Genomic DNA, 72089 nt, shown 5'->3' with positions numbered 1-72089 from the left:
GTTGAAGTTAGAGTTCAATTAATTTATGAAAGTCAGGGATGCCTGGGTGGCTTAATGGTTGATGGTTTGGCTCAGGGCATGATCCTGGAGAGCCGGCTTCTCCCTCTACCTGTGTCTCTGCCTCTCTCTCTCTCTCTCTCTCTCTCTCATGAATAAATAAATAAAATCTTTTTAAAATAATTTATGAAAGGTATGAAGTGCTTAGAACAAAATAGATGCCTACCACCTGTTTTCCCATTGAAACTTTCAATCCCTTCCGCACCCCAAAACCAGTGTGAATAAGATCTATGTACTCAACTGACTACCATGTTCATGGCCCTCACCATTCTTTTCCTCCCTGCTCTGTTATTAGCTTAACATATTTCCTTGAATTTGACTCATTCATTATCTCAAATAGATCTATTTTTTAAATGACACTTCAGATCACTACTGGAAATGAAAAACTGGCGTTGCCCCCAGCAGGAAGTAGCCATAAAGACAAATTTGATGAAAAACGTAACATTATTGTGGCTCGGTATCATTTGCCAGATGAAAACCTCGAGCCTGAGATATACTCTTTTTTTTGTCAGAGAGATGAGCAAAGATTAGAGAGGGGTTAACCGGATACTAGAACCGTAAGTGGTATCAGCCACCTGGTGATGGCCTGCCTCTGTACCCTGACCTCTGCCTTAAGTCAGCTCGAATCTCTTCCCGCTGCTTATGCTTGCAGACCCCTAACTGGCAGATATAAAGTCTCTTGATGATCAGCTCTCCCCAGTCCCCCAGTGTTGCAGGGTTGCCGGGTTCTTGTTCACGGAGTCAAAGAATGAATCTTTTGGACAATACGGTGAAGTCAAGTGCAAGCCGGTGCAGCCACTCTGGAAAACAGTGTGGAGGTTCCTCAAGAAGTTAAAAATAGAGTCACCCGATGATCCAGCAATTGCACTGCTGGGGATTTACCCCAAAGATACTGATGTAGTGAAATGTCAGGAACACCTGCACCCCAATGTTCATAGCAGCAATGTCCACAATAGCCAAACTGTGGAAGGAGCCATGGTGTTATTCGACAGATGAGTGGATAAAGAAGATGTGGTCTATGTATACAGTGGGATGTTACTCAGCCATTAGAAACGATGAATACCCACCATTTGCTTCAACGTGGATGGAACTGGAGGGTATTAGGCTGAGTGAAGTCAGTCAGTCAGAGAAGGAAAATCATCAAAGAGTTTCACTCATATGTGGAATATAAGAAATAGTTAAAGGGATTATAAGGGAAAGGAGGGGAACTGAGTGGGGGAAATTAGAGAGGGAGACAAACCATGAGGGACTCCCAACTCTGAGAAACGAACAAAGGGTTGTGGAAGAGGAGGTGTGGGGGGGAGGGGGTCACTGTGCAACGAACGAGCACTAAGGAGAGCACTTGATGGGATGAGCACTGGGTGTTATACTATATGTTGGCAAATTGAATTTAAATAGAATACTTAAAAAAGAGAGAAAGTTTCTTAAGGGAAGGGGAGAAAAGAAAGGAGAAAACAAAAGCTCTCTAGAGTGAAGAGTCCTGAACTGCTTGCAACTGAGGGCTTTTATGGTCGGTCTTTTATACAAAACTGACCAGGGAACTTGTTTATAAGATTTAAGACAAACAAGGTGGATTTGTAAATATTATGAAAAGAGCTCGCCTATATTTAGAACAAACGAGGTGGATTTATGTTCCCCTCTCTCTGGCTAAAGTCTTGTCTAGAACATTTCTCTACTCCTGGGATTTCTGGGGGCCTGGCCTCATAGCCCCCTACCTATCTCTCCCTACCAAGCCTCACCCGCCTCCCTACTCTCTGGGACCTACCCTTCTGCTTCCACAGAGAAGCTTCATCCTGGGACATGAAATGAAACGAGGCTCAGTTCCCAGCATAACCAGTTAATGGTGAGAGGCTGTTGAGGCCAGGGCAGGACCCAGCCCTTCCTGCCTCCTTCCATAGAATCACCCAGACACGGTGCCCAGCGCACAGTGGGCACCGAGCCCATGGGTGCTGGCTGCTCTTTGACTCACTACAGCCATGTGCTGTTCTGCTGTGCAGCCCCTGCTGGCTGGGGTTTGGGAAGAAAGTCTGTAGACATTTTCCCCTCTAGGTCTGCACCTAGGGACCAGAAGCGTTTCCCAGGATGGCGGCAGAGGACGTCAATCTTGATTATGGTGGGGGTCATGAGTCTGCTTGGGAGAAGTTTGATGGAATGTCCGGTAGTCACTATTAGTCTTCATTGAATACTAAATAGAAATATGAAGAATCAGAAAAGACAACCAGATTGTGAAAAATCTCCCAAATTTATTTTTGCAGTGCTGTTAAATCCATTTCTGATTAAAATAATTCATCACTTATCTATAGCAAGCAATACTGGATGGTTATCCATATGTGAATCTGTCTCAGAAATATGCATCAGCTTAAAGTGATTTTTAATAAAAATACATTATTTTTAGCCGGCAATTTGGTTCCGAGGGCTGGCTGCTGACAAAGGGAAGGGAGATGTTCTCTCTGAGTCAGTGAATGTTTTCCAGAAAATAAATTAAGGGGAAAACAAGAGAAGCAACTAGCTCCCAATGCGATACAAATTTATGGCACTTACCTTCATCTCAAATTTCAATGTTCCTAATTTTTTTGGGGGGGGACAGGAGTGGGTTATGGCTGTTGTTCGGTTTTTAATAAAATCCTGACAACTCTGGCTGGTTCGTAGTTTCCTGGAAAGTGTCACAACTCAGAGGAAAATTTGAAAAATGGCCCAGAACATGCCCAGACTTAGTGAGTCTTTGGGGTGGCATTCAATTCCCCTGTACATCCCAATCTCAACCCAAAATTCCCTGCTGTCCAGGTCTCCAAACCTCCGCTTCCACCGCAGAAAATTCTCATCTTTCTCTGGAACAGTAAGCACAGTATGTTCTCTCTGAAATAAAAGAGGGGGAGACCAGAAAACATGCATATATGCCTGCATTTGCATGAAGCTAGTCTGGAAAGGTGCTCAGGGGACAAAAGGAAATGGTTGCGTGGGGGGGGGAGCAGGGAAGAGGGTGGGAAGTGCACAGGTAGAGGAAGGGGTGGGGAAGGAGGGAGATACTCACTACGTATCAGTTTTTGCCCGTAGATTCTCAAACTATGTGAATGTAACACTCGTTTATAAATGCAAAGGGGGATCCCTGGGGGGCTCAGTGGTTGAGCATCTGCCTTCGGCCCAGGGCGTGATCCTGGAGTCCTGGGATCAAGTCCTGCATCGGGCTCCCCGCAGGGAGCCTGCTTCTCCCTCTGCCTGTGTCTCTGCCTCTCTCTATGTGTCTCTCATGAATAAACAAATTTAAAAATCTTTAAAAAAAAAAATGCAAGGAAAGGGGCAGCCCCAGTAGCTCAGCGGTTTAGCGCCATCTTCAGCCCAGGGCGTGATCCTGGAGACCTAGGATTGAGTCCCACATAAGGCTCCCTGTGTAGAGCCTGCTCCTCCCTCTGCCTGTGTCTCTGCCTCTCTCTCTCTTTCTGTGTCTCTCATGAATAAATAAATAAAATCTTTTAAAAAAAATGCAAGGAAAGGAAGGAGGAAAAGAGGGCAGGAGGGAGGAAAGGAGGAAGGAGGAAAAGAGGGCAGGAGGGAGGAAAGGAAAAAGGAATTCCTAATATTCCAGGAACACATTTCCAGACCTTTGACTTGCTGTTCCCACCTCCTGGAGGACTTGCTGGACCTCACACCCACATGTCACCACCCCACCCTCCCAACCCCCCGTGAGTGATTACCCAAGGAAAGCTCCTCTGTGCTCCTAATCACCTTAGTCGGAAGGCAGACTCCTTCAGGGGCAAGACTGTAGCTGCCTTGCTCTGTGTAGTAGCACCGGACTCCAGCATGATGCCCAACACATAGTAGATGCTCAATAAATGTTGGTTGAATGAATGCATGAGTAGCCATAGGAGGCTGCATAACATAATGGTGAAGAGCATGGGTGCTGGTGTCAGACAGATCTGAGTGATAGGGGCTGTGTGACTTTAAAAATGTGAACTAACCTCTCAGAGATCTAACTCCCCGCCCCCCCACCCTCCCCACCCCCCACCCAGCGCCAGGGCTTCTGGCAGAGACTCCGTAAGGTTGTTGCGGTTGTTTCAGGGGTGGCAGTTGCCACACTGTATGACAATCACCTGCCATATTCCTGCCTCCACACACCCAGACTGGACCTTCTTGAGGACAGGGACCTGTGCCTCTCCCTGTCACCTTTCTGTAGTGTTAGCCTTAGAACAGAAGCCAGAAGGATGGGATCCCTGGGTGGCGCAGCGGTTTGGCGCCTGCCTTTGGCCCAGGGCGCGATCCTGGAGACTCGGGATCGAATCCCACATCGGGCTCCCGGTGCATGGAGCCTGCTTCTCCCTCTGCCTGTGTCTCTGCCTCTCTCTCTCTCTCTCTCTCTGTGACTATCATAAATAAATAAAAATTAAAAAAAAAAAAAAAAAAAAAAAAAGAAGCCAGAAGGCAAAGGTTTGCAGAAGGTGAAGTCTGGCAAGGGAGCAAATGAAGGAGGAGGCTTCTACCAGAGGAGGAGGAGGAAGTCAAGTAGCCGGGCAGGGGGACCCAGTCTTGCAGGTAACTGTGACCGCAGCAAGGTAAAGCCCCCCGTCCCCCCCTGGTGCTGGAAGACACCAGAAGCCAGACCTCAGCCTTGCAGCAATCCCCTTCTGGGGATTCAAAATGAGTTGAGAAGGGCGCCTGGGGGGCTCAGTCAGCTAAGCATCTGCCTTTGGCTCAGGTCATGATCCCAGCGTCCTGGGATCTAGTCCTGCATCAGGGTCCCTGCTCAGTGGGGAGTCTGCTTCTCCCTTTCCTTTTCTGCTCCCCCTGCCCCACCCGTGCACTCAGCTACTCGCTCTCTCTCTCTTTTGCTCTCAAATAAATAAATAAAATATTTTCTAAAAAATGAGTTGAGAGCCAGAGCCAGAAGCTCGGCCATCATCTGGTGGGAGCCCTGCTCAGCCAGCCCTCACCCGCTCACCCCCTCCTGTGGGCTGGCACCCGGCACCTTAGCCCTCTACCCACTGGCCTCTGGGGCCCGGCCGCCCTCTCCTGGCGTGGCTTTCCTCAGGGTGCCAGCTTGCCCCAGTCCCGGCCCGTGTCCCCCCACCCCATCTCCCCACGCTCCAGTGCACTGCACTGGGCTTCGGCTTTTTACAAGTAACACACGCAGTTCCTGCCCGTTGAACCGGACCTGGCACTCTGCAGGGTGTTGTCAGGTAAGTGTTGTTTCCCCCAGTTTACAAAGGGGAAACACTGAGGGCTGAGCAAGTTCCATGAGTCTCTCGCCGTTGCACAGCTGTTTAGAGGCCAGGACTCCGTCAAAGGTCTGTCTGGTTCTGGGGATGAGGGCTCCTAACTACACCCCAGGCCGCCCTCCCTGTGAGATCCGTGGCACAGGCTCACTGATGGTTACACCTCTATTCCACCCTGATGGCTCTTTCAGTTGCCTGTTCCGATGGGAATGCAGCATCCCAGGCAAAGCATGTCCTACAGCCTCTTTGAATGCCTCCCCAGATGGGAGGCTCACTCCCTAACTGCCTCTTCCTGTCTAGTTTCCTTTTACCATGCTGGTAGGCAGGCTGATGCTTCTTGGAGCTTTCCAGCTCAGCTGGAGTGCTCCTGCTAGCCCCACCCTGACTCCTACTCCAGAGCTCAGCCTGGCATCCACCTTAGAGGGAAGCCCCCATCCCTCATGACTTGGCATAGCGTTAGGCACATAATCAGTGCTTAACACGGCTATCTGGATGTTACCCTGGGCAGCCAGACCCCAAAGAAGGGGATCTCCCCTTGGCCCAGGCTGCATCTGATGTACCTGAACATACCTGCAGGCTCACAACTTGCCTTGGGTGGCTGGGAGGGCAGACAGCTCTCCAGATGGAGTATAAATTGCCCTGGGGGGGTGAACCCCGTTCCCATTTACCCCATTCACTCTTTCTTTCATTAAACATTCACTGCGAATATACACTGCGGGCACCGAAATCCTACATAAGGCAGGCAGTCCCTGACCTCGGAGAGATTCCTGTGGAATCAACCCTGGGCATAGAAAGGGAAGCAGACGACAGAAAGGATTGCCCATCACGCTGTGATCAATCAACGCTCGGTATCCTCCTGGTTGAATGCCGTGGACTGCGTGCTCCAGGACAAAGGGCATCTGTCCAGATCCGTCTAGGATCACCATTCTCGCCAGCAGAGAGCAGGTGCTTGCGGGAGCTCAGCGCCGATGGGGCGAAGGAATGGCCGGATGAATGAACGTCCTAGAGGTTTATACCACGTGCTGTGGGAACGTAGAGGGTAGAGGCCTGCTCCTTGGAAAAGGGAGTGTGAAACAGTGGGTTTAACCTTATGGATGGTGCGCCGGCGTGTATGGGGACTGGGGAGGCTGGAGCTGAGCAGAGGGAGCTGCCCAGAAAAGACAGAGAGACGTGGCAAAGACTGAAGTGTCTGCAAAGCTACAAGAGTTTCGGGGCGGCTGCAGAAAGCGCTCCAGTCTCGCACAAACGCACTTCACTCTGAATTTTGAGCTCGGCGCCGGGTCTGAAATAGGACCCAGGGCAGCTGTGGCTCCTGCAAGGGAAGAGGGAGGGGCTGCCTCCACTGCCCTCCTGTGTCCTCCCCTCTGTCCAGCCGGGGCTCCCAGACCTGCAGATGTGACCTTGAGCACCTGCCTCCCATGGGATGGAGACTGTCAGTGCCATGTGCTAAAATCCACAGCAGCCTCCAGGGCCTGGGCAGGTGACGCGCCCTTTCCTGGGTCTGACAGATCCCTGGGCTGCTCATCGACCAGTGTGCCTACCCCACACACTGTGATTAGCCGGGGTGCCGTGACAGCCAGCTGACATTAATTATCTGTGAGTTACAGGCATCTGAGAGCACAAACAGAGGGCTGTCAGCGGAGCAAAGCAGTGTCATCATTGCTCCCGTGCTCGGCAGCCAGGACCAGGAGCAGGGACGTGGCTATGCAAGTTCAAGGAGGGGTGGGCGAGGCCAGCAGCCCTTCCCAGCAGGCGCTGGGGTTGTGCACAAACAACCTTTGGATTATTCCATCAGAAGGTCAGGCTCGCGGGGGTGAGCAGTGCATCACCCATCGCCCTGCTCTGACACCCAGTCACATCCATCACCACGTCCTGACAGTTCTGTCTCCGAGCAGTCCTCACATCTGGTTCTCTGCCTTCCCCTGCTGCCAGCCTGCTGTCGGCACCGCGTTTGCTCCTCTTTCGTCCTCCGCTCTAACCCAGGTCCTCCTGGCACACAGCAGCCGAGTCAGCCTTTCAGCATCTACGTCTAACCCTGTTGCCCCTCTGTGCAGAGTCCATACTCCTGCAAACCCAGCTTGTGGCCCAGTTGGACCCTCCCGCTACTCTTCCACCTCGGCTCCCTGCACTCCAATGCCCCCTCTACCCCCATCATGTTCACCGTCAGTGGCTTTCCCCACCAGCCCTCCTTGGCCTCTTGCCACATGGCCTTTCCACATGCTGTTCCCTCTGACTGGAATGCTCTCCCTCCATCCCCCACTTCCTTAAACCTCACATCATGCATCCCTTTCACCACAAAGCTCCCTTTGAGTCCCAAACCAAGGCAAATTCCTGGTGTCACAAGGAGGCTGCACAATGTAGAGGCCAAAGCCACGGAAGCTGGTGTCAAGCAGCCTGGGTTCAAATCCCAGTCCATCCTCTTGCTGGGCAAGAGGCCTTAACCTCTCTGAGACTCAGTTTCTCCCTCTATAAACAAAGTTGACAATAATGCCAATCCCACAGGGTTGTTTTATGGACTAAAGGAGTTAACAAAGGTAAATGGCCTCTGGAGCAGAGCCCAGCACATGAGCTCTATGCCAGCAATAGCTGGTGCTCTTCATACATTCCCTGATTCTCTGTAGCTACATCCTCAATAGTGGAACAATTTGATTAATTCTGTCTTCTTCAGTGCACTCTAGGCCAGGGTTTCTTGCCTTCCACACTATTGACATTTGGGGATGGATATGTCTTTGTCATAGGGCCCTCTGTGCATTGCAGGATGTTCAGCAGTGTCCCTGGGCTCTGATCACTAGATGCCAGTAGCATCCTCCTAATGGTGACAACCAACAATGTCTCCAGACTTTGCCCAGTTCCCTGGGGGCAGGATCATCCTGCGGGAGGCCGCTGCTCTTGTCTCTAAGAGAGCAGTGAGCACAGGGGATCCTAGTGCTATTGCTTCCTGGCACCCAGCACAGGGCCTGGCCCGAGACAGGTGCTCATTCATATTAAATGGATCAGTGAATGAGTGAGTGGATGAATGAAGGCGTAGCAAGAGACATTGGTATTATAAAGATATGAAGTCTGAAGATCTGGGGTCGAGTGGTGCTTCCACTCATCCCAGAGGGCATCGCCCAGGGCCAGTTGCTTCACTCCTGTCTTTCCATCTGTGAAATGAGGGTGGTGACATTGGTCATGAACACTCTCCCATCATGGGGATTTTATGAGGCTCATACAAGCAAATGGATGATAAAGTACTTTATAAACTGTGGGGTGCCGTACAGATGAGCAGGTTTGTGGGCGGCCCCTTGGAAACCAATAGACGTCTCTCCTATCACCACACTGCGCTGGCCCTGTCTGACATCATCTGGGCTCTGATGAGCATGGATGTATAATATATGTGGTACATAAGGAAGAGAATATATCCCTTCATCTCCCTTTTAATATTGCCATAAATATGTCTTATGGAGGAGATCATTGAGATACAGAGCGTGTAATGGTGCTGATGGAGCCCAACCAATAGGATCTCACACCTGCCACGTGGGCAGTTTCCCTGTCATTGGTTCATAATGGATGGTGTCTTGGGTAGATTGTGGCACCAAGTATATTTCGAAGGATAACAAGCCCAGAGCACTTAATTACATTGTGTTTCCAATTAAGGACAGGCACGGTGTGGTAGTGGGAGAGCTCTGCTTGAGTTTTGTGAATCCTGGCTGTGATGCTCTGTGGCTGTGTGAGGTTGAGCACATCACCTGTCATCTCTTGGGCCCCATTAACTTATCTATTAAATGGGAGCAAGGAGGTGTCATAGCATAATAAGATATTTGAAAAGGACATCTATTTTGAGGAGGAGAGAGACTAGATGGGAGAGTAGAATGACTCTGCTCTCAGTGAATTCCAAGTACCTGTCAAATGAGCTAATAGCATGTATTTGCATGAAATGACCCCTCTTAGGGGCCTGGAAACTCAATGACTTGCCTTCTAAAATAAACCCTGGCTCCTTAGGGTAGTGTGGCACAGTTGTTAGGACTTGGTGCCCTACCGATGAACTGGGAATTTGGCTCAAGCACCTTGCCCTCCCCTCTCCAAAACGTGCACTGGAGATGCTAAGCAAGTCTGTCTCCAGCAGTTGTTGTAATGGTCAAAAAGAAGAACCGAGACAATGGATAACAATTTCTTAACTCAATGCCTGGTACATGGAAGGTTCTCAGTCCGTGAAAGGAGCACCGTGTTTCAAGTCCCTTCCATCCTGGGACAGAACTTGCCTTTCCTGTCCTGCTGGAAGATCCTCAGCCTCATCCCAAGCAGACAGACACGCAAATTAAATGTGGGGGCCCTCTTAAGGGTTTAAGCTCCCCAATATTTGACCTGCTTGTGTCCAGGAGTATCTCCATGATTCAACTCCAGCCCTGATTGCTGCTTAGAGTGAAGCTAAAACACTACATGGAGACCCTAGGGGCCAGCACTGACTCCTTGGCTCCCAGGACTGGAGTCATCTCACTGAAAACCAGATTCTCCAAGACTCCTGTACCCCAGAGCCCCCGCTCCCTGGGCCTGCCTCTTCCCACCTGGAGAAGTTGCTGCTCAGCTGGAAGAATTTGTAAAACGGCATTCGAGTTCTGAAACACTATGACCTCTGTCTTTGTTCAGTTCCTACCGCAATATCACACCTTCGTGGGATCAAATCTGATTAGGAATAGTGAAGAAATGCTCAAAGGAAGGCATCCCCGAGGTGCTGAGACCCTGAGATAGCGGACTCCAGGCAGCCTTCTAGTATGCAAACTACCTGCTGGAGGCAAGGACTCCTAGGGAGACTCCTGATGTTTCGGTGCCAGGACCGAAATTCAGTATAGACTACTGAGTAGGAGCCTGCTTCCTGCAGTCAGACCTGGATTCAAACAGTGACTTTGCCTATTATTAATTGTGCAATGATTATCTCTGTCTTGTTTGCCCTTACATCCCCTGTCCCGTGTGGGCACTCAGTTCCCACAACAGAGGAGGATAGTAATGGGCACCTCCCCACCAGGATGCTCTAAAGACCAGATTCGATGACACAGATAAATACGTTAGATGCATGCCTAGCCCAAGGCTGGTGCAAAAACCTGGTAACAATAATTATTTTATACAACGTGGCATCCCTGTATTTCAGAGTCTAATGCACCAGAATCAACAGGGGAGCTCGTTAAAAAATGGAGTGTTGGTAATGTTCCCACCACAAAAAAGAAATGGCAATTGTGTGATGGGATGGAGGTGTTAGCGGCAATCATTTTGCAATATATAGATGTTATCAAACCAACACACGCAAGTCTTAACCTACACAGTGTTATACGTCAATTATATCTCCATAAGGATAGCAGGGAGATAGCTGGGGGGAAGAAGATGGGTATGAGTCTAAAAAGGTAACCCCAAGAATCCTTTGGTATGGGCACCTGGGTGACTCAGTGGTTGAGCGTCTGCCTTTGATTCAGGTCATGATCCCAGAGTCTTGGGATCGAGTTCTGCATCAGGATCCCCTCAGGGAGCCTGCTTCTCCCTCTGCCTGTGTCTCTGCCTCTCTCTGTGTCTCTCATGAATAAATAAATAAAGAAAGAAAATCTTTAAAGGAAGAAAAAAATGAAGAATCCTTTGGCATAGGAACTGTTCAGTGTCTTGGCTTGGGCAATAGATACACAAACCTACACATGTAATAAAATTGGACAGAACCACATGCATACAACCCCTCCACACAAATGAGTACACAACTGGAGAAATCTGAGATCAGTGAGTTGTACCAATGTCAATCTTCTCGCTCTGATTTTATTCCAGTTTGCCAAATGTTACCATTGGGGAACACGGGGAAAAGCTTATGAAGGATTTCTCTGTATTATTTCTTACAATTGGATGTGGATTTAGAATTACTATTTGGAACCAGACACAGATTGCTGAACCCCACCCCCAGACTACCGGTCTCATGCAGTAGAAATTGCATTTCTTTTCTGAACGTGTTGCTTTTCCCCCAGCTTTATTGAAATATATTTGACACAGAACATTGTGTGAGTTCAAGATACCTGAGATGGTGGTTCAAGGGACATTTATATTGTGACATGATAACCACAATGAGATTAGTTTACCTTATCTATTACCTCATCTAGTTATTTTGTGTGTGTGGTGAGAATATTTAAGATCTACCCTCTCAGTAATTTTCTAGACTACAGGATTACTAACTAGAGTCACCATGCTGTACTTTAGATGCCAGAACTTACTCATCTTATAACTGGAAGTATGTACCCTTTGACCACCACTGCCCATTCCCCCCATCCCCAGCCCTGGCAACCACCTATCTACCCTCTGTTTCTAGGAGTCCAGCTTGTTTAGATTCCATGTATGAGTGAGATTGTACAGTATTTGTCTTTCTCTGTCTGACTTACTTCATTTAGCATGATATCCTCGAGGTCAGACCATGTTGTCACAAATGGCAGCCGTTGCTTCTTTTTTATGTCCACTGGGTAAATGTACATCTTTTTTGTCCAGTCCCCCATGGAACTTGCATTTCTAATGCATTCTCGGGTGATGCTGATGACACTGCTGGTGAAAGGACCAGACTAACCTGCTTTTATCAGAAAGGTACCAAGGAAGGCAGAAAATTTTGCATTCACACGATAATCCCAAAGTGAATAATCCAGGTTGGTAGGAAAATTAACTCCATAAATTCCCGCAAGGCTCTGGCTTCTTTCCATCTGTGGTTCCAGCATCCCTTCCCCTATGTGGTGAGACCTGGTCACCCATCTCCACCTTCCAAACCCAGGGAAAGAGGGAAGAGGAGAACTTCAAGACAAGCAATTTCAGGAAGCAGATGAAAAGGAAGCTGCTCCTGTGGCCCCATTCATATTCTACTGGGACAGCCACATCACAGGACCATACCTCACTGCAAGGGAGGCTGGGAAATGTAGTCAGTAGGCAGGTGGTCTTGTTCCCAGGAAGAAGGGGAGAAAAATCAGGGGTGAGGAGTTGACCTGGGGAAAGTGCCAGAACAGGGAGGGTGCATCAGAGATATGCCTTCATCCTGGAGCATCCCAGAGAAGTGAGACAATGCAGGACAGAGATGAGGGCTGAGCTCAAGAGTCGTCCAAACTGTTGGTTCATCCTCGCTTCCATTACTTTGTTAGTCTCATTCGTTTCCCTTTGCATTATTTCCTGCGGAAATAATGTCCTAAAAAGCAAATAGCTTGGGAGGTAGTTGGGTAGAGGCAAAAATTTTGCAGCTCCACTCTTCCTGGGTTCCAGGCAGGCCCCAGCCCTGCCAGTGCCTGGTCTCTGTGCCTTCCCGATCCAGGGTCTCAGGAGAGCAGGGTCCCTCAACAGCTTCAGTAAAGACTCCTGGCCTCTAGACTTGGAGCAAAACCACTAGAGATGCCCCTCCCTGGCTCTCTTCTGCCCAGTAGTTTGAAGAACAATCAGACCTCTGCCCAGCATTCATTGGTTCCACCATCTTCCACCCAGTGGCCTCCATTGTACCATCTATATGTCAAATGGTGCCAAAGTGTCTCACACACCCGTGAGTCAGCATCATTGAACTCTGAGTCAAGATGATATCAGGTGTTCTCTGAGAACCCACCACCAACTGAGCTACCCAGGCTATGCACAATTACAGAGAGTCCAGAGAAGCTCAAGGGCAGCAGGCCTGATGTATTTTCCCCTTGGGGATTTTTGTCTCAGGTTACCATATTCTTTTACAAAGGATCTGATGACTGATTCATTGATTAAAGTAAGGGTGGTGAATGTGGTAGCTTCATCTCCCCTGAAATAAAGGATACAAGAAGATATACCACAGGACCCGCTGAACCTGTTGGAAATCATGGAAAAGCTATGTTTTAATGATGATTAAGATTCTGTACCCAATTCCAGTTTGGGGGGTGGGTGGTTCTCCACACCAAGCAATACTCTAGCACCAGCTAAGTGTCCTGTGATTCAACTCAATTCTGACATCACCTGACTCGGCAGAGAGCATCAGTCTCCACAGGTGAAGGGCTCCATCTCACAAGACTGCACCCCCTTTGGATGCCAATGGCAAGTTCCAGTTGTCATTTGTGCTTCTGACTGACCAGCCATAGATCGGAGGTTCCAACCACCTTTTCCTTGGGTTTAATTTATTTGCTGAAGTATTCACAAAACTCAGAGAAACATTCTAATTTATTACCAATTTATTATAAAAGCATATAACTCAGTAACACCCAGATGGTAGCTATGCATAGGGCAAGGTATGTAGGAAGGGGCCCATGGCCTCCCATGCCATCACCACATGAGCTAGTCCCCTAGAACCTCCACGTTTTGCCAACCTAGAAGCTCTCTGATACCTGTCTTTGGGGTTTTCATGGAGGCTTTATGACATATGGCATGCTTCATTAGCTCATTGGTCATTGGCTATCGATTCCTCTCTAGCTACTCTAACCCCCTCCTCAAAAATCAGGGAGTGGAACGAAAAGCTCCAACCCTCTAATCACAGGGTTGGCTCCAACCCGCCCTCATCTTTCGATGTTTTCCAAAAGCCACTTCATTAACATAACAAGTCCTTTCTCTCTCTCATCAGAGGACATTCCAAGAGTTTTAAGAGCTCTGTGCCAGGCATAGAACCGACACCAAATACATATTTCTTATTATACAATCAAAATATCACGATGATGACACAGAAGATGATGGTCGTGGTGAGGCCAAGATGTTGTGTACCATGCTCATTGTGTGAAACCCACAGTTTACATACTGTCTTTATAAATGGTAACTCAGGGGGACACCTGGGTGGCTCAGAGGTTGAGCGGCTGCGTTTGACTCAGGGAGTGATCCCAGAGTCCTGGGATTGAGTCCTGCATTGGGCTCCCAACAGGGAGCTTGTCTTTCCCTCTGCCTTTCTCTGTGTGTGTCTCTCATGAATAAATAAATAAAATCTTTAAAAAAATGGTGACTCAGAAGTTCAAAATAAGCCAGGGTCACAAAGCTTGTAAGTGGTGGTGCCTGGACATTAATGCAGAGCGTTCCCTCTTCACCAACATGTCAAATGTCACCAACTGGTGTCCAACACTTAAATCCAACCTACCGATATTTTCTGTCTGACCTACAGAGTGCTTTAAGTTCTTTGAATTGGTAACCAATATTGAAGTATAGGATTTGGGATCGTTGTTGTTTTCATAAGACTAAAGGCATCCTAGTTTCTGGCTTCTGGAAGATTCAGAATGTCTGACATCACCAAGGCCATGATTCCCACGTGATAATGGGTATCCAAGACTGTGCACTTTTGACCCGCCTGTGGCCACCATTTTGCCAAAGTCCACACCCAGATTATTTCTCTTGTTAGGTCATAGGCTGACCCCATTAGCATTTGTGTTTTCAACCTTCCTATTTCTACAAAGGGCAGCAGCAATGTGAGCTGGTGGTCGGCCACTGGGATACCACCCAGTGACCTGCCTCTGGCCCTAGCATAGGAGACTGGCTCTGGGACCTCATTGACTTTCCAGATCCCTGAGGAGCCTGCTGAGGCTCTGGTGGAGGCTGGCTTGATAGGAGCGCAAGTAACTGGCCCAGACGTAGCCATAGTATTTCTCTTAAAAAAGCATGACATGAAGTTAGATCAAAGATGAAATTGGTTTGGGAGGGGCAGGTCTTGTGCTCTCCGCGCTGTGCTTGCTGGGAAGAAACAGTCCTCCTGGCGCTGACATGCTCCACACCAGCTCAGTGAATTCCCCCCGAAACTGTGAAATTGCATAAAAAGATCTGATCAAAGCCCCCATCGGCCGCCAAGCTATAATGACTTCTGTGATTTTTCTTAACCGGATTTTAATTTTTATGTTTATTATTTGGGGACTGATGGAGCAGAGGAAATGGTTCAGCCTCTGGATTCCACTTTTGCTCTCTCCTGTGAAGTACTTTAAGGACTTGGGAAAACTCAATTGCAAAAGAAAGGCATTTGGCTTTCAGTGTTTCATGTTTTGTTCCTGCTCCCCAGGCTTGGAGACAGCTCAGGAACTTAATTAAAATCAATGGAGAAAAAGAATTGAATAAATCACAACATGAATATCTCTGAAAGTCTGTATCACTGCACAGTGGTGTAGAGGTGGAGAAAGACATTCTGTTCTCTCTCTCCCTCTGGAAAGGGAGAAAATTAAAATTATCTCACAGTGCACTTTATGTCTTTTCTCTCTCTCTCTCTCCCCCCACCCCTTCTAAAAGCAGAAATCTGAGGGGTAGACCATCAAGAAATCAAGGGTGTGTATCTGCCTCTCATCCCCAAGAGTGGTAACTACCATGCAGAAAAGACCTCCATCCATTACTGAACATGAAGCATATGATATTTGGCTTCCTCAAGGAATCCTACAAAGTCATGGTGCTTAAGCCCCATTTTGCAAATGAGGTTAAGTAATTTCCCCCAGTCTAACTGGGCCACATGCACATCATTTACCTTGGACTTGATAAATCTGCAAACCAGTGTTTGGGCATTGTAGACCAATTATTTCCAGGGAATCTGAAGCTTGCCCAGAAAGGGACAAGAGAGGTCTCTACAGGAACCCCCATCTGCCCCCTCCTTCTGGGCACAATTATACTTAACCACTCCGTCCCTAAAAGAACTGAGTGAGTTCCTTAGGGTGCCAGAGGAAGAAATTCTCTTCCAGTCTTGAAAATGCAATTAGACCTCTACCATCCCTCATCCTCCATGAGTAGTTCTTGCCCAGATCTAATCCGAATGTTTTGGGCTGCAGGCTGATCCCATCCTTGGGTACATAGGGAAGTAAGGGATGGACCCTCTTCTGCCCTCATCTGCCTACTACCCTCCAACCTCTGCAAATTTCTGCCCTCTTGCCAAATGCAACACCCAACCCCGTGCCTGGTGCAAAGCTTGTGTTTATTGAATGTTAATTCCTTGTTGCCATTTCTTCTTTCCACTATGCCTGAGCCCTGGGGCTGCAGAGGTCACTATCTACCCTCATTCATCTCTTGGAGTTGCTTACAGTCTAGAAAGAAGGACCACCCTTCAAGACATAGCTATGAAGCAGAAAGGTAAGTGCGATCATATACTACTGAGGATCCCCAGGGAAGGATCTGCTCTGCCTTTTATGACCCCTGTCCCCCTCATGTCACTGTGCCTAGAACAAGTTGCCCTTGGGGAGAAGGCCAGATGCCATAAGTATTCTCATCTCTCATGCCATCCTCACTCCCTGCACTGAGGATCCTCAGTAAACTCTTCCTTATTCCGGAATATTCCTGCCTCCACGATTCATCTGGCCAAACTGTATTTATCTTCTATACCTCTGCTTAAATGCCACTCTCCCAGAAAAGCACTCAGTAATTTGCACCTAAAAGCTAGTGCATGTCCTTTGCTGGATGCCCAAGCTACATTGCACCCAAAGGATTCCTTCTCTAAACATGTACACATTGAATGAGTAGTCAGTGTTTGTCTCTCCTGATAGACAGTGAGCACCCCAGCAAGGTGAGGAAGATGGTATTTTGGTTAAATCTCCATGGTTAGAGAGGACAGACTGGTAGGAGAGAGTAAGTAGACAAAGCATGAATATAAAAGATATTTTGAGGGCTAGATTACCATGTGTGAATTAGCAAACTATCGCCCCAGCTATGCCATATAACAAATCACCTCAAACTCAATGGTTCATGGCAAAAAGCAGTCACTCTCATGCTCATGGGTCTCTAGGACCACTGTAGTTCAGCTGATTCAGGTGCTGCAGGTTATCTGCACTGACTCCAGCCTCTGGGTTGGCTCAGGTGGGCTCCATGTGTGTTTGTTCTAGACCCAGACTGAAGGGGTTTCAGTGCACACTTCTCATGGCATATCTACAGAGCCCCTTACAACCTTGGCCCAGAACAGACACTCTGATGCTCCCATCCCCATCCAGGCTAAGCCCCAGACTAATGGGGTGGAGAAGGGTACTCTGCCTCAACTGGGAAGAACAGCAAAGCCACGTGGCAAAGAGCACAGATACTAGTTTAATACCGGAAGGGTGTGAACAATTGCAAAGACGATCCATCCCTCACCACAAGAGCAGGCTGAGGAAGCAGGACTCAGAGCTCGTACCCAGGTTCTTATTTGTTAAGTGGCTCAAATGTGTGTCACTCTCTGAGGTGGAGAGCACACTTGAGGGGGATGTTGAGCTCAGTTTTGAGCACACTGATGTGTATAATGGCCAAGACACATCTGAATAGAAAGTCTGGCTTCCACTGGCTCCATTGGTCTATGTCTCAAAGGGAAGGTCTGGGATGAGATCTAGGAGCAACCAAAGGTTTGGGGGATGGAGAGGGTTGTGTAGGGTGACTATGGGAGGGTGGCAGATATCACCGACTGGCTGGCCTGTCCCCACCTCCTATGCAGCTAGGGGTGGTCACGTGACCCAGTTCCAGCTCATGAGATGAAAGGAAGGGTTCCCTGGAGGGCTTTCGAGAGATTTTTGCTCCACTGGTAAAATAGCAGATACATGGAGAGAGATGTTGGTGTTACTGCTTATCACTGTCCCTGCCTTAAACGCACATGGATGCCCATTGCTACAGCAACCTGTGAGATTGACAGGTATGGGAAAGAAAAGTTAACAAACTAAAGATGTTGAAAGGAAAGTGTAGAAAAAGCCTAGGTCCAAAAAAAAAAAAAAGAGCCTAGGTTTTTAATGATATCACCAGGCAACTTCTCAGACCTCCGAAGATCATTTTAGGGAAACAATGAATATCCTTATGATTTGAGCCACTGTTACTCAAGTAATCTGCCATTCACAGATGAATGTCTTCCTGAATGATACGAGGGCTGTGACTTAAACCCCGGGGAAAAACAACAGATATTTAATGGGTGGGCAAAAGAGGGGGAGTCAGGAACATAAAATAAAAGGAGAGAGATATCTAAGAATGTGGAGAAAATATCAAAATATAATCAGGCCCTGTCCTGCAAGCAATTTCATTACAACAATGCATGACAATTAGTCACTGATTTTCACTGGCAGGAAACCACTGCTGTAGACGAAAAATGTATGTTTCCCAAAATTTTGAATGCTGAAATCCAATGTGTTGGGGACTGGGAGATCGGGCCTTTGGGAAGTAATTAAGTCATCAGGATGGAGCCCCCATGAATGGGATTAGTGCTCTTATGAAAGAGACTCCAGAGGGTTCCCTTGCCCCTTTCTACCACGTGAGGACACAGGAAGAGGACCAGGTACAGATCAGGAAGTAGGTCCTCACCAGACACCAAATCTGATGGCCCCTTGATCTTAGGCTTCCCAGCCTCTGGAGGTATGAGAAGTAAATTTCTGTTGTTTACAGGCCACCCAGTATGTAGTATTCTGCTATGGCAGCCAAACCAACTATGATAAATCATTGATGTACTTAATGAGGGGAATAGGGTATTTTGGGGACATGGGAGGCTGGAAGATGGAGTGGAAGATCACAAGCACTGAGGAGTATAGTAGATACTTGAGAGCAGCATGGAATATTCACCCCTCCTCCCTCTTGGGTGGGACATCATGCCTATGCCTAATTCCTGGACTGAGACACAAGACCCAGAGATGATCAGCTGGCCCTACCAAATCCCCTCAACCACAGTATTAGTTCAGAGGTTGCCATGTACCCAAAGTTGGGATAATCAAAGTGGTATCTGGGCCATGTGTTAGGTGACAGGAAGAGATTCTCTCTCTCTCTCTCTCTCTCTCTCTGTTACAGTATTAGGGAGGAAAGTAAGAAAATATATTGCTCTTCATAAAAATGCAATAAAAGATGAAGTACAAACAGCCCCTCTGTTATGTTGAAATATTGTCATTCTGTGATTAACACTCCATGCATCAACCTAGTATTGCAGATACTCTTTTTCACACTGGACTTGAACTTGGAAGGGTGTGAGGATTAAGCCAAGTTGTCATCATGCAGATAGAGAATCTGAAAATGGATCCACCCCAGAAACAGCAAGAAGGAGGAGTGATCTTGTGACCTTATGTGAGCACCTAAATCAAGCCATATCTGAAGCCAGGACATCCTGAATTCTAGTAACATTCTCAGTTTGCACAAGAGTTGTGTAGGGTTACTACTTGCGTATCAGTTTCCTGATAAAAAGAGTGACATGGAGTGGAGGATGTGGTGATGAGTGACTGTCCTTCTTATTCAAAAGCTGGTGCTAGCAGGCAATAATTAACCCTCTCCCCAGTCCTCTCTTAGGATTGTTCTGTTAGCCACCATCACTTGGCCAGTAGCTGTCATTTCCGCCTTTCATGATGCAAAAGGATGGGAGGGGCCGCCCAGCTCCTTTAGTCCCTTTCTGTCTGAGTGCACTGGGGCCTCACACCCCTTTCCTCCATCTGGAGAAAATGAGCCACTCACCTGATTTATCACTCCTTGTTTCCATTTGCTTCTGCTTTTATCAGCTTTCAGTATGATGCTCCAATGTTCCCAAAAAGTATATCTGAGGAAAGGCACTGACTTCAGAGTAACCAGCAGATTTTGTGCTATGATGCAGTCCTGTTGAGATTATCCATGCGGGGCCCAGAGCTTTTTGCCAAGAGCTCCTAATAATTCTCTGAGCATGGCTTGCTTCAAGCTCTGAATCACAGAGGGGCAGAGGCTGCTGCTGGGGGCTAAGTGATTGTAGCTGTGCAGGTTAGAGGTTCACAGGGAGCCAGCGGATCACTGTAGTCACAGGGATGCTCCGTGTGTCATTGGTACCCTCCACCCTTCGCCCCAGGACCTTGCTCAGGAGAGAGACAGGAAGAGGTAAAGGGGCCAGAAACATAGAGATGTCCTGATGTGAGAACCTTCTGATATGCCCAGTCACCCGGTTGAGATGAACTGGAGAAGCACAGTCTGATGTTTTTAGCTTAGCAAGTGAGATCAAAGAGACCAGATATGGACGAGAGAGATTGTGTGCTACATCTATCAGGATGTGGTTAGGAACTAGGAGTCCATCTGACACCAAATACAAAACAATACACCCAGGCAGGGTCAGGGAGGGGAGATCCGGGATAATGTTAAAATATAAAGTCAGGATCACAAACTCAAATGACTCTAGGGCTATAGTGAGAAAAATAACTGGATGAACTGTTCTAGGAATAGATCACGGAGAATCAGAGAACTAAACCAAGATAAGCACCTCCTATTCAACTCAAACTAAGTAGGAATGGAGGTCAGTGTTGTCCATTTATGCTGGAAAAGCCATAAATGAATAGAACTTTTTATTTAAAGTGGAATCATTTAATTTTTAAATATTGGCAACCAATTCTATTTTTTTTTCTTTTCAAAAAACAATATGAACTTTTGATTTCTGGCTGGGCATGTAAGGAACTTAGAGACTATCACTCAGTCCCAACAACAAGTAAGAGGCTGAGCATACTGAAAAACCCACAATTCTTCTTAGATACTTCAAAGAAGTGAAGTCACAAGGTAAGTAGTTGCCTTTAAAATCAGAGAGACAGACAGGCATATACAGGGAATCCCAACTCACCAGCAGAAACCCATGGGCAGCAACCTCCATGAATCTGCACAGGAACCAGTGCTGGGGTAGGGAAATCTGAACTGCAGCTAACAAGTTGCTGGAAGCTCGGTGTGGACAATCAGCGAGAAGAAAACTGCAGTGAGGCCCCATCATTAGGCTGGGAAGAAGGGCACACCTCTGTGAGTTTTACCTACAGGAGCCCAATCTAGTTCTTGCAGAATATGGAGTAGGGGAAATCCCTTTATACTTCTGGTAGGGTGAAGGGAAAAGAAACCGTTCTGACATCACCACATTCTGTTGTTGTTGTTGTTGTTCTTCTTCTTCTTTTTTAAAGTTTAATTTATTTATTCATGAGAGACACTGAGAGAGAAGCAGAGACACAGGCAGAGGGAGAAATAGACTCCCTGCAGTGAGCCTGATGTGGTACTTGATCCCAGGACCAGGGGAAAACAACCTGAGCCAAAGGCAGACACTCAATCACTAAGCCACCTAGGTTCCCCAATGTTCTGTTCTTCTTAACAGGGCCTGCCCTCAAGAGAAGCTATATTGCTGGAGCCCAATCTGCTGTGGTTCCATCAGACCCAAACCCACCTAGAGAAGGAAAGCACCCAATTCCAGTCCCCTTTACCAGCTCTGTTCCACCCAAGGGAAAAAAACTATTGAGAAGCACTGATGAAGTTCACATTTCAGGGACACAGGCTCACCAGAAGACTGAGATCTAATCACAGCACCACAGAATGCTTCCCTTCCCTCCACGCCTTAGGACTACATTACTAAAGGCCTATTGCTGCCATTCCTTTTCCCTGGTGCATCGTATCCACCTTTAAACAAAAAATTACAAGGCATACTAAAAGGTAAAAAACAAAATTGAAGAGTCCAGATAAAATCAGAACTAGAATCTGATATGACAAGAATGTTGGAATGATCAGACCAGCGATTTTTTTAAAACTATGATGAATTTTTAAAAATTATGATGAATAAACTAAGGGCTTTAACAGGCAAATACATTATCAGTGAGGGTGACAAACATGAGAGACACCTAACTCTGGGAAATGAACAAGGGGTAGTGGAAGGGAAGGTAGGCAGGGGGTTGGGGTGACTGGATGATGAGCACTGAGAGGGGGCACTTGGCGGGATGAGCACTGGGTATTATGCTATATGTTGGCAAATTGAACTCCAATAAAAAAATTTTAAAAAAAGAAGATAGAGATCATCTAAATAAACTTTTATCTTAAGTTTAAAGAAGTGGAATCAATAATGAACAATCTTCCAAAACAGAAAGCACCAGCCCCCAGGGGGTTCACTGTTGAGTCCTACCAAACATTTAAGGAAGATATGACACCAATTAACTCTTTACAATCTCTTCCAGAAGATAGAGGCTAAGGGAATGTTTCCCAACTCATTGTATGAGGCTGGGATTACCCTAATACCCAAAGAAGACAGAGGCATTATAAGAAAAGAGAACTACAGACTGATATAACTGTCATGGACATAGAAGGAGACATGGACTTTAAGAAGACCTAAACTGAGAAAAAGCCATGAGGATGGCTATGGGAGGTGTGTTCTAAGCAGAAGAAACAAGGGCAAGATCCCCAAGGCTGGAACACATCCAAGTAAGAGCAAGAATAATGGAAGAAGAGAGCAGAGAAGCAACAGATGATGGACTTTCCCAGAGTGAAGATTCTGGATCTTACTAGGAGTGAGCTGAGAAGTCACTGGTTGTAAGTGGAGGAGCAACATGACACGGCTTGTCTTTTAATACAATAGGTATTAATCTCAGTCCATAAACTCAGAAAGGAAAGGAATATCACCTCATTTTGCTCAAGGCAACCTGACTGTGACTCTTCTCTCCCTGGAAAGAAGGCCCATCTCAATAATTACAGCATCTCTTCCTTGGTCTAAAATCATTCTTGGGGATGCCTGGGTGGGTCAGTGGTTGGGCGTCTGTGTTTAGCTCAGGGCGTGATACCGGAATCCGGGATCGAGTCCCACATCGGGCTCCCTGTGGGGAACCTGCTTCTCCTTCTACCTATGTCTCTGGTCTGTCTCTCTGTGTGTGTCTCTCGTGAATAAATAAATAAAATCTATTTAAATAAATAAATAAATAAATAAATAAATAAATAAAGTCATTCTTGGATAAAGTGATATGCATGAGGACAGGAATGGGAAGGTCTGCCTCTAACTGAATTTCACCATGGTCATCACAAGTGTCCTTGTTGTCTGATCTGGGAGTGGTCCTGTGTCATGAACGAGGCATTGCCTGGGGCTCTGTGCCTAGAATTCTATCTTCTTATGCAGATTTCACAAACTATATTTGTCCAGGGAACTCCAGGTGCTATAACAAATAAATCCAAAATTTTAGAAGCTTCATGAAAGATAATTTGCTCACATGCTATTTCCACGGTTGTCCAGGATAGTGGGAAGTTCTCTTCCATGCAAACTTCTTGTACTTCTGCAACCCCCTAGACAATCAGAGTTCCTCTGTCCATAGGGAGAAGGGGAAACAAAAAAGAAATCTGCATCCACTTCTCAGCCACCTTAGCCGAGACTCCACATGCATTATTTCTACTTACCTTTTGCCAAGCAGAACTAATCCCACATAGAAGCAAGAGAGGCTAGAAGAGGCTGCTAATGGACACTAGAAGACAATGCAATAGGTAATGAGCTTGACCCAGGGCCAGCAGTGCCTTGATCAGGAGCCACAGGTGTAGACTGAGCATGCATGAGTTATATGAACGTCCACATGGCCAACAGAACACCGGGTTGATGAATAGCAGGTGGGATTTCAGAAAGTCTGCCTGTTGGGGAGCCTAGATGAGTCAGTTGAGCATCTGACTCTTGATTTCAGCTCAGGTCATGATCTCAGGGTCATGGAATCGAGCCTCATACTGGGCTCTGCACTCTGCACAGAGTCTTCTTGAGATTCTCTCTCTCTCTCTCTCTCCCTCTCCCTCCCTTCCTCCTTCCCCCTGCTTGCTCTCTCTCTCTCAAATGAATTAAATAAATAAATAAAATCTTTAAAAAAGAAAGCCTGCCTGCGTTTGAATTCCTCCCCTATGTCACTTATTTGTTGAGTCCACTAGGGCAAGACAGGCAACCTCTTTGAGCCTTTGTTTCTCCACTAGATCCAGTGACATATAAATCACATAGAACACTTAGTGCAGTGCCTTGTACATAAAAAACTTGCAGGAAATGGTATCTAAGATTTTTGCCACAAACTGCAGGCCCCTGGAATCTGGAATTTCTATCCTACCCAGGCCCTGCATCCATGAGTCCTGAGCCCGTTACAGGCTCTGTTCTATACCAGGAAAGCAGAGCAGACCAGTGTGATGTAAGGGATTGTTGGCAGGTGAAGGCAGAGAATGCAAATGAGTGTTTTAAATAAGATTTCAGGGATGAAAGATGAGGGTGGTAAAAAAGCATGGATGGAAGGGTAGAAAGGATGGCGAGAGGGAGCATGTTAGGTAGAGAGTTGGAAAGCGGGAAGAAATCAATTAGAGGGGAAGAGGGATGAAAAGGAGAGGACAGAGGGAGGGAGGGAGAAGAGTATTGGAAGGCAAGACAGGTGCGCTCTGACACCTCTTTGAAAATCTAGAGATTTCTCTGGCCAGAGCCAAGTGTCACTGTGCTCTGGGCCTGGTCCCAAATGCCCAGTGGTGAGTTATGGCTAACCAGCCCCAAGTGCAGCGGCAAGCCCACTGTATCCACGGCTTAATAAAGGAGTCGTCAGTTTATTGTCAAGAGCATGTGCCAATCTCATCCAAATCAATTAATTCCTTAATCATGCTGTGAATGGAGCAGGATGTGAAGCGCCCATGTGGGAGCTATGAATATTAGCCGTATTTAACTGCCAAACGCTTCTGATACCATAAAGCATCCTTGAGGTTGCACAATAAAATCCAAAGTTTAATTGGTGGGTAACAAGGCCCCAGGCAATTGTACCTTATTAATGCTGAACATGCCAACAACCTCCAAATGGGGCATACTGAAGCCTCTTCCATGAGGAAGCTTTCCTGCCCCTGGAAAGCCTTTGAGTCTCTGGCAAATAGGAGTGGTGGATGCTGCCTATGTTCCCTTGCTACAACAAGCTCTGTTCTCATTTGGGTGATCTTTATTTATTTCCACATTTTTTACTATAATATTTTAATTGTGCCATTTTTTAGAGGTGACATTGAAGGTTGAAAACATTAGAAAACATCCAAGGTCACACAGCTGGAAAGAGCAGAGGCAGATTTTAACCAGGGAGAAGTAGGGTAGCATTAGGAGGAGAAGTGTAGGGTAAGGTGCAGAGCATAAGCTATGATGTAAGGAGGAATGATTGAAATCCTGATTAAGAGCAAAATTAAGACCCTTGTGGACCCTGCCTGGGTCACTTAATTCTCTCTTTACCTCAGTTTCCTCAAATCTGTAATGAGATAATATTTCACAAGGAAAAGAGTTCACTGGATCCATGTAAAATCTCTGGAATAAAATTCAAACTCTGATCAAGTTAATTACCAGCACAGGAAAATTGCTTAACTGAGGACTGGGCCTCAGTATTTTCACCCATGAAACAAGGATAATTCATTTATCACAGGGTTATTAAGAGCATTAGCTATTTTTTTGAAGCACTCATGTGGCACCCACTGTGTAAGTATCAGGCCCTGCAATATGTTTTACAGGCATTGGTAACCTTAATTTTCAGGACAATGTCATGAGTTAGGCACTATTTTTATTACCTTCAGTGTATCAATGGGAAAACTGAAGGAAAAAGAAATTAGAGGGGTGCCTGGGTGGTTCAGTCATTTAAGCATCTGACTCTAGATTTCAGCTCAGGTCAGGATCCCAGGGTAGTGGGATCATCAGGCTCTATGCTCAGCACGAAGTCTGCTTCAGATGCTCTCCCTCTGCCTTTCCCTCTGCTTCACCCCCAGCTCCAGTGCTCATTTTCTCTCTCAAATAAATAAGTAAATAAAATCTTCTAAGAAAGAAAGAAAGAAAGAAAGAAAGAAAGAAAGAAAGAAAGAAAGAAAGAAAGAAAGAAATTAGAAAACTCGCCCAAGGGCCCTTAGCCAAGAAAAGGTGAGTCTTGTGTTAGAACCCCAGACATCAGTACACAATTCTGCTTCTTGAATAATGAAGTATGCAAAATATCTACCTCCATGCCTGACACATGGTAACCTCAAAGGCAGGAGCAATGAGTAGTAATTGGTTGGTGTGATTGCAAAACTGTTTTCCAATACAGATTAATGCCTTCCAGGAAGCCAATATACTATAAATGATCACTCATGGTAACAGTGAGAGACAGAGAGTTAGACAGAGAGAAAGCATAAATGAGTCTTATTTAAACAAAATTGTTCAAGAGTCCAGCAGAAATATAAACTAATGAGGACAGTTTCCAGAAAAAGAAATCTAAATGGATTTTAAATAAGTGAAAGTATGCTGAATGTCATCTAATGTTTTCTGAAATTTATTTTTTAAAAGAAGATACTATTTTTCAGAAATTGTAGAAGTTAACAAGCTGATCTGGAGATGTATGTATAAATGAGGGATCCAGTATAGGCAAAACAATCTTGAAACAGAACAAATTTGGAAGACTCCTGCAACTTGATTTCAAAATTTATAATAAAACTACTGTAATCAAGAGAGTATGATATTGACATAAGGACCACTGAGCAAAGTCAGAAAAAAGCCCCACACTTAGTTGAAATTTTTTTTAACTGATGTGAGTAAGCAATCAATGGTGGAAAGAAAATACTTTTTTTTAAGATTTTATTTATCCATGAGAGACACAGAGAGATGCAGAGAGAGAGAGGCAGAGACACAGGCAGAGGGAGAAGCAGGTTTCACGCAGGGAGCCCGATGTGGGACTCGATCCCGGGTCTCCAGGATCATGCCCCAGGCTGAAGGCAGCGCCAAACCGCTGAGCCACCCGGGATGCCCCAAGAAAATCCTTTTTAACAAATAGCACTGGCACAAATGAATAAACATATAGGGGAAAAATGAACCTTGATCTCAGCCTCATACCACATATAAAAAATTGACTCAAGATGGATCACAGACCAAACTTTTTAAAAGCTAAAACTATTAAAAACATAGGAGAATAACTTCACAACTCTGGCAATGATTTTTTTGGGAAAGCAAAAGTGTTAGCCATTAAAGAAAATAAACTGTAACTGATCAATATTTTCGAATTTTTCTCAACAGGTTACATTATTTAAAAAGAGTTAAGGCACAGACTGGAAGAAAATATGTATCTGACAAAAGAATAGTATCTATAATATATAAAGAACTTCTTTATAAGAAGAATACAAATCAATTATAAAAGACAAACAACCCTGTAAAAATTCTCTAGACCTGAAGAGGTATTTTACAAAGAAGATACATGAATGGCTGATTAGCACATGAAAATATGCCCTATTGGAAACTCATTGAAACACATATTTGGACTCATTAAAACATATCAAACACTCATTAAAATAGTGAGATAAAACTTCATACCCAATGAGTGATCAAAATGTAAAAGATCTGCAATACCGACTATCAGGGAGCAAGTGCAGCAACCAGAACTCTCATACATTGCTGCTGGAGTGTAAAAGGTACAGCTGCTTTGAAAAACAGCTATCTTAAATAGCTAAATATACACTTTCCCTATGATGCAGCAATTTTATTCCCAAACCTGTATCCAAGAGAAATGAAAACATACATCCACACAAAAAGTTGTTCAAGAATGTTATTGGCAGTGTTATTTATAACAGCCCAAACTGGAAAACAACCCAAACGTCCATCAAGAAGAGAATGGATCAACAAATCTCAGTATGGTCACACGATGGAATACTAGTTAGCAATGAAAATGGATGGATACCATAATAGCATGTATGAATCTCACAGATCCTAATATCAGTCAAAAGAAGTCAGACACAAGAGAGGACACACAATATAGTTCCATTTAAATGAAATTAAAGAACAAAATCGACTGTGATAAAAATTGGAGCCTAGCTTCTTGGAGCAGGAGCCAGGAGAGACAGGAAAGGGGCATGAGAAAGCCTTCAGAAGTGATGGAATGATTCTCAGTCTTCATTGGGGTGTAGGTTCCATGGGTTTATGCGTCTGTCAAAACCAATTGCACTGTACGTTAAGGTCTGTGCACATTACTGTTTGTGAATTATACCTCAATAGATTGCGAGGGTGTGAGAAAATGCACCAGCATATGTTCCTGGTGAGAGTATAAATGTGGTGCAATCTCTCTGAAGGGCAATTTTGAGAAAACCTATCAAAATGAGCAATATAGACACACACTTAACCCGGTTGTTTCACTTCTAAGAGTCATCCTACGGATATATTCACGCATGATGTAGAGACAGTCATACCGAGATATTCTTTGCAGAATTGTTTGTGGTAGCAAAAGACTAGAAATAACATGGCAATCCATCCATAAAGGACAGGTTAAATAAATTACAGTGCTACATTTTAATAGAACACCATGTAGCTGATTAAATAATAAGGGAGATGGCTATGTACTGATATGGAATGATATTCAAGATGTATGATATATTGATATACAGAAAAAAGGTGTAGAACAGAGTTTATAATATCCTCCCATCGGTGTAAAAATAAATGTGCATGTGTAATGTATCCCAAGAGGTACATAAAAAACTGGACATGGCTGTTGCCTCTGGAAACAGAAACTGGCAGACCTGGAGACTGGAGGTTAGACTGGGGTGAGGGGGAGAATTATTTTCACCATATTACTTCTTTTATGGTCCGAGTTATTTTGTTGTCTTCTTGTAACCATATGGGTATTATGTAAATCAAGATTCTTTTTGCAGCACCTGAGTGGCTCCGTCGGTCAAGCGGCTGCCTTCGGCTCAGGTCATGATTTAAGGGTCCTGGGATGGAGCCCCTTATTGGTCTCCCTGCTCAGTGGGGAGTCTGCTTCTCCCTCTCCCTCTGCCTCTGCCTCTCACTCATGCTCTCTCTCTCTCTCTCGCAAATAAATAAATAAAATCTTTTTTTCAAAAAAAAAAAAAGATTCTTTTTAAAAGCAAAGAAAAAGACTGATACTCATGGGACTAATCCATTTTCCCTGGCACTTGACCCAGCCCACTTTAGATCCTCTGCCCCGTGCACCCTAAAGTGTGTCTTAGCTGTGCATGTAATACGCACGCCCACCATTTCTGTCTCCATGACGGTCATCCTCAGATCTGACCTCAGCCCCACCTACTGCCTCAGCTTTGCCTTTCCACAGGACTACTGGTGCTGGCATATCAGGTGCATTTCCACCCAACACTGCCTTCTGCCACTCGGTATTTCAGTTATTGGATTTTCTAGCTTTTTATTTATCCCCAGTTTTTCCCAAGCAAAACAGATCCACCCATAGCCAGGACCATGTCTAGCCAACCAGATATATGCCCCAAAATGAGACCATGAAATATCCCTGTAATTTCCAGATGCCTTAAGACATACACACTTAAATATTTAGTAGATTATAAATGACCTAAAGCTTTAGTCCAGCTTTTAAACATAACTTCTTAATGAGCCTACGTGGACGGTTTGCCCCCAGCCTGAACACAGAGATAATTGTGCCTCTCCTGATGAATAAGAGGGTGGGCACACAGGAATTGCTGTGCAATATTAATGAAAGTGTCCTAAGGGCTTTGTACCCACTACAGGGACAGATTTGCTGCTCACAGCTTTCTCTCTGATCCTGCAGTTTGTAGGCTGCTGTACGAAGATTTGTAGGGAAGAGAATCAAAGCAACTGGTCTCAAGCCTGACTTTGCCACTGATTTTCTGTGTGGGTTTGAGCACATCATGTCCCCTCTCTGGGCCTCTGGGCCCTTCTCTGTTGCATTAGGGTAATCTCTAAGGCACTTGCAGCAACGTTCAGCTCCAGACTTCTGAGCATCTTCAATTACAATTATTTGTTAAAATATGTTTCACAACAAAAAAGGGAGAAAATAAGCAGCAAGGAATTTTTAAAAACTTTTTTAAATGGGTTTTAAAAAAAAGAAGAAATATGCAGGGAGCCTGCTTCTCCCTCTGCCTATGCCTCTGCCTCTCTCTGTGTGTGTCTCTCATGAATAAATAAATAAATAAAATCTTTAAAAAAAAATAGAATACCTAGGTGGCTCAGTGGGTGAGCATCTGCCTTTGACTCAGGGTGTGATCCCAGGGTCTCTCATGAATAAATAAATAAAATCTTCAAAAAAAAAAAAAGAAGAAATAACAGATTTCTTTCAATCCTTGTATTCCAGCAGCATTGGGACCACCTGGGAGGTCGTTAGAAATGTAGAATCTCAGGTCTTGCTGAATCAGAATCTGAATTTTAACAAGATTCTGAAGTAATTTGTGCTGAGCTCCCTAGGGACATTAAAAAAATACTAGAGTCTTATATGAAACCAGCAGCTTTGGGAAATTGTCTTCTCCATGTCTGTGGTCCCAGTGGATGAGCTAGGTGCAAAGTAGAACTCACAACATCAAATGCCAACTGAAGTCAGGCAAGTAACATAAACTAGCAAAGGAGCCCGAGTGTGGTGCAATTAGGAGGAGTAGGGACTGGGGCTAAGTAGAAAGTGTTTGTTTCATCTTCAGTGGCCTTAAAACTGTGGCTGGATCAGAGCAGCTTGACCGTGACTCAGAATCAGTCAACTTTTGTTTTATGGGAATGCAGGGTCTATGTTACCACATCTTGTGGTTTTTAAAAAACATAAATTAACCTGAGTACTCAGCTTTCTCTGTGAAATCTCTTTTTTCCTAAGATTTTACTTATTTATTTTAGATAGAGAGAGACAGCTCAAATGGGAGAGGCAGAGAGAGAATCTGAAGCAGACTCCACACTCAGCTCAGAGCCCAAACTGGGGCTTGATCCCAGGACCATGAGATCACGATCTGAGCTAAAACCAAGAGCCAGACTGACTGCACCACCCAGGTGCCCCTATGTGAAGTCTCTTAATGATGAAAATACTACTAGGTCAAACATAACACATTGTAAAGCCAGAGGTAATAGTAATTTCTAAAGCCTTAAGCAAGAACAAACTTGATGAGTTCAAAACATAAAAAGGAGGCTCTGAGGTAGATGAAGGAAGTAGAACAAGACTGGAAATGGGGGTGGGATGGGAGGATGTGGCATCTGTTGGTGAACCAAGTGGTTAAAAGCACAGGGACAGAAGCCTATGCCTTCACTTTTCCATTTCTGTGACCCTAGATCAGTTATTCCATGCTTATGTACCTCTGCTTCCTTATCTGTAAAATGAGGTTAATGATGGCATTCACCTCAGAAGTCAACACCAAGAAGCAGTAATCAATACAATCAGGCACTTAGAATAATGGCAAGACTTAAGTAAACATTCACTAGTTGCTTATTGTCATTGCTATCATTTGCCTTTAACACTGCAAATGTCACGAGCCCTTGCTAGATGCCAACCCACACACCAGATTTTTTCAGTAGGCTTACCAGCTGTCTCCTCCTCCAACACTTTCAGACAAGGAACAGCACACGAAGATCTGTAGAGGGTTTCTTTTTGCAAGGCTTCTCCTCTGATGATGTCTCAGGCTGCTCTGACCCAGCCCCAGTCAGGCTGTTTGTGCTAAACATTCCTTTTTCCCCAGTGCTTTATTTTGTTAGTGGGCTCAGTGTTCAAGCCCTCCGTAGGCTGCCCACTATCAAGGCAAGGCCATGTCCTCATTCAACAAACATGTATCTCGTCTGAACAATGTGTTAGGCCCTGAACTAAACACAGTGGTGAACAAGATCCCTGACCCTGTGGGATTTTTCGTCCTAGTGGAACGGATGGCTAATAGCCCATAAACACACAAATACGCAAGACAGTGACATTAAATGAAAATAAACAATGATCGTTATTTTATTTTACCTTCCAAAAGCCATAAGTTTCACTGCAGTGATGAGGTCAAAACAGGACTGACATTTCAGAGAGGGCATTCCTGCTACACCTCTAGGTACGATGTTTGGAATTAATTTGCCTTGAGCAAAAGTTAAAGCTTTAGCCACGAGCTCATCTGACACTCATTCATCCATTATTCATTTATTCATTCATCTAATCATTCATTTCACAAGTTTCTCACAAGGCCAAAGAGTTGCCAGGCTTTCTACTCAACAGTAGGGAAACAGAAAGGAAGAGACATGATTCTTACCATTCTTACAGTTTCTTACTACGAGAACTTCCCAGTCTGGTTATGTGTGAAGACATATTAATAGTCATTAATAAACAACTAACTTAAGTAACTCTTAAGAGTGATTTCATCTTATAAAAAGCAGACTTGCCTGTGGGCTCTTATTCTTGGAGAAATTCAATTAACTTTAGCTTTCTCAGCTTCTTGATGCTCCAAATCTACCCAAGTTCAACTAACAGTAGTTCTGTCTAGTGAGGACAAGGCAAAACTGCAGACACAAGATCCCTTGAGAGAAAATCATCTTATCTTGGGGTACTGTCATAAATTTTTAATGCCTGAGTCGATGCTCATATAAGGATCAATATGGCTCCAAGTTGTGTTTCCTTAACTGGTCCTGGCTAATGAAAACTGGACAGAGATTGACTTAATATAAAACACTTTGTGCCACGTAATGTCTCCTTTCATGCATAACAATAATGAAAGCATCAAACACTCTACTGAGTTTACCTCCATGAGCTCATTTAATCATAGTAGCAGAGCTAGGATGCACAGATATGAATAACTTGCCTGGGCTCATGGCTAGTCAATGGTAGAAATAGGATTTCAACCCATACCTTCTGGTTTCCAAAATCCATAGTCTTAACTATCATGCTGCAGATAAGAAAATTTTGCAGTGGTTAGAATTTAAAAAGATTTTCCATCATAAAGCTGACACAATACACTCAAAGTATCTTCCCCTAATACTGTCAATACCATATTCACATTGCTAATGAAAAACTGTTTCAGCAACTCGGCATCATCTGTCTTATTTAAATTCATGTCATTAATTTGGATATATGCTGAGTGAATCTTGAAGGATAAGTAGGAACCAACCAGGCTCCAGGCATCAGGAACCATACAGGCGAATGCGATGAGACAAGAGTCAGGACATATTCATGCACCTGCAGGGACTTTCAGTGTGGCTGGAATATATGGTGTGAGGTATGGGATGGCAGAAAAGGACACTGGAGGGAGAAGTAGAAGCCAGGCTTCAGGAACAGATTTTGAGCAGGCATTAAACTCAGACCTGCTCAGATAGAAGGAAGGGGTGACACCTGGGCAACTGCCTTGAGATTCAGCCATCCTGGAGGGAAGAACCCAAGAAGAACCCAAGAATTCTTAGGGGTTATTATCCATTGCTGGCACTTGGTGAGCAGATGTGCACATAACCAGCCTCTCCACTTGACTTGGGAGGGAAAACTGCACAAGGGATCTTCTTGAAGACTTGTGTGACCTTCATGGAAATTCAAGGTTGGGACTTAGGACTTAAAATCAGGGAAGTCCTCCACCTGCGTCCCACTCTGCTCATCCACCCACATGTAGAAAATCTTGTCTCTGCTTACATTAAAGGAGCACCCATCCCCTATCTTTATCCTCTGGCCTTTTCCTGTGAGTTGTTTACTGTAACAACCACACACATCTTGAGGAGGTTGGATTTTATGTTTGTGCTACAAAGAATCTTTGAAAGGCGGGCTTTAAGGAGAAAAGATGAAAAAAAGAAACAGAGAGAGTATCTTGGGCTAATTTTAAACAGATTTTTGTGGCAGGAAGGGAAGCAACAAGACAATTGCAAAGATTTTGAACCCTGGCTGGTTATAGAATCACCCAGGAAAGTTTCAAAGTGTCTTGATTCCTGGGCTCACCACCCCTTCATTCTTTGTCAATTGCTCTGTGATGTTCGCGAACCCCCGAGCAGGACTAATGTGTGGCATTGGGGGATCGTTGTTATAAAGCTGTTATTCCAAAGTGGGAGAGATTCTTGGGCATGTTGAAATGGTGATGACAAAGGGTCAAGAGGCAGAGATAAATATGCAGGAGAAATGAACAGTCACCAGCCAGACCCCTGAGGGGGCAGGAGGGGTTGGTCTCAGGGGTCAGGTGGATTCCCCTCGCACCATCTTCCTCTGAAATGAGGAGGGAGGCAGGATGAAGAAGGTGTGAGTTTCTACTGGGGAGAAAAGGGAAGATGGGGGAGTTTCTCCTGCAGACTGTAATTTGTGTCATCTTCTCCAGTAAAGCAGGTGAAAGGTTTGTTTGCTAAGAGGGAGGGGAATGGTGGCCAGGAGCCTGAAAAGAAGCAAGGCTAACTGTGGACCAGCAGGAGGCATGCCCAACTGGAGCCCGGGAATTTAGGGTTCACTAGGAGATACGTTCCCTGAGGGCAGAGCCTTTCCCTGTGTCGGTAGCGGCCCCATCACCAATGTTCAGCTGGGCACACCTGATGAATGAACGTCCTGACACCAAACTGTGACATTTCTTTTGCTCAGCACCATTTGGCAGGCCAGGCAGAAAAGTCTCGGAGCAATTCGGTAAAGCTGGAGTTCAGGGTTCAAGGGTAACCCTGCAAGGCATCAAAGATGGGTCACGGAGTGTCAGACAGCCCACGCCAGAGACAGTGGGTTTTACCTTGAAAGCAACAGGTTAGAGAGACAGGGGAGAGGTAAGGATGGACCTGCATTGGCAGAAGTCCACTCAGGGCTTTCAGGAGATTATTCGGGCATAGCTTGAGGCCCTTACAATGACCCAAGTGAACGATGAGGAGTTGCACAGTCCTGGGAGATGCTGGGTGGAGCAGAGGATCAGTGTCAAGAATGCAAATTCCGCTGGAGACCCTATGGTGCCCCTCTTCATATTTCCTTTCCTGCAAGTGGCTGTCACAACAAGGCAGGCCTGTTGGGTTAGCCCAGTGTGGGGTTCTCTTTTCTGGCTTGTCTCACTGTCTTAAGAGCAGGGAGCTGCAGGTGCCTCCTGCTTCTCAGCCTGCCTTACAAATGGAGGCTCAAGTAAGGGAAGGAGAGATCTTGAATTCCTGCCTGAAAGCCTCAGCCTCCTCTTTCTAGGGTAGCCTTTTCCTGCTGCCTGGGGTTTGTTGGGTTTGAGATATGAGTAAGTGAAGGCTGAAAGCAGTGCCCAGTCCTCTCTGCTAGCCAGGCAGTATCTTTTATTGTGCTTTTTGTACATAAGAACTTTTTATACTGACCAAAAAAAAAAAAAAAAAAGAATGCAAATTCCACATCATTCTAAGGGGCGGCTTTACAACAGTCAATGAGCGCCCCATCTATCGGGGTGGGGGTGGTGCTGGACTGAGCCATCTGAGAGCATGCTCCATGGATCCAACAGCCACTCTCTCTGTCCCCCCTCCTCGAGAGACCTCACAGTCCCAGCTGGATGGGAGCCGCCTCTCCTCCGGGCTCGCCAAACTGCCGTGCTGTGTTTAAAAGCCAAAGAGGAAAATCAGCCCCAGCCCAAGGAGGAAGCAATTTTGGCATTAAATAAAAGGAATGTTTTTATCCTGCAATGAAAACGCTGTGATCCTGGGACACAATTTGCATAAACAGACAGTTTGGCTATAAACAACCTCACCAGTAACTGGTATTTACATATAGAACAACTCAGTCAAAACCCAATTAAAGGCTCTGATGGATCGAGGGTTGTCAAAACATTTAAAAGGCTTCACAGCAGCCAGGCGATTTATATATCTCTGTGGGACCAGGCTTTCCTGATTTCTCCTCCAATCCACTCCTGGTCTCCTACCAGACCCAGAGACCACCCCCCCTCCAACCCACCCCCAGCCTGGCAGCCTCTGCTCTGATAGGAAGGAGACATCTCGAAGGAGCCCCCTGGTCTTGGAGAAGACTTGGCAGAGAGGAGAACAAGGTCCAGGGCAGGATGGCTGTCTTGCCTGTGGAAAGCAGGGGCAAGGGACCCATGTAGAGTTTGGACACATGACGCCATCAAGAGGGTCTGCTCAGATAAGGTAAGACTTCAGGAGGACTCGGGCAGTAAAGGTGCCTGAAGTCAATCAGCACTGCTGTGGTTCTAGGTTCCAGAGCTTCTAAGCAAGTGGTTGAGGAGCGAGATAGGAAAGTAGGGCCTCCTACCCCATGGAGAGAGGGCTTGTGCTTGTCAGGGACCGAGGCCAGCCATAGATACTGAGTTAACATGATAGGGAAATGGGGGACAGCTCTAATGGGAGTTGAGAATCATAGAGCAAAAAGTTCATATGGGGCATGATGGAGGTTGGCAGGCTTCAGGAAGCAGGATGACCAGGGCTAAGCCACCACCATGCCACTGCCCTAGGCACAACTGGGGTTTGCTGAGCCTTTGGAAGACCCCAGCTCATAGGAGCTGGAAAAGCCCAGAGTTGACAAGGACAAAGGCCTATATTCTGGTGCTATAACCCTACCTGTTGTTGATGCTATTTAGGGAAAGAAACTCAGTGAGCTGCTTTTATAGCACAGTCTGTGCCTGGCATGCTTAAGGCCCAGAAGCACAGAGCAAGCTTTGATGTATGAATGGAAGGCAAAGGGAGGAAGGAAGGAAGGAAGGAAGGAAGGAAGGAAGGAAGGAAGGAAGGAATGAAGGAAGGAAAGGAAGGAGGGAGGGAAGGAGGGAGGGAGGGAGGGAGGGAGGAAAGGAGGGAAGAAAAAGAGAAGATAGGGAGGAGATGTTCCAAAATCTTCCAGGAGTGGCCTATGGTGGTCCCACCAAGGCCTCAGAAAGATTATAATAATAGACTATTGATTTCTGCCCCAAGTATGAAAGACAGAGAGCAACAGGGCATCTGCTGCCCTGTGCTACTCCCAAGCAAGCAATGCTGTCTTGCTGCTCTCTGGCATATTTACAACCATGGATTTTGGGGCCTTTCATTCCTCAGATTCTTAAAAATTGAGAACTTATAAGGGTGTCTGTTAGTGTCAGTTAAGTGTCTGATTCTTGATTTTAGCTCAGGTCATGATCTCAGTATCATAAGATCAAGCCCCACGTTGGTCTCTGCACTCAGGGCAGAGTCTGCTTGAGATTCTCTCTCTCTCTCTCTCTCTCTCTCTCTCTGCCCTTGCCCCTACTCATGTTCTATAAATAAATAAATAAATAAATAAATAAATAAATAAATAATAAATAAATAAAACTGAGAACACACTATGTGTCAGGTGTCATGCTAAGCACTTGTGCACATGTGATCTCTTACATACTGATACATCCACCATGACCTCATACACACCCATTAATAGGAAGAGGGGCCCGACATAACAAAACAAACTCACAACCTCCAGGTCAGTGTGCTGCAACCATTACTGTGGGTGCGTCCTTTTCATAGCAATACAAAATAATCCCTAACAATGAAGCACTTGCTAATACCTAGCACAATGCAAGGTGCTTTACACTCATGATTTCTTTTAATTCCCAAGACATGCCTAAGAGGAATGCATTCTTATCCCCATTTTACAATGAGGGACAAAAGGTTGGAGACCCTTATTTCAGTTGATTTGGCTGGAAAGTAGTAGAACTAGGAGTCTGTCTGGATCCAAAGCCAGCTACATCAGACCAGGGGCTTCTGGTTCCTGGCTATGGGTCATCTCATTTTAGGGAGACCCATTTCCACTGTTGACACCCTGGTGTGGAATGGATACAGCAATGCTACCTACGTTGACTTCACTCTGTTGCGGTATCACCACCCAGTTGGAGCCTCAATACTGGCTTTCTTCCCTGAGCTTGTATCCTAACTAAATCCCCCACAGGTTCTAAATCCCCTAACCATCCTCCAAAACAAACCATGTGGCCCAGAAGACTATGGATATTGGTGGAAGAAATGAGATATCTAGGCATCTCCTTCCTTCCTTCTTCCTTTCTCCTTTTTCTTTCTTTCTTTCTTTCTTTCTTTCTTTCTTTCTTTCTTTCTTTCTTTCTTTCATTTAAAGATTTTATTTATTTATTTGAGAGAGACAGAAGAGGCCACAAAGCGAGGAAGAGCAGAGGGAGAGGGAGAAGCAGACTCTCCACTGAGCAGGAAGCCTGACGATGCAGGGCTCGATCCCAGGACCCTGAGATCATGATCTGAGCCGAAGGCAGACACTTAACCTACCGAGCTACTCAGGTGTCCCTCCTTCTTTCTTCACTGGGGCTCAAGTCCATGGCAACTTACTACTAAAAGTCAAACCAACCAACACTTATTCCTGTAAGGCCAGGAATACAAGTTCTAAGAGTAAGCTCATTACCACCAAGAACTTGGCATGTATAGATAAAAATTCAACCAGTGTTTACCGAGCATGAATTGTCAAGGAACTATAGGATAATAAAGGATTTCATTTTGTTTCACTTTGTTTCTCAAAGCGAAGCCTCAGTTTCTTCATCTGAGCATATCGTTGTGGCTCGGGGGTACATCAACAATAGCCATGGAGTCACCCCATGTTTTTACAAACTCAGAGTTGTTAGAACACAGCCAATTCCATCATTTAAGTGTTGTCTGTGGCTGCTTTCACTGCAAGAGCTGAGCTGAGGAGTCGCAGTAGAGACTCTATGGCCAGCAAAGCCCAAAATATTTACTATCTGGCTCCTTGAGAAAAAGTTTACTGACCTCTGGTCTAGATGTCCAGAGACCTGGATGTTTCTTGGTTATGTGTTTTGTTCTGAAGGATGTAGAATTTAGAGGGCATAATAAAGTCTTTGATTTCTTTTCCCCAGCTTGAGTTGGCGTCTGCCAAAATTTCCCCATGTTCACAACCTCCTTCAGTTAGATGTTCTATTTCTTCCATCCAGGAGTCCATGGCTAAGAATGGGGAGGTGAAGGACCACTACTTTCAAAGTGGTCACCAGGAAACTCAGAGCTACAGGGTAACTGAGAAAGGGCTTGGTACTCATAAGGTAGTGAGTTCCCTGTCTCTGGAGGTATACAAGGAGATGGGACTGCTGTGAAGAGCCCCTCAGATCCCAGATCTTGGATTGTGCAGCTTCTCAAATACTGTCCTGACTCAAGTCCATATGTTCACTGCCCCTGATGGGTTCAGCAGACCCCTTTGTGTCCTCCCCACCCTACCTGAGGCCTGTCATCCTCCAGTCCCTCCTCCAACAGCATGGCAAGGGCCAGCTTTGCAGATATCAAATTCGATCTTGTCACTCCCAGGACTAAATTCCTTCAAAGGCTACACCTCGCACCCAGGCTAATATCCAAAGCCTATCTTTACGTTTATTCATCCATTGGCCCTCCTGAATTTTCTGACCTCGTTTCCTACACATCTACCTCCCATGTTCCAACCAGATCCAACAGCTATGGGTTCCTCTCTACTTTTCCTCAGACCAATCCCTCTGCCAGATATGCCCTTCCCTCACCTTGTATATACGACAAACTCCTATGTAATCTTCAAAACCCCACTCAGATGTCTGCCCTCCTGTACAAACCTTTCCTAGATTCCCTCATTTTCAGATTAGTTTCTATTTACTCAGTTCCTATGATGTATGTCTTGATTGTAGCTTGTGACATTGTACTAGGACTTATAACATTGTACTAAAACTTATGACATTGTGCTAGAACTTACAATATTGTACTAGAGTGAGTTATTTGCAGGAATACATCCCTCCATGGGTGAAATTCCTCAAGGGAACAGAGAAGGATTAATTCATCTTCACAGGCTTAGTCCAAGGCATTGGACATGGTAGGTATTCAGTAAATGTTCCATGAATGAATTCCTGAATGAATGAATGAACTTTAATAAAGTCAAGACTCTAGGAGGTCAAGTGGCTTGATCAAGCCAGACCTTCTACCCACCTGCAGATCTCATTGTTGTAGCTCCTTAGGACCCTCTATCTTTTCCCTGGAAAGCCACATTTTTGGAAATCTCTTATGCCAGATCTTTTCCCTTCTTTTTATGAACTTTCTGAGTTTCTCCTACTACCACTGTTCTTAATCCTGAGGCAGGACATCTCAGTGGAAAGGCGAGATCTGTGGAGCCCAGTGGAACTGATGACAGTCCCAGGTCTGGCACTGGCTCCCTGTGTGGTCTTGAACAAGGAGTCTGCAGCTCCTGAGTGGTAAAATGAAGACAGTAAATCAGCCCTGCAGAGCTGCAGTGGGATCTAGTGGGTTAAAATACATTCATACACCAAGCTCCAGGCTCAGTCATTGTTCCTCTCATTGAGATTCCTGAGGATCATCTAATCTAGGCACCTATCTGGGACAGGTGGGCATTCAGCCTCTCTGAGACAACCCAACAATGGAGAATTGTAGTAAAAGCAGCAACAGAGACAGCAGCATGTTTACAGACTTTTTTGTTTACAAATCCTGCTTGTAATTTCTGATCCTCACACACAAAAATATTAGAACCATAAATTAATGTCCCCAAGTAAGGACATGGCTCTAAAGCCCAGAGAGGTCAAGGATTTGCCCAAGGTCACTCGGAGATGGGCTGTTGAGCCAGAATTTGGTCCCCAGTCTTGATTTCTAGTTTCCAGGTGACTTCCAGGTAATCAGAATGCAGTTCATTGTGTCTTTTTCTACATGCTTTTCCCTCACAACATACACGGTGGGAAGAGTAAAGACTTTGAGATCTGAGGTCCCCTAAAAACATCACTGTGCCCATCACCTCCATCCTCACCACTCTAGCTGAATGACTGTATTGATTAAGACTCTTTGTTGCAAGCGATAGAAAATATTACTCAAAATGATGTAGGGAAAGAATCATGGTTATCATCAGAGCAATAATAGCAGCTCTGTGTGGTTCATGTAACCGAAAAGAACAGACGCGGCTCTTCAGGAATGGTTCCATCCAGGCCTACCTATGCCATTAGACCTCCCTCTTCTCTTCTCATCTCAATCCTCTTTCCCTCCCCCTGCCTCTGGTTTTGGGCAGGTGCTCTCCTCCAGGAGGCCCAGACTTACACACACGACGGTCCTTGTTGTAGAGAAAGAGCTTCTCTTCTGCCATCTTTGGAGACAAAGCCCCAGAACTGAGTGCCGTGGCCCCTGGCCTGGTCAGATGGCCTTTCCATACACGAACAGTGGTTCTGGTCAAGGGATCGAAATACACCACCACCACCCTCCAACTGCCTGGGTCAGTTGCCCACTTCTGAAGCTGGAGGCAGGATAGATCTATCCCCAACTTCATGAACTGAGAAAGGAGGATGGATGATTTCCCCCTCCGCAAAGAAACTCTGGCTGCTGTTGCCAAAACCAGGGGTGGAATAGATGCCAGACAAGCAAAAACAACAGATGTCTTCTTCAGTGAGTTGTTGGTGCTTTGGTTTCTACATATAAAAACTATGGTATTAAAAATACCTACCCCTTCAGGGTTATCTCAAACTGGAAACAGAAATAAAAGGACTGTGCGACTCCTATCATGCTAGCCTAGCCCTGTGGCTTTCATCCTCTTCAAAGGCCGCCATCTGAATGCATCCCACTGCCTGCGTTCTGGTTCAGGACGCTCACCTACCCTGTTGCGACTTCATCTAACAGGGCTTTCTGTGGCCCGAGCTCTCCCCTGGCTGGTGGCACCCCCACAGTGCCCTACAGCCTGATAAATCTACCATCTCGGCAGAGTTCAGGGAGCTACGTAGCCTACAGAGCCCAGAGGTGTTTAACTTGGCTTGCATGGAACCTCATGAATTTTAAGGCCATCTGAACCGGACCATTCATCTGTTTCTTCTCCCCACAATGAACGCATTTCCACACCCTCCTTTCCTCCGATCCCTGGCCATCTGAGTTACTTACATATTTCTTTCTCAGGAAAGCTCAGAGGGAGAAAAAAAAATTCCAACATATCCAACCCTAGAATTTGAAACCTTCCTTCTATTATCTCATAAAACATCCTGTTCATATCATAATTTCAATCCGGAGAGAGGATTTGCCGTGTGAGCTCTGAGATGCATATAAATTGCCCTTCTAAACCTCTGGCTACAATAAGCAAACTTCAGAAGCTGACAGTTTACTTGATAAATATCTAATAAAGCTTAAATAATTATTGAAAGCAGACAAATGAAAGAGTAGAACGGCAAGAGGTGTTGTGGTGATAAATCACAGGGAAGGAGATAGAGCCCCAGCCATGCAGGGTGAACAGATTTCAGGGAATGGAAGAGAGAATCACAGGCAGACAGTGACTTCCAGAACAAGTTGATGAGCAAGTGGCTGGGGGAACCAGGAGATGTAGCAGATGGGCTTCTCTTCGGAGACCTTTCTCAAGGTGCTCAAGGTGTGACCTTTCTCAGATCTTCTGGAAGAGAGAGAGCCCAAGGAGAACATTAGTGCACCTATGGTCTGCCCTGACCTCCCGGCCTGTGGAGGGGCTCAGGTTCCAGATATCACACCTCCTTTATAAGCCCACCCAGCTGCAGTTCCAATCTTGAAGCTGGAAGAATTATAACCCTTCTTGGGGGTCATCCCCTGAACTTAACCTAGAGTCATCATCCCTGAGGGGCTGCAGGAAAGGATCCCAAACTCTTCATTCATTCACTTAACCATTCACTTGTTCAACAGACATTAAGCGCCAACTATGTGCTATAAACAGTGCTCTAGAAGCTGTCAGGCTAACCAGGGATGATTGTGGGGGCAGATCATTAAATAGATAGAAGCTTTGGGAGTTCATAGAAGCTGAATCTGGTCTGAGGCAAGTGTGGAAAGGGAAGACTTCCCAAAGAAAAGAGCACTTAAACTGCAATCTGGAAGATAAATAGGAGCGGGGTTGGGGGGGGGTGGAGGGGAGTGGAGGGTGGAGGGAGAAGGCTATTTCAAGCAATAGGAATAGAAAGTGCAAAGTCCCTGAGGCCCCCTGTTTTACCCCCCTCCCCACAGGAGGAGGTTCTGATGTCTGTGTTTCTAAGTCCATGACCAACTAGCTGCCATTTACTGGTTTTCTTGGTGCCCATTGGAAATACAAGGACACTGATTCTCAGAACTATTATGGACTCATCATTACATGTGTGGTCATAGACTGTGCTTCTGCTTTGGACCCTAGCCTCCAAACACTCAGACCTGCCTTCCCTGCCCTCTCTGAATTCTTCAACCCCAACCTAGCAAACCTCCCTAGTGATACAGAACACTTCTGGGAGAAGATTTCCAGCTGGAGAGAACTCCCCTGGAGTCCCTGCTGAGTGGGCTCCCAGTTGATAGGACTCTTCTCTAATGCCTGCCTGGATGTCTGCCTATCACCACACACACACACACACACACACACACACACACACACACACCACAGTCCATTTGCCTAGACTTCCACTGGCACTCCGAATATGCTGGGCCTTCCTGGCATCAACCTCTGCAGGGGCCTCAACCTCCTAAGGTGGCAAGAAGGAGAAGAAACTAGTTGGGAGCCCTCTTTTAAAAAAAAATATTTATTTATTCCTAAGAGACACAGGGAGAGAGGCAGAGACACAGGCAGAGGGAGAAGCAGGCTCCCTGTGGGAAGTCTGATTTGGGACTCGAATCCCAACCCCAGGATCACGACCTGAGCCAAAGTCAGACGCTCAACCACTGAACAACCCAGGCGCCCCAGATGGGAGCCCCTTTTTTTGGCAGGGATGACCACACCAAAGACATTTTTGCATGAGAAGCACAGAAATGGCTTGGGCTCATCCTGTCTCAAAGTCACTTGAATGAGTCACCAGACTACTCAGAGCTACAGTGTTCTCTCCCATAACCTCGGCATAGCTCTGACCCATCCTGTCTGATGACAGAGCCCTAAATGCTTTGCAAACCCGCACATTTGGGTAACAATTTACAGAGAACTTTTCAAACCTCATCACCGGAGTGAGAGAGGCAGGGAATCCCTCCTCCGTTGAAGGCTAGTTAGTGACTAAGCTTGGTTTTTAAGACCAGATGTGACTAAGTCTTTCTTAGAGTGGATTCTGTGGAGCAATATAATCCCCACGTCAGAAGCTTTCCCACCCTGTTTTGGGTGTAATCTTTCTACGGAAGTGTAGAAGCCACGGAAGCATGGAAGCTGCAACTCTTTCCGTTGTAAGTAATAGAAACACAATCTAAACTAGCAAAAGCTAAAAAAAAAGAGTAATTGTTGTCTCAGGAAGCCAAGAAGGGTACCAAAAGCTCCTGTGATCAGAGACCCACAAACACAGAGCCTTGGGAGTTCCGCCTCACATCCTCTCTCCCTACTGCCTCATCCTATGTCTTGCTCTGCTTGTTTCTAGTTTCATCCTAACAACAGACAAAGGGTGGCTCAGTCAGTTAGGTGTCTGCCTTCAGCTCAGGTCATGATCTCAAGGTGCTGGGATCAAACCCCATGTCAGGTTTTTTGCTCAGCGGAGAGTCTGTTTCTCCCTCTGCCTCCTGCTATTCCCCCTACTTGTGCTCTCCGATTCTCTCTCTCTCTCTCTCTCTCTGTCAAATAACTAAATAAAAACAAAACAGCCCCAAATTCACATCCTCCCAGGGTACTCAGTTTAGCAGGTGGAGAGGACACAGTCCCATTCTATGTAGATAAACCCAGGGAGGAACTCTGATTGGCTCTGCTTGGATCATGTGCCCATTCCGAAGGGTATTCTGATGAGTCATTGGACCACCCTGGCTGCCCAGAGCATCAGGGACAGCCAAAAGCTATAGCAGTGGCTCAGGAGGAAGCAGATACAGGGGGGCAGCATGTGTTTGAGAGTGTGGTGAAATAGGAATATTGACGGGTACAATCTTTCTGTGAGAAAATTAAAAACGTGTTTTCAAAACCCCAAAAGTGTTTGTACCTTTGATCCAGGAAGTTGATTTCTATGACTCTGTTTTTTAGGAGGAAAAAAACGTAGAAAGACGTGTGTAAGAGAATTCTCATTGTAGTATTGTTCTCAGTAAGAAAAAAGAAATAACCAAAATGTGTACATTAAATACCTTTTATATATCACATTAAGTGGCATATTATTAATTTTCAGTGATCTTGATGGATGTTTACACACACTGATCTGGAAAGAAATTTGCAATATGTTAATTACTTTCAAGAATCAGCATACAAAGAATGTTTAGACAAATTTTTGGTTTTCAAGAAAAGAGCTTGTTTATTTTCATTACAAGAAAAAACCTTTTGTTAACTACCTATGGTGACAGATGTTAACTTATTAGTGATGATCTTTTTGCAATATACACAAATATCAAATTATTTTTATGCACCTAAAACTAATATAATGTTATGTGTGGATTATATCTAAATAAAAACAATAATAATAACACAACATTTACATTTCTTAAAAAATCAGTTTACTTTTAGGGGTAACAATTGGAGTGGAGTAAGAGGAAGGTGTCTTGAGGGCAGGCAAGTTCTATTTCTTGAGATGCTTGCTACTTACAAGGGTGTATTCACCTTATGAAAATTCACCAAGCTGTCCATTTATGAGATGTGAACCTTACTTTGTGTATTTTATACTTCAGTAAAAATATGTTTTTGCAAATGCATGTATTTATTTATTTTTATTGTTATTTGTGAGAGAGTGCATGGATGTGGCCAACTAGGGGGAGGGGCTGAAGGAGAGAATCTCAAGTAGACTCCCTGCTGAGCACAGAGCCCCACATGGGGCTTCATCTTATGACCCCTGAGATCATGATCTGAGGTGAACTCAAGAGCCAGACGCTTAACTGACTGAGCCACCTAGGTGCCCCACAAATGTGTGTATTTAAAGAAAAAAGTTCAGGGTAGTTACCTGTGGATGGTGAAGTTAATAGTGATTTAAAACAATTCTTTGTAGAAATCTTTATTGTCTATTTTTACAAAGTTTTTTGTACAAGTCTTTGTTGTCTGCTTTTATAGAAAGCATGCATGACTTCTTTTCACCCCCATGGACAGTAGGGGTGAAAAAATGAAGAATGAGTTCTATCAAAGAGCTCACATTTCAATAGGTACTAGGACTAGTCAGTTTGTCTATGGTCTGAAAACCTAAACTAGACACACCTACAGAAACAAGCATGATCTACCAAGACAGGCTAAAGTGCTGTAACAGACCCCAAAATATAACAGCTCAGACACAATAGACATTTCTTCCTCATACTGCCATCTAGGGAAGGTCTCTCATAATGGCAAGCATTCCGCTCCACACGGACATTCAGGGACCCAGGCTGATGATGAGCTTTCCTTCTTAAACACTACCAAGGGGTGCCTTGGTCATGCCGTGGGTTAAGCCTTCGATGCTCGGTTTCAGCTCAGGTCATGATCTCAGGGTCATGAGATCAAGCCCTGTGTCAGGCTCTGTGCTCAGCAGGGAGTCTGATGGAAATTATCTTCTTCTGCCTCTCCTGCATCCCCCCTCCAACTCCTGCTCACTCTCGTTCTCTCCCCCTCTAAAATAAATAAATATATATTTAAAAAAAAACACACATGCTACCAAGGTCTGTCTAATTATTTTCACTCTTACCATGGGAGGTGAGAAGGAGCACTGAAGCATGGCCTGTGGAGGTTTTGTGGGTCAATACTGAAAGTGGCTCACATCACACCTGTTCATACTCCACTGGAAAAGAGCTTTGCCACAGTCCCACCTAATTGCAAGGGAGACTTGGAGCTGCAGTGCCTGGATGGGCATCCATGTTCCCATCTGTGATTCCATTGCTGGAATGGATTTTAGTCCAATTCAGTAAATGCTGCAATGGAGAGTGGGGAGCAGAAGCAGGAAGGACAGGTAACAAAGAGAAAGAGAGAGAAAGCTGACCCTAGTAGACAGTTGACACAAAGTCTACTCAAAGAGGTCCAGGTACATGGCATGTGGCCTCAGTCCCCTCCAGGCCATAGTGATGCTCCGAGTTCACAGGTAGCAATGTCCTGGTTCCTGTGGAATGTCTGCTTTGGCATGAGCTCAGCAGAGGCTTTGGTTAGAATATGAAACAGAAGCACCACCATCTCCCCAGGGCTGGAAGTCAGAGAGGGAGGTCCCCCAAGCACACACTCTATGGCAGTAAGACGGGCTGCAAGGTTGCCCTGCTCCTTGGCTCGGCTCCCAGGGGAGGCCAGGTGACTCCAGCTGGGGTAAAGCAGGAACCAAGAATCCACAGAGGCAAATGGCGTAAACGCCTCCATCAGCTCTTCTGATCAGGAGTAACAATAAAACTAAGCACTGGATTCAATGTTTTAGAAGTCACCAGATTCCACCCAGCTTTTTCTCCCACATATAAATCGTGCATGAGAGAGACCTCCACGCCTCCCTCCCTCTGCATCACTTAAGCCTTTGGGAAGTACATTCTACAAACCCAGAGTCTTTACAGCCAGAATAGTCAGGCTAAGCCCAGAGAAAATTTGGGCAGCGCCTGTGGGCAATGTGTGGGCTACAGATGCACAAAGCAAGCGTCCAGTGAATATTATCCAGAATGTATTAGCTGATAACGCATGCACCCCAAAATCAATGAGGAAATTATCTCCTTCACACAATTGGCACAAAAGAAGGACATATTCCATGTCCCTCAGGCACAACCCAGCTATTGTCAACTCTGGCATGCGAGATGATAAATGCACGGGTGATCACACGTCCAGATTTCGATTCCGACGATTATGCACATGGACCATTTTTTCCCTTTATGGATCCTCGACACTTAACCTACTCAATGGTTTTTATTTGCATTGATCACATTTTATGGTATGATTAAATTTGTATGGAAGAGAACCAATTAGTTTTGTTTTACACTTATTGAATGCACTTTATAGTCAGACAAATTAACTCTCCACAGTTAGGTTGATTTATCCAGTGGCAGGAGGCTTGATAGCCCATGGAGGGTCTCGTTCCCAGCTGGGGTGAGGGTGGGGGTGGAAGATGAGGGTGGGGGTGAAGCTGGTACCTCTGAGAAACGAGCTTAATGTACTGACTCTTATGGTCCAGCAGCTTACTGTGGAGTCTGGGTGAATTTCTCTCCGGAGAGTGAATACAGGGCTGTAGCTCCATGTGGATTTCAAGAACTGATCAAGGCTTTGTCTGAAGAGGAAACATTTCCTCCTACAGAATGAAAAGATCAATGGAGTAAAATTAGGTTCTAGTTCTGCTCTTTGACGGGGCGGCTGTGAGATTAGGCCAGTCATTTAAGCTGCAGTCATTTGAGCTGCAGCAAACAGATGATGAGAAAGAGGAAGAGGAGGGAGCCCATCTCCCTACATAATTTGCTGGAGGACCAAACATGAGAGTACATATGAAAATGATTTTATAAACTGTAAAACTTCATCTTCATCTTAGTTTCCCTTAAAATAAAAAAAAAAAAAATAGGAGCAGAGCAGCATTGTGAGAACTGAGCATAATTTGGAATCAAATGCCCTGTTCTGTGAATCTCTGTTTGCTTTCCAGCTGTGTGGCTTTGTGGAAGTCACTTAGCCTCTCAAAGCTTAAATGGTCTCATTAAGTAGAGATAAGTATCACAGATCTAATGGATATTTTAGACAGCAGTGTTTTCTGGACCATAATAAAATCACAAACCCCTTATTCTCCATCCCATTACCTTGCTTCATTTTTCTCCATGGCTCCTGTATTAGTTTGTTCAGGCTGCCAGGACACAGGACCACAGGCTGGGTGATTTCAATAATAGAAATATGTTTCCTCACAGTCCTGGATGCCAGAAGTCCCAGGTCAAGGTGTGGGCAGGTTTGGTTTCTCCTGAGGGGTCTGTCCTTGGCTTATGGATGGCTGCCCTCTGGCCATGTCCTCACCTGGTTCTCTGTGTGCATGTGCCCCCTGGTTTCTCTCTGAGTGCTCAAATGTCCTCTTCTCATGAGGACACCAGTGAGGTTGTGTTAGGGCTCACACTAATGGTTCTATTTTCACTTAATTCACCCTTAAAGATCTTCTCTCCAAAGGTGGTCACATCCTGAGATAGGATTTAAGGCTCCAACATGAATTCTGGGGGGATCCAATTCAGCCCATAACACCACCTGACATTATAGTACACATTTATCTGCAGTCATAAACTCCATGAGAGACCTTGTCTCCACCCCATACACCTAATACTTAAAACAGTGCCTGGCACATAATAAGTGCTCAATAAACATCTGTTGAATGACTTAAGTGCTTACCATAATGGCAGTTCCAGCACATTCTAGTTCCATCATGAGGACACCCACTGATAGCTGGGCTGCAATAAATCATCCCTGAAGACTTTCCTAACTATTGCCACTTCCCATGATTAGCTTCTGTTGCACTTGCCCTGGGACCCCAGGATTCAAAGAAAACCCTATCACATGCGTATTTAATGCTTTATTCCCAAACTCATGAAGCCTTGAGCTTCAGGGTTGGAAGGGAATGAATATGTCATCAGATTCTATTTAAAAACGAGTGAAGGAAACCCTTTTATAGTGTTCCTTGCTAATCTTCTCCATGACCAACGCCAGGAACTAGGAGCCCTTTACCCCTGGAAGCAGCCAGTTTTGTGATTAGAACGTGTTCTTTGGGGTGCACAATGAAGCAAAACACAAGGATGTTCTTTTTAGAATGGGTTATAATAGTTAACGGAAACAAATATCTCTAAGTAGGCAAACAGATGGCAAATTGGTTTATCTGTGTGGTAGTAAAAGTTCTCAGTAATTCAAATAAATTCATTAGGTCTACGGGAAACTAAATGAAGTCTCAAAACACAATATTGATATATATAATATGATACTATATACAAACGTGTTTATTAACTTATATATGTGGATATTCATTTTATTTTTTTAAAGATTTTATTTATTTACTCATGAGAGACACAGACAGGCAGAGACATAGGCAGAGGGAGAAGCAGATTCCCTATGGGGAGCCTGATGTGGGATCCGATCCCAGGACTCCAGGATCAGAACCTGAGCCAAAGGCAGATGCTCAACCACTGAACCCCACAGGCACCCCAGATATTTACTTTAAAATAATGTATCTTGCGTTTAGAAAAGATACAAAACCTTGCATGGGATGGATACACAGCAACTGCAGAGCATTGGTGTGGCCAGTGAGAGGGGCCATCAGGAGGGCCAGGGGAGGGGCATCTTTAACTCTACCTGCAACATTTATTTTTTTAACAGAGAAGCCTGAAGCAAATATGGCAAAATGTCCACATCTTTTGCACCTTGGTGGCAGGCACATCATATAATTATTTTCCCCTGAACTTTTCTGATGTTTGAAACATGTCTTAACTTCTTTTTAAAGTATTTCAGTGACCAGGGGCAAGTATCATCTTTAACTGAACTAACGTGAGACCCTACATCCAGCCACTGGTCCTGGTTCTGACCTCTGGAGCCATCCAGAATAGATGTTCTTCTTCTTATCCACCATCTCTATTGCCTTCCTAGGTAGGACAAACACGCCAGGTGACCTCACCGCCAGCCTTGTGGCCAATACTGCAGCTGAATCGCATCTGGACAGACAGACTCCTGCCTCTCCCTTCCTTACTGAGTCAATCCAGAAGTATAGAGTACCTGCCAAATGAATATCAGGACTCTTCCCCCTCTGAGCTCACCGTCTGGTGAGAGAAACATATATGCAACCGGATAAATATGGTGTGATGTTCTAACCAGACAGCTGGCACACAGAGATTGAAATTAGAGGAGTATATGACTAACCCCCCTCCAGCCAAATGGTCTGAAGGCTGGAGATGCTTAGCTGGAAAAAGTAACCCCCAAGGGGGCCAGGGCTGGAAGTGTGCATCCCACCGAGAGGCTCAGTCACCTGGCTACCTGCAGGGGGGAGGGGGGAGGAGGGGATGTAATCCAGCAGTGTTCCCAGGAAGAAGAAGGAGGAGGAGGAGGAGGAGGAAGAGGAGGAGGGGGGGGAGGAGGGGGAGAGAAGAAGAAGAAGAAGGAGGAGGAGAGAAGAAGAAGAAGAAGGAGAAGGAGGAGGAGAAGAAGAAGAAGAAGGAGAAGAAGAAGGAGAAGAAATAATAATAATCATCATCATAATCATCATCTCAGGAAATTTTCTTCCAGTCTCTGCCACAGGAACTGAACAGAAAGGGGCAGACAGGCAGGTGTCCGTAAAAACCGCTAAAGGTGGCCACAAGCACCATGGGTAGAGTTGTCCTCCCGTGGGTGGGGATTCATTCAGAGGCGGGCGCACAGGGAATTGGGAGATGCAGCCCCTTCCTCGTGGAAAGCTCACTCCAGGAAAAGAGCAGAGCCTGGGAGAAGTGGGGGGAGGGCAGCTTGGGGTCCAAAGTGGGGCCGCGCAGGTACCACCAAGGGGCTGGCACTCGAAGGACAGGCCCAGACAGGAGGTGGCCCACATGTGCCAGGCCCAAGAACAGCAAGGATTTTTTTTAAGATTTTATTTATTTACTCATGAGAGACAGAGAGAGGCAGAGACATAGGCAGAGGGAGAAGCAGGCTCCTTGCAGGGAGCCCAATGTGGGACTCGATCCCAAGACCCCGGGATCATGCCCTGAGCCAAAGACAGATGCTCAACGACTGAGCCACCCAGGTGCCTGAATAGTAGGAATTTAAACAGGCTACTATTCAGGACAGCTGGAAAAACAGATTCTGAAGAGCAAAACAGGCAAGGATCTAAGGCCAGAAAGTATGTAGCACTTTATCCAGAGGGTGAAAACTTTCATATAGAAAACTGTACTCCTAGAGGCAGAACCCTTGATGACCAAGAGGCATTGCCTGCCTGTCGGGAATCATTGGCATTCATTGAGCACCCACCACACGTTCCAGGCACAGACCCAGGGAACGTAAGTGCATTATCTCATTTAGTTTTCATAATATCTCCAGAAATCAGACAAATGCCATTTGACAACGAAACCAGACAAATGCTATGACAAATGCCATTTGATAGGTGGGAGAAATGAAATATTTTTAAAGATTATTTATTTATTTATTTATTTGAGAAAGAGAGTGATCGAGAGAGAGAGAGCATGAGCGGGGGTGGGGGGTACAGAGGAGAGTGAGAAGCAGACTGGCCGCTGAGCAGGGAGCCCAGCTCAGGGCTCCATCCCGGGACCCTGGGATCATGACCTGAGCTGAAGACAGATGCTTAACTCCCAGCCACCCAGGTCCCCCAAGAAATGAGATATCAAAAGTGACTAAGTCACTTGCCCGAGGTCACAGATTTGGCATTTGGCAGTCAAACATGGAGTCTGACTTGGTAACAATATGCACCCTTGCCTTAACCAAGAACATCCCTGGGAGCAACACACAGCTTCACTTTCTTGCCACAACGTCTATCCGTTGACCTTGACATTCACCCTCTCAGATTCTGTTACTGTTCCTCGTACTTGTGTTAATGATGTGCTCACCGCATCCCCATGACAAGCCCAGGGGGTGACATAACTCCCCTTCTCTTGGACATGATGAAAATAAAGCCCAGAGGCAGTGATGATGCACCCAAGTCCCTCAACGAACTGGCGACGCCCTTTGACGGTGGGGTTCTCGCTTCCTCCAGCGGTGGACTTTTGGCCATAACAATGTTTCAAAAACTGTGCCCTCCCCACCCCCACTGATAGAGTCTGAGACCACTTGGGGGAAATGGGGAGGTAACACTATAATCACATCACTTTAAGATAAAATTTCCCATCCTCCTTCTCCAGAAATCTAAACGATGGTCCAGGAACTGATCTCCAAAGAAAACCATCTGCCTGGAGCTAAATATGAAGTTTCTTATGTACTGTGCCAAAGCCTTTTTCAGGCTCTGGGGGAATAACACTTTGATATGTTAATCAATGTGTACCTTTTTTTCATTCCTAGAAATGCCAGTCGCCCGATGATGTTTCCTCCATTCACAGAACATTAGGGTGGCCAATATTCCGCCCTAGAGAAGGGATGTCTCAGCTCCAATGACTCAAAGCACAATGACCAGAAAAGTTGAAGAATCCTAAGTGAATGTATAGTAAGGTGAGCATCTCAGAAACATAAAAAGACACACTCCCAGATGAAACAAATGCTTGCCAGACTTGCGGGAATGAGGAGAATTCAAGGACAAGAGACTGACTTTGGGGAGTGAATGAGAAGGAGCCATGTGCTCTCTCCCCAAGGCCAAGTTCAGAGTCATGGTGCAGAGCATTGCCGAACCCCAAGTCTTCTGTACGGGACTCCAAAGAAGAGAGGACCCATGCTCTCCCTTTCAGGATGAGTCCCAGAATGTGACAGGACCCCAGAGCTCCCTGCACCAAGCCCAGGGGGTGCAGAAAACCAATCTTGTGCAGTCTGAGAAGGAAGCACTTGAGCCCCTGCATAGAATGAGAACCTCAGAATGTCCCCTTAGAGAGAAGGTGACAAGAAAGGGTGAGAACTCTCAGAGTCTTGTAGCTGGGCACAAAGGAAGACACAGCAGTGACCCGTATGGATAGAAGATAAGACCAGATGGGACCACCCGTAGCACAGAGGTGGCCAACTGAGAGTGACGGCAACACCCTCCTCTGCCCCCACTTCCCACTGACCCTCACTGAGGTCTTGGCTCTCCAAAATCAGACAAGACCCTAGGAGATGAGAGAACACCCACCCGCCTGATGCTCCATTTCTACCATCTGAGTCAAGCTCAATGACATGATTGTTTAAACTCTAATTCTTACATTGCTGAGATCGTGAGATAAGATTTATACCCACTACATAGCTGGGATGTCCCTTCTTGGTCCCTGAACCTCGCGGGGCCTGGTTCCCACCTCCCCCAGCCATACCAGCCTGGGCTGAGCAGAGGCTGGATTTCTGGGGAAGTTGACGCTGCAGCCCTGCTCTCGTGCCTCCGGCTGCCGGGGCTATTTGTCTGCTGGTGACAATGACAAATGGCTCCATCAGGTGGGCGGTGGAGGGATAGGGCCCTGGAGGGGGTGAGCAGAGGGGCTTTCTGCAGAAGAAGGGTCCTCCTGGGTCTGCTCTGACACAGACAGAGAGAGTGAATGTCAATCCTGAGGGGTCACTTCTGTCCCTGGCAGGGTCCCTGGGATCCCTTCTCTCTTAGAGTCCCCTAGCCCTCACTTTCACCTTCACCTGGGGAAACTAGATGCATTTCTGAGCCCCACTCCCCATCAGCTTAGCTTCAGGTGAGACTTGTATCTTCCACTCCTCCCTTCCTGCCTCTTGCAAGCCCATCAGCCCTACTACCCCTAAATCAAGGGTCCTACTGTCCCCTTGAGGACAGACAGGGAGCACTATAGTCACAATGATGACCAACATTTTTAGTGTTTGAGGCATGCCAGGTCATGTGCTAAGCACCGTGTGTCCTTCTTTGACCCTCACCACATCCCTCAGAGGTAGATACTCTCATTGGCCACATCTTATAGATAAAGTGACAGAGGCTCTGAGAGGCGGGATCACATGGTTCCAATGGGGTAAAAAGATTATTATTGAGACCCAAAGCCCATACCTTAACCACAATCCACCATAGAAAGGCTGCAGGTACAGGTATGCAGGATCATGTCAGGGACACTGTCACCAGGCTGTGACAGCAAAATGATTCTATGTCCCACCCATAGAACAGCTGCCTTTCCTGGGTAGGCCAAGCAAGGGAATGGGATGAAGCTGGTCTGAAGACTGGAATCTGTGCTTATGGCTAAAAGGATCTGGAAACCATCCAGTCTGGCAAGTCATTCTTCTCTGCCCATGTGTTCCAGCTGCCAAAACGTCTTGCAGAATGCCGGAGCCCCGCCTTCCATCAGGCTGCCTCGTCTAGGCAGCTGGAAGACTCTGCAGGTGATTGCCTGGATCGGGAGTTAATGCAGCTGCATTACCATCTATGTTTCTCATGCTTAAAGAAGCATAGGGAAGAATTTTCTCTGTGTCTTCTTAAATACTTTGCATGAAAGAGACTTCTGTCATAGCCAGAGAATTGGGCACTGACCCTCAGTATCCAGGTAGCATGTCCTCGAGCTAGAACTCAGAGAACCTGGATACTGCTCTATCGGAAACAGCTGGGCAGGTGGGGATGTTAACCTGAAATAAAATGAACCAGGTTGTAGAACTGTGGGTGTCCTCATCACCATTTTAGTGTCAATGATTTAACTAAAACCTTGAAACACCGAGGATTTTTAACTCTTCCAGTTATAAGTTGTAGACACCCAACTCAAACAGGTTAAAACAAAGAAACAAACAAAAATAGGGGGGAAAGGAAGCAAAGGAGGAGAAGGGGAACTAAGTCATATAACTGAAAGGTTCATACAGGTTTTGGGTGTGGCTGGATCCAGGAGCTTTAATAACTTCATCAGAACTCTATCTTCTTGTCCCTTGTATCTCTTTCTCTTGTGTTGTCTTCACTCCCTAGCAGAAACTATTCTCAGGAGGACCAAGCAACCAATGATTCAGATTCATATCCTAAGAGTTCAGCAACCCTAATGGGAAGACTGCTTCTCTTTCCCAATAGCTCCTGCCAAAGGTCCAGGGCCGATTCATTGGTGTAGTTTGGAGCTCTGGGTTTCTGGAGCCCAAGCAAGGTCTTCTCAACTGGAAGACAGACAGTGAGTGAGAAGAGTTGGATTCCTCTCGTGAGGGAGAGTAGATACCCCCTGGGTAGCCCACTCCACAGAGGAGGGTGAAGCAGAGGACCGGAAGTGACTGAATTTCTCCCTAAGCCAGGAGTCGTGTGATATGCTAACCCACAAAGCTGTGCAGTATGACCATGAACTAGCTTTTATCTTCCCAATATTTCTGTTGTCCTCGAGGAAACCAAGACTCCAAGAGGGAGGATAGTTTGACCTCCACAGCATGACCTCAGGTTCAAGCTCACATGTGGCTGATTCCACCAGCACTGTTCCAAAGCTGATGGAGAATCTAACTTCAAAGGGTCCTAGCTCCAGAAGAAACACTATTTCGTTGGGTCCCTTTGCACCAATTACTATTCTCTGAGCTTTACTTTCGGCAGCTGTGAAATGACAACACTGTCCTAAATCAGGGCTGTGAACCAGCAGAGTCTTCCAGGCAGGACACAGTTTTCAGAAAGCCTGGAGGATAGCCCTTCTTTTCAGCCAGCACTACCAGCACCAGAAGTGACATGCAGCTTCGCCTGCGTCCAAAGGCCATGATCATTCGCAAATGACCTTGGGCACTCAGTTTAAACAATCAAAATGTGGATAATGCAGTGTGGCCTCAGTACGTTGGGTGCATTATCTCATTTAATCTTGCCCTTTGCCTAGTTATGTAACATCACAAATGTACAGAAAAGAACGTGTCAGACACATGTGTGATCTTTTCCGAGATTAAACAGATGTTAGCATTTCACCATATTGCTTTAAAATTCTTTTTAAAGAAACAAAATGTTAGAGACACTGGTAAACATGTCCTCATCAATACCCTGTATTTTTCTCTGTAGTTCCATCTTCCTCCAGAAGTGCCTTCAATATCGGATTGGCATGAATAAACTACAACTATGTTTACATTCATTCCATTTTGTATATAAACATAAACTATATTTATTATATATGTATGTTCATGTATACATGCACGTATATATATATATATTTTTTTGTTTGTGTGTTATCAATTTTACATGCAGCATCCTTTTAAAACTTGCTCGATCCTCAAACTTAGTTTTCTTAATTTATCCATATTGATACATATGGATCTGGTACATTCATTTAAACTGTAGTATCATATTCTTTTGCGAATAAACTATAATTTATTTACCATTCCCCAACCGAGAGAATATTGGTTGTTTTTACATTCTTGTAATGACAAACTACTATAATAAGAATCTTTGTATAGTTCTCCTTGGGCACATACTGGAGAGTTTCTCCAGCGCAAACACCCAGAAATGGAATCGGTAGGTAATAACATGAGTGTATCCGACTTTACTAGGTAATGCCAAATTGCTGTCCACAAAGTGGCTTTACCAATTTATACTCCCACCAGAAAGATGAATTTCCACTTCTTCATATCCTCACCAACACTTGTGTTACCAGATTTATTGATTTTGTCAGTCTGACAAGTACAAACTGTTATTTCACTGCTACATTTTGAATAGACCCAAGAGTGGCATTGAGAATATTTTTATAGTTGATTGGATATCAGGTTTTCTTTTCCAATTATTTTTTCACATACTTTATCATTATTGGATTGTTTCTTAAGGATTTCTGAGGGTTCTTAATACATCCTACATGCTAATAATCCCTTACTAATTATATGACTGGCAACCATCTTCCCTCACACTGTCTGTTCCCAAGGTTTTATATGTATTTTGTCATACAGAAGTTTTAGTTTAATGTACTGGTGTCTATCAATATCTTCCTTATATTCTCCTTTGTGACTTAGGTTTTTCCTAAGTCACAAATTTCTTTGAGAAATTTTTTCTACTGAATCTCATAAAAAGATTCTCCCAGGTTTTCTTCTAACAGTTGTATTTCTGTTATGCTGTTCACATATATAGTTTGACTATATCTAGAATTTTTTTTCCATAACGTTAGGCATCTACTTTGAATCCATTTCTATATGGATAGCAAATCAGCCCAGCACTAATGGTTCCTATTTTATCATGTCATATACCAAACTCTCTAATTACAAGAAGGTCTGTGTCTAGATGGGTTTGTAACATTGTTCTAACTACTGGGTGAATTCCCAGGCCTATACCAGGGTTTTCACTGTGTGGCTTTCCCAGCTACTATGTTTCTGTGTCTCAGCTCCAAACTTCCACACTCAGCTTTGTGATGTTGGGGTTGGGACCCCGTGATCCCCAGTTCTTCCCCAGTTCTATTTGTCAGTTGCTTCTGTTAGGCATCAGGAATGGGCTCTCTTACTGAGAGACTGGGATAAGAATAAGAGGCTCGCTCCTTCTGTCTGCTTGTGGTCCCCGTGATGATCACACACTTCCTCAGCCCAGGAGCAGTGGTTCTTCTCTGTAGCAGTGGCTTAATCATTGGCAGTTCTCCCCACACTTGAAAACAGCCTCACCACACCCTCTTCACGACACCAGCACCAATGAGCTGTGCTCCCTCCTCAGAGCTCGGAGTCAGTCATGTGGAGTCCTACTCTCAGCATTGACTTTCAATAATTCCATTTTCCTTTGTCCCTCTGTTCCTGAGTCAGTAGTTAGCTCCTGTAGCAGCCTCTGTGATGGCTTTGTGTCCTTTACAGCGTTTTATTTACCTAATCAATTTTATACCCAGTTGACACTTCTTTATATTAAACTCTCCCTGTTATAGCAACTGGTGTGGTATCTCTCTCTTGACAGGACCCTTACTGATACCGCAAATTTACAGTAAATTTTGATGCCAAAGAAGGAAATGTTCTATTTTTCTTCTTGAAAATGTTCTTATATATTCTTGGCTCTTACTTTCCCATGTGAGCTTTATAGGCCCGATTGTGAAGTTCCACCAACATAATAATATTAATATTAAGCATTTGAATATTTACATAGCAATTACATAAATTTATGTCTAAATCTCAACTAAGATTTTTCCGATCCATGAACACAACATGATTTTCCCATTTCTTCAGGTCTTCTTCTATGTTTTTCATTAAGATACTCTATTTTTCTTCATAAAGTTTATATACATCCTCTGCTAGATATACTTCTAATTAATTTAGGGGTTTTGTTGTTATGGTACATTAAATCTCTTAAATTGCTGTTTTTAATTGTTTCTGGCTAGTGTTTAAGAAGGCAATTGATTTTCTTCTGTGTATTGATCTTGTATCCAGCAACTTGATGAACTCCTGTATTTGTTTTTAATATGACTGTATATCCTGTAGAATGTTTCTATGTAGTTATATCAACTGTGAATATTGACTGCCTTGTTTCTTTTTTTTTTTTTTACAACTGCTACAGCTTTCTTTGTATGCATGTGTATAGGTCTGTGTATATGTGTCTTATTACACTACTGTCATGCCCTCAGCTCAACATTGAAAAGAAACACTTTCTTTTCTAGCCAAGATGGATTTACAAGACCTGAATCTACCTTCTCACTTGAAACATCAAAAAAAAAAAGTTATTTAAAAAAATATGAAAAAATAGTTCTCAAGAATATTGGGTATTAGGCAAGGAAGGTCAGTGAACTCTGAAAGATAGGGAAAAAAAAGGAGATAAGCTCTGAGATTGCTCCAGGTTACTGCCCAAAGAAAGTTTCCAGCACAGGGAGGGTGACCCCACACAGAGTGAAGTCCACCTGAAGTAAGGGGATAAGTCTGAAATTCCAGGAAGGCCAAGATAGCTAGAGTTCACAGGATAGAATGCCAAAGAGGAAAATACCATTCAGAGGGAGAACTCCTTGGGGATCTGCAGAAAGTCCCCACTGAGTCCTTAGCTGAACACTGATCACCTCCAGGAATGAAATCTTGCCATTTGCAATGACATAGGTGGATAATTGAGTATAATTCTAAGTGAAAGAAGCCAGTCAGAGAAAGACAAATACCATATGATCTCACTATATGTGGAATTTAAGAAACAAAACAAATGAGCAAAGGGAAAAAGAGAGAGAAAGAGAGACATATTGGAGGGGAAGTGGGTAGGGCAATGGGTGAAATAGGTGATGGGGATTAAGGAGTGCACTTGTGATGAAAACTGGGTGTTGTCTGAAAGTGTTGAATCACTATATTGTACACCTGAAACTAATATAACACTGTATGCTAACTATACTGGAATTTAAAAAAAGAATATGAGAGAAATCCCGGAAGTTAAGTAAAGAACCACTGTAAAGGATTAAAGTGCATAAGACTCAGGAATCACACAAGGCCAGGAAATAATAATGCTTCTCCCCACCAGTCATAGTGGAAAAGTCCTAATTCGTAGTGCACTCGTTTGAGTATTAGGATTTTGCCTCAGCAGTGGGGTGAAATTATCCCTAGACTAAATACTGCTCTGGTTCCACCTAACAAAGCTCAAATGCAAGACCCCAAAGGATCAAAAATGTTTCAAGCAATATAATTGCAGGCAAGAACAAAGCTTAGAAGTAGTCATAAGAATAAAAACTACCTAGTACGCAGCAAAGTGAAATTAAAATTTGGCATTCAATAAAAAATTACCAACCATACAAATACACAAGAAAACATAACCTATTAATCAAAAGTGATGCAGAGGAGCGCCTGAGTTGACTCAGTTGGTTGGGCATCCAGCTCTTGATTTCAGCTCAGGTGGTGATCTCAGGATCAATGGGATCAAGTCACGTGTTGAGCTCTGCAGTCAGTAGGGAGTCTGCTTGAGATTCTCTCTCTTCTTCTCCCTTTACACCTCCTCCCTCCACATGTGAGCTCTCTTTCTCGCTTAAATAAATAAATATATCTCTAAAAAAAATAATGGCTGAAATTTAAATGTGTACAAAATATTTGGATAGAAATTTTACCAAAGAAAACAGATATGCAAACAGCCAGTCAACATATGGAAGGATGCTCAACATCATTAACAATCAAGAAAATAAAGTTCAAACCACAATGGGATACTATTTCTATCCACCAGGATAGAAATAATAACAAATGCGATACCAACAGGTATTGGCAAGGATGTGAAAGCAGTGGTGATGGGACTATAAAATGATCTGGCTCCTTTTGAAGAAAGATTGGCAAGTCCTCAAATATTTAAAAACAAATTTAACATGAGACACCACAATCCCACTCCTAGGTATCTACCCAAGAGAAAGAAAATGGATATCTGGATAAAGATTTGTACATGAAGGTTCATCATGGCATTATTCATAAGAGCCTAAAACTTAAAAAACCCAATTGTCCCATCAACTAATAAATGGATACCACTCAGAAATAAAAAGGAATGAACTACTGATACCAGCAGCAACATGAATGAACCTCAAAGACATTATGCTAATTGAAGACAGCCAGACTCAAACAACACATACTGTATGACTTCATTTGTATGAAATTGTAAAAAAAAAAAAAAAAAAAAAGGCAAGTCTATAGAGTCAGAAAGTAGACCAGTGGTTACTTGGGGCTAGGAGTGGGAAGAGGAAATGCCTACAAATAGGCAGAGAGAATCTTTATTGGTGATGAAGTATTCTAAAACTACATGGTGGTAATTATTGCACAACTCTGTAAATTTTCTTAAGGTGTGCAATTCTTTACTCAGAATGGGTGAATTTAATGATTTAGAAATTATACCTCAATAAAGTCATTTTAAAAGAGATTGATAAAAGAATGAAAATAAACTGAGAAAATATTTGCGAATCACATACCTGATTTTTTTAAAACACTTGCATCCAGAATATGTAATAAGGAAAGAAATGGAATATCAGTCAGCCATAAAAAAAAAGAACTTGCCATATGAGACAATGCAGATGGACCCAGGGGTTATGATGCTAAGTGAAATACCATATTATCTCACTTATATGTGGAGTCTATAAAACAAAACAAATACGAAAAAGCAGAAACAGACCCATGAACAAATGGCAACCACTGGTGGTTGCCAAGGAGGATGGGGTGGGGGATGGGCAAAATGGGTGAAAGGTAGTGGGAGACGCAGGCTTCTAGTTATGGAATGAATAAGTCATGGGGACGAATGGCACAGCATCAGGAATATAGTCAATAATACCGTAATCGGGTATAGTGACAGAGGTAGTTCCCACTGTATTGAGCACAGAACAATGTATAGAGTTGTAGACTCACTATGTTGTGCAACCTAATATAACATTGTGTGTCAACTCTACTCCAAAAATTTAAAACAACTAGTAATAATATTAAACCAAATATTTGAAGAGATACTTTACCAAAGAAGATACAGGAAAAAAAAAAAAAAGAAGAAGATACAGGGATGCAAATAAACACATGGAAAGATGTTCAAAGTGGTTAATGATCAGAAAAATGCTAAATTAAACCCCAATGAAATCCCAGTATTCGCCTATTAGAATGTCTAAAATTTTCAAAACTGACCACGCCAAGTGTTGGCAAGGGTGTCGTACAACTGGAAGTCTCATACACCGCTGTGGATGGAAGAATGTTAAAGGGTTATAAGTACAGCCCCAAACAGTTTGGCCATTCCTAAAGAGTTAGATGTGCATCTACCCTATGATTTTACCCCCAGGGATTTCAGCAAGAGAAAAGAAAGCAAAATGTCTATGCAAGGACTTGTATACAAATGTTCACAGTGGCCTTAGTTGGAATGGTCAGACACTGGACACAGCACAAATATTGATCAACAGACGAGAGAATTAGCAGACTGTAGTATAACCATACAATGGATATGCTCAGCCATCAAAGGAGTGAAGTATAATACATTATACAAGATGGGAACATGGGGCGACAGGGTGGCTCAGTTGGTTAAGCATCTGCCTTCGGGTCAGGTTATGATCCCAGGGTCCTGGGATTGAGTCCTGCATTGAGCTCCTTGCTCAGGGGGGAGCCTGCTTCTCCTTCTATACCTCCCTCTGCTCATGCTCATTCTCTCTCTCTCTCTCTCACTCTCTCTCTCTTACTCTTTCTCAAAAATAAATAAATAAATACATCTTTTTAAAAAAATAAGATGGGAACATATTAAGATGGATATTTGAGTGAAAGAAGCAGATGAAAAGACACACATTGTAATATTTTGTTAGTATTAAATTCTTAAAAGTGAGCTGCAAATTCATAGCAACAGAAGCAGATGGGTGGTCACTGGGGGATGACAGGCTCTGGCAGGCAAGGAGGGGCAGGAGAGAGCCTTCCAGGGGTAATTGACATGTTCATTATCTTGATTGTGATGACAGCTTCATGGATTCATACGTGGTCAAAACTTACCAAATTCACACATTAAATGTGTGCAATTCACTAAATATCATGCTTCAACAAAGCTGGATTTGTTCTTTTTTTTAAATAGACATATGGTAGAGAAACAGACGTGAATGTATACTTGTTGCCCATTCAAAGAAAATGTTGCTTACATTTCATCATGTATGTTTGTTTTTGGATTTTGGTAGCTGATGGTTTTGGATGAAAACTATTACATCTCATACATTTCTTCTAAAAGAAAAAACCCACTAGAGGCACCGAGCTGTTCAGTGGGTTAACTACCTGCCTTCAGTTCAGATTATGATCTCAGGGTCCTGAGATCCAGTCCTGCCTTGGGCTCCCTGCTGGTGGGAGTCTGCTTCTCCCTCTGCCTCTGCCCCTCCCCCTGCTCATGCAATCACTCTTAAATAAATAAATATCTTTTTTAAAAATAAAATAAAATAGACATTTTTAAAAACCTCACTTTATTGAGTTATGACTGCTATGTAAAAAGTTGTATATATTTAACATATACAACTGGATGAGTTTTGGGGTAAGTAAACACTGAGAAACCATCACTACCTAGCTAACAGTACTGTATCATATACTTAAAATTTGCCATGAGAGTAGATATTTATGTTAGGTGTTCTTACCACAAAATAATAATAGCAATAAAGAGGGCAGAAGAAAACTTTGGGAGGTGATGGATATTGTCGTGTTCCTCTTGTTATAATTCCTTCCGTTCCCCTTTTCCCCCCAATGGGTATTTTAGGTACTTCAGATGACTCCTTTCTCCAAGTGTACCTAAGGGACTTCTTGTGTTTAACCTTGAAACTGAACACCTTTTTAACCACTATTGAGAGAAATGTCAGGGAGAAGAAGGAAATGTTTCTTCAATCCCGAAGGAGCTTCGGGGGAAAACACACACACACACACACACACACACACACACACACACACAAACACACAAAACCAGGCAGTATTCCTGCATCATAAAGCTCCTTCGAAAGTGAGATGGTGAGAATATTAACAAATTCATCAGCTCTTACTCTCCTAGTGAACATGGAGAACAGTGCGTACATAAATAATCCTGTTCTGTTTCCTGTTACTATAAAACCGTACGTGGGAATAGCCGCACAAAGGAATGTATTAAGTCACTTCGTCATCAGCTATGGCTGCCATGCTGGTGAAATATCACCCATAACCCTAAAATGTCTCCAGCTCTAAGCAGTGTTTCCTGTTTTATAATTTGTGGCCCAGGAAGCAGAATTTAAATCGATATCTCTACCACAAAGTGCAAATCTTAGGAAGTTTCCAGGTGAAACAGCATAAGGACTTTAGAATCCCCTGCTTCATGCATATGGTCATACAAGTATAAATATATGTTATTACTTATATATTTGTATAAATTTATATCACAAATACCACGTTGGCTTCTTCCTTCAACCTAAGAATTTGAGAGTCTTTTCTCTGGAGAATAACAACATCAACATGAATGTACTCATCAAGTTAAGGAGGTTTCTTCTGTTTCCATTTGCTAAAAGCTTTCTTTTAATCATGAATATGTCTTGAATGTCTTTAAATACATTTTGCTGAATCCATTGGAAGGTTCATATAGTTTTCTCTGGATGAGTAACTAGAGTTTTAATTTGTAAACGATTTTTATGCTGCTGGGAAAAAAAATTCCCTACTTGGCCATGATGCATCTTTTTAAAGATTTTATTTACTCATGAGAGACACAGAGAGAGGCAGACATGGGCAGAGGGAGAATCAGGCTCCCTGCAGGGAGCCCGATGTGGGACCCGATCCCAGGACGCCACGATCACACCCTGAGCCGAAGGCCCGGGCTCGACCACTGTGCCACCCAGGCACACAGCCATGATATATTTTTAGGACAAGTTGCTATGTTTTGTTTGGTGATCTTTCTTTTAAGATTTTTATTCTTAAGTATAATTTGAATATTTGATTACCTTCCTTTACTACTCTTTTTATTTTATTATCCTTGTCTGATTCTCATTTCTAGTGGAGTCTTCTAGTAGCCTCATAAAAAGGATTGGAGAACTGCCCCCTTTTTTCCCTTTTTTGCATTAAATAGGAATTGTTCTTTCCTTAAATGTTTGGTAAAACACACTGAAGTTTTGAAATTTTGTTTTCTAAGCGATGAATTTAAGACAGAATTTTCTCCCTGCTTAGCTGTATCATCTCATGAGTTTTGATGTAAAAGAGTTTGTCATTCAGCTATACATATTTTCTAGTTTCCATTGTGATGTTTTATTTGACACATGAATTATCTACTCTTATATTGTTAAGTTCTAAAACAAATTTTTCTTGGTTTCTAACATTATCATATTGTGGTTAAAGCATATAATGCTTGTTAGTACTTACTTAGATTTGCTGTGTGGCTGAATCATAGTTCAGTATTTTGGAAAAGATTTTTTATGTTCCCTAAATATTACGTGATAAGTTCTATATATGTTCATTAGCCAGAATCCTGCTACCTCTGTTACTTGAATTTTCCATAACTTTCTGATTTTTTGCCTGTTTCACCTATCAGTTACTTAGAGAAGTGTATTAAGCCCTCCATTCGGATTGTGGATTTGTATACTTCCTTACCCTTATAAATTTGTCAATACTTACTTTATATGTTTTGAAACTACCTACTTAAGCTATACAAGTCCTGGAATGTTGTATCTTCCTAATAAATCACTCCTGTTATCGTTCTGTATCAACCCTTTTTATCATTAACAATATATTTCTCTTTTGTTAATAATAAGTTTCTCGGGCACCTGAGTGGCTTAATGGCTGAGCATCTGATCCCAGGAGGAGCTTGCTTCTCCCTCTGCCTGTGTCTCTGCGTCTCTCTGTGTTTCTCACGATTACATAAATAAATAAAATCTTAAAAATAAATAATAATAAATTTCTCTTCAGAAATAGTTTTATGTTAATAAAGAATTTCTTTCTAATTAGTATGTATTTTTAAACTGATGTTATCAAAGTAGGGGTGAGCAAGCTGTAGCCTAAGGGCCAAATCCCCCCACTGCTTGCTTTTGTAAATAAAGTTTTATTGGAACACAGATAAACCCATACATTTACATATTGTCTATGGCTGCTTTCAAGCAACAACAGTAGAGTGGAACAGTTGCAATAGGCCAGTTGATGGCCAGCAAAGCCCTAAAATATGTATTATGTGGTTCTTATAGAGAAAATTTCTTGACCACAATAATCCAATATTGACTAGACCCAAGTAAATACTTGTATGTGTGAGATAGGAAGCAATGCCAAGGGCTGCTGTGTACCCAACACCTAGTTTGAGAAATAGAACATCGCCAGCATCTTTGAGGGTATCCATAGGTCCCTCCCTGATCTGAGCTCAGTCCCTCTCCCTCATCCCTTTCCTGCTTATCATGTGTGCTTATCCATTGTTTTTCTTTGTAATTTTACCATATTTGCATCCACAAACAATATGTTGTTTAATTTTTCATGGGCTTTGAACTCTGAGTAAGTAGAATCATGGTGTATTATTCATTGACAATTTGCTTTGCTTGCTCAATGTATTATGTTTTTGAGATTCATCCTGGTTTCATATACTTGTGGTTCATTTTCACTGCTGTTGAGAATCTCAGTGTATGTACCAAAATGTATTTTTTCCATTCCAGAGTGGATAAGTATTTCTAGTACTTTTCTATTATTAAAAAGTATTGCTTCCTACCTGTGTCTCATGCTGCATACTGGCAAGCATTTCTCCAGCATATATACCCAGAGTTTTGAGGGATTGCCTGGCCATAGGTAGGGATTATCTTCACCTTTACTAGACAAAGGCAAATTGCTCTCCATAGTGGTTACATATTTTATTCCCCCACCAAAAAAAGTATAAAATTTGCCATCAGGCCATAGCCTCACCAATAAATAATACTGGCTTTTTTTTTTTTTTTGGTTGACTAGGCAGTATGATGTATCTTATGGTTGCTTTAATTTTCATTTCCAGAATATGCATGGAGTCGAACATCTTTACATATGTTTAATGACATTTATTCTCTACGTCTGTGATAGCCTTTATATGTTGCGTGTCCATTTCTCAATTTGATTGTTAGTCTTATTCGCCTTAACTTGAAGACCCTCTCTATTTTGCTTGATACTCATCATTTACCACTTTTGTTGCTGCAAATACCTTTTTCCACATTGCGGCTTATGCTCTAACTCCACTTTTCTCATTGTCATTTTTTAACAGGATTTTTTTATAGAGCCAAATTTATTCATCTTTCCTTTTATGATTTATACTTCCTGCAGATTGTTTTTAAAATATTGTTCCTTGATGCATTGTCATAAATATATACTCCAGTACTGTCTTCTCAAAGATTTTATGTTTGTCTTTCACATAAATCTTGAAAGCACCTGAAATTGACTTTTGCAGGTAGTGTGAGGTGGAGATACAACCACTTCATCCCCTCAGTATCACCAGATTTAATTAGCAGAGCTTTATCATGATTTTAACCCATATGGCTTGTCTACTAACCCTTAATATGAGGTAAGCTTCACTTCATTTCTCTTCTTTATGGGTATCTTGTTCTGAGCCCTTTAGTCTTCCATAAAAATGTAGTATTTTTAATTTTTTTAAATTCCAGTGTAATTAACATTCAGTGTTATATGAGCTTCAGGTGTACAGTATAGTGACCCAACAATTTTGTACATGACTCAGGGCTCATCATAGTATGTGTATTCTTCATCCCCCATAAAATGTAGCATTTGCATCAATTTTTTTTAAATTCTTTTTTTTTTTATTGGTGTTCAATTTACTAACATACAGAATAACACCCAGTGCCCGTCACCCATTCACTCCCACCCCCCGCCCTCCTCCCCTTCTACCACCCCTAGTTCGTTTCCCAGAGTTAGCAGTCTTTACGTTCTGTCTCCCTTTCTGATATTTCCCACACATTTCTTCTCCCTTCCCTTATATTCCCTTTCACTATTATTTATATTCCCCAAAGGAATGAGAACATATAATGTTTGTCCTTCTCCGACTGACTTACTTCACTCAGCATAATACCCTCCAGTTCCATCCACGTTGAAGCAAATGGTGGGTATTTGTCATTTCTAATAGCTGAGTAATATTCCATTGTATACATAAACCACATCTTCTTTATCCACTCATCTTTCGTTGGACACCGAGGCTCCTTCCACAGTTTGGCTATCGTGGCCATTGCTGCTAGAAACATCGGGGTGCAGGTGTCCCAGCGTTTCATTGCATTTGTATCTTTGGGGTAAATCCCCAACAGTGCAATTGCTGGGTCGTAGGGCAGGTCTATTTTTAACTGTTTGAGGAACCTCCACACAGTTTTCCAGAGTGGCTGCACCAGTTCACATTCCCACCAACAGTGTAAGAGGGTTCCCTTTTCTCCGCATCCTCTCCAACATTTGTTGTTTCCTGCCTTGTTAATTTTCCCCATTCTCACTGGTGTGAGGTGGTATCTCATTGTAGTTTTGATTTGTATTTCCCTGATGGCAAGTGATGCAGAGCATTTTCTCATATGCATGTTGGCCATGTCTATGTCTTCCTCTGTGAGATTTCTGTTCATGTCTTTTGCCCATTTCATGATTGGATTGTTTGTTTCTTTGGTGTTGAGTTTAATAAGTTCTTTATAGATCTTGGAAACTAGCCCTTTATCTGATATGTCATTTGCAAATATCTTCTCCCATTCTGTAGGTTGTCTTTGAGTTTTGTTGACTGTATCCTTTGCTGTGCAAAAGCTTCTTAATTCTGTTGGAATCTTAATAAGAATAGCATTGACTCTTTAGAGCAACTTGGGAAGAAATGACAGCTTTATGAAATTGAGTCTTCTCCGGGAACATAAAATAGTTCACTATGTTTCCTTTAACTTCTTTCAGTAACATTTTATAATTTTCTCCTTACAGGTTTCTCAAAATCTTTAGATTTAGATACCTTTATATGTACTATTACAAATGGTATATATTTTATTATGCTTCCTCTCTACTGATAGCTGGTGACCAGAAATGCAATTTCTTTTTGTATATTACATTTTTGTGCAAGCATTGTGCTAAATTTTCTTATTAATTCTAATAATTTAGCTGTAGGTCCTTTTGAGTTTTCTATATAAATAATCATATATTAAATTATTTTCTTCATCTCTATCTTCATAGCTTTTACTACTTTTCTCACATTGCTGTGCCGACGAGGGCTTCCAATGCAATGTTGAATAAAAGTAGTGACAATAGATACCACTTTCCTGTTCCTAATCTTAAAAGGAATGCTTTCTTCAATTTTCTGTCAAATGCAATGTCTGTTAAAGGATTTTTTTACATCAGTCTAAGGAAATTTTCCTTTATTTTTCTTTTGCTAAAAATTTTTATCAGTTTTTTTTTTACATATGTTGAAATTATTACAAGCTATTTCTCTTTTAATCCGTTAATGGGGGAAATTGCACTAATTGACTTTCTAATGTGATCCAAACTTACATCCCTGGAATACACCCAAATTGGACATTATGTGTTCTCTGCTTAATGAATTGTTGGGTTCTATTTCTGGTAAAACTTTTTTGGGGCTTTTTCTATGTTCATCAGTGAGATTTACCAGAAATCTTACTTCCTTATATTGTCCTTGTTTGATTTTAGTGTCAATGTTTTGTCTCATAAAATGAGGGTGGAATGTTCCCCTCTCATTGTTTGCAAAAATTTTCAATACTGCGGTTTTATTTTCTCAGCTTGAATATTCTCAGTTCAAATTTGAATCTCAAGCGTATATGAGGAACAGAAGGCCCATAGTTTTGAAGATGTACGGGGATGTTTACTACTCAGAGGTCAGGCAGAAATTGACAAATTGCCTTTACTGCCAGGTGGATTTTTCCTGTCTACTCTTTCTTAGAGGATGCAGCCTTTTAAAGGGATATTTTTTCCTGTGGGTGGGATATTAGTTCTAACAGCCCACACTGTGTGACGGAAAACCTCATCATTTGTCCTCAGTGGGTATTAAAACACACCGCCCCTGATGGCTAGGACTGACATTCCACCCAAGATGGTTACACTGCCCGCTTACAGACTTATTCTTCTACTTTTTAATCAATGAAAGACCCCTTTTCTTTTTCTGCAAATTTATCTATGCATTTAAAATTACAACTATTTCCAGCATTTCTAGATGTTTCTGGTGAGAAGGTTGTTAGGTTTTTCTAACCAGTTACATTGTCAGAGCCACAAGCACTCCCTCGGTGATTCTTTACTATAACTTTGTAATAAAGGATTATAATCCCAAATTTACAGAGTAGGGAAGTAAATTCAAAGAGCTCAATGCCTTATCCAAAGTTATGATGCTAGCGAATATCAGAACCAGGATTTCAGGGGGGAAAAAAAAAAAACACAAAACAAGACCAGCATTTGAACCAAGGTATGCCTTGAGCCAGAGTCTGTGTTTTCCATCCTTCGTGAGCTGCTTCTAGTCCAGGATTACCCACTTTTTTATTTTTACCCATTTACCAGCAAATTGTGGAAGGGCCACAGTTCTGTGATATAGCCACTCACCTAATCACAGATGTAGACTGAAGAGGAAATTCTTTTTATTTTTTTCAAGTCCCTATACAAAGGAATCTGGTCTTCTTGTTCATCAACTGGTTAAACAACAATATTTTTTAAAAAGAGTAATTTTGCACAAGCAAAATTAATAAGCAAAATAAAAACCAAGAAAATAAAATTACAACAAATACAACAAAGTGCTAATATTCAATATACAAATTACTCATAAAACTCAATAAGAGAAAAGCCAGCCAAACGGGAAAATGAACAAAACAGATAAGCAGAAAATTCACAAAATAAAAAATATGAATGTGCAACTTCAGTACTAATTTTTTTTTTATGCCAGGGACCTAAATGTAAGATCTAAATCTATCAAACTCTTGGAAGCAGACCTAGGAGTAAATCTTCCTGACTTTGACTTAGGCAATAGCTTCCCAGCTATGACACCAAAAGCACAAGAGACAAAAGAAAACCATAAGATAAATTGGACTTCATGAAAATTTAAAATCGCGCTACAAAGGGTAACATCAGCAAAGTGAAAAGACAATTCACAATTTGAAAGAAAATACTGACAATCATATATCTGATGAGAAGCTTGTACCCAAAATATATAAATAACTTCTACAAGTCAAAAATAAGAAGACAAAAAGCCCAATTTAAAAATTGGCAAAGAATCTGGTGGTCCTTCTTCAAATAAGATACACAAATGACCAACCAACACAGGAAGATACAGATGGTCCATATCATTAGCCATGAGGTAAGGACAAATCAAGACCGTGATGAACCACCATTCTGCACTCATTGGGTTGACTTGTCATCAAGAAGACAAGACAATTAAGTGTTGACAAGGATGTGGAGAATTAGGAGCCCTTAGTCATGGCTGGTAGGAGTGTAAGAGTGTAGCTGCTCTGGAAAAGTCTAGAGGTTCTCCAAAAATTTGAACCTATAAGGCTACCACATGACCTAACAATCCCATTCACTGGCGTAGACCCAAGAGAAATGAAAATATACCTGCCCTACGACCCAGCAATTGCACTGCTGGGGATTTACCCCAAAGATACAGATGCAGTGAAACGCCGGGACACCTGCACCCCAATGTTTATAGCAGCAATGGCCACGATAGCCAAACTGTGGAAGGAGCCTCGGTGTCCAACGAAAGATGAATGGATAAAGAAGATGTGGTTTATGTATACAATGGAATATTACTCAGCTATTAGAAATGACAAATACCCACCATTTGCTTCAACGTGGATGGAACTGGAGGGTATTATGCTGAGTGAAGTAAGCCAGTCGGAGAAGGACAAACATTATATGTTCTCATTCCTTTGGGGAATATAAATAATAGTGAAAGGGAATATAAGGGAAGGGGAGAAGAAATGTGTGGGAAATATCAGAAAGGGAGACAGAACGTAAAGACTGCTAACTCTGGGAAACGAACTAGGGGTGTTGGAAGGGGAGGAGGGCGGGGGGTGGGAGTGAATGGGTGACGGGCACTGGGTGTTATTCTGTATGTTAGTAAATTGAACACCAATAAAAAAAATAATATATAGAAAGCACTTAACACAGAGCCTGGCACATAATAAATACTCACTCAATGATAAAAAAAAAAAAAAGAAAAAAAAAAAAAGAAAACATACTTCCACAGAAAAATATATCTATGAATGTTCACAGTGGCACTATTCATAACAGGCAAAAAGTGGAAACAACCCAGATGTCCACCAACTAATGAACGAGTCAACAAAATGTGTTGTGTTCACATGATAGAATATTTATTCAGCTATAAGCAAAAGTAGTGAAGGACAGATTCATGCTACGATATGGATGAACCTTGAACGCATGACACTCAGTGAAAAAAGTCCAGTCACAAAAGGCCATCTATGGTATGAGTCTGGAATACGTATTAAATGAGATTTATATGAAATATTCAGGATTGGCAAATCTTGAGATGCAGTAAATGGATCAGTGCTTTTAGGAGGAGAGGAAATGAAGAGTGACTCCGGTGGGCTCAGGGATTCTTTCTGACAGGATGAAAATGTTCTAAAATGAGATTGGAGCAATGGTTGTACAACCTTTAGAAAATACTAAAAACATTGAATGGTGCATGTTAAATGAGTAAATCATGTAGTATGTGAAATATATCTCAAAAGCTATTTATAAAAAGAAGCAAAGAAAAACGGACCACTTTACTTTGGCTATCAGGTTGGCTTTCTTTCTTTCTTTCTTTCTTTCTTTCTTTCTTTCTTTCTTTCTTTCTTTTAACAAATGATGCTAACATCATGCCTTGGCCAGGGTGCAAGCAAATAAGTACTACTGGAAGTATAAATTGATGCATACTTTCTGGAAAACAGTTTCAAACATATATCAAAATCCTGAAAATATGAATAACCTTTGCTCCAGCCATTCGCCCTCTAGGAAATATAGCTTAAGGAAGTATCTAGAGATATATGCAAAGCTTTATACATAACAGTGCTAATTGCACTGTTATTTTTAATAGCAAAACAAGAAAACTAGAGGCATCCTAAAAATC

Source organism: Canis lupus, chromosome 6 (genome assembly GCF_003254725.2).
Source record: "Canis lupus dingo isolate Sandy chromosome 6, ASM325472v2, whole genome shotgun sequence".
In the NCBI taxonomy this organism is placed as follows: domain Eukaryota; kingdom Metazoa; phylum Chordata; class Mammalia; order Carnivora; family Canidae; genus Canis; species Canis lupus.
Note: the sequence above shows the minus strand (reverse complement) of the source record.